Source organism: Mchenga conophoros, linkage group LG3 (genome assembly GCF_057382185.1).
Source record: "Mchenga conophoros isolate Kocher_MC1m ecotype Shallow Benthic linkage group LG3, M_conophoros_male_GT1.1, whole genome shotgun sequence".
NCBI lineage: Eukaryota > Metazoa > Chordata > Actinopteri > Cichliformes > Cichlidae > Mchenga > Mchenga conophoros.
Window position 1 is genome coordinate 59,932,519 of NC_140528.1, and position 71,073 is coordinate 60,003,591.

The 71,073-nt window shown below is 41.8% G+C and overlaps 5 protein-coding genes and 1 pseudogene across 5 annotated transcripts in view; 4 read left to right on the plus strand and 2 right to left on the minus strand.

The window, feature by feature from the left end:
• Window positions 1-66, plus strand: part of LOC146579798 (sterile alpha motif domain-containing protein 9-like) — a 2,040-nt gene extending 1,974 nt beyond the window's left edge. The window contains exon 1 of the mRNA XM_085267998.1: window positions 1-66. This exon is cut by the window's left edge and continues 1,974 nt beyond it. Within this exon, the coding sequence (XP_085124124.1) occupies window positions 1-66 (66 nt within the window).
• Window positions 67-7,289: 7,223 nt separating this feature from the next.
• Window positions 7,290-14,294, plus strand: LOC146579799 (putative C-type lectin domain family 20 member A). The gene is made up of 7 exons (XM_085267999.1): window positions 7,290-7,317; window positions 8,837-8,905; window positions 12,219-12,557; window positions 12,942-13,268; window positions 13,488-13,579; window positions 14,058-14,151; window positions 14,287-14,294. The coding sequence occupies exons 1-7, from the start codon at window positions 7,290-7,292 to the stop codon at window positions 14,292-14,294; spliced, it is 957 nt and encodes a 318-aa protein (XP_085124125.1).
• A 2,033-nt stretch (window positions 14,295-16,327) lies between these two features.
• On the plus strand, window positions 16,328-20,572 carry LOC146579800 (Fc receptor-like protein 4). Its single transcript, XM_085265040.1, has 7 exons — window positions 16,328-16,364; window positions 16,620-16,655; window positions 16,865-17,131; window positions 17,666-17,932; window positions 18,044-18,322; window positions 19,547-19,837; window positions 20,365-20,572. Exons 1-7 carry the CDS (start codon window positions 16,328-16,330, stop codon window positions 20,490-20,492), a joined length of 1,305 nt encoding a protein of 434 aa, XP_085121166.1. The 3' UTR covers window positions 20,493-20,572.
• Window positions 20,573-24,297: 3,725 nt separating this feature from the next.
• LOC146579801 (Fc receptor-like protein 5) lies at window positions 24,298-30,166 on the minus strand. Its single transcript, XM_085268000.1, has 8 exons — window positions 30,130-30,166; window positions 29,839-29,874; window positions 29,362-29,628; window positions 28,966-28,968; window positions 28,624-28,887; window positions 28,234-28,512; window positions 25,211-25,501; window positions 24,298-24,305 (listed from the first exon to the last, which is right to left on the minus strand). The coding sequence occupies exons 1-8, from the start codon at window positions 30,164-30,166 to the stop codon at window positions 24,298-24,300; spliced, it is 1,185 nt and encodes a 394-aa protein (XP_085124126.1).
• Window positions 30,167-38,061: 7,895 nt separating this feature from the next.
• On the minus strand, window positions 38,062-40,364 carry LOC146579802 (secretory phospholipase A2 receptor-like). The gene is made up of 5 exons (XM_085268001.1): window positions 40,109-40,364; window positions 39,381-39,707; window positions 39,070-39,161; window positions 38,498-38,591; window positions 38,062-38,087 (listed from the first exon to the last, which is right to left on the minus strand). The coding sequence occupies exons 1-5, from the start codon at window positions 40,347-40,349 to the stop codon at window positions 38,062-38,064; spliced, it is 780 nt and encodes a 259-aa protein (XP_085124127.1). The 5' UTR covers window positions 40,350-40,364.
• Window positions 40,365-63,966: 23,602 nt separating this feature from the next.
• Window positions 63,967-71,073, plus strand: part of LOC146579803 (sterile alpha motif domain-containing protein 9-like) — an 8,456-nt pseudogene continuing 1,349 nt past the window's right edge.

Below are 71,073 nucleotides of genomic sequence, written 5' to 3' on the forward strand. Positions count from 1 at the left end.
TTCACCATTCAGGGTCCTGTTGTCTTTGAAGTTGGAGTCCTTAACTCTGAGAGTGACCGTCAGTGAACTCTATTATGGACAATTACTTTACTGAGTTTACTGTAAAAAACAGTAAAAGTAAAGCATGAGTCATACCTGAAAAATCTCAGATGATTGCATGTGTAGATAAAGAAGAAATATTAATATTAAAATAACAGTAATTTTTAAAAATTTATTTCTCAGTTAGCTGAAAAGCGTTTTGATACCTAATTTAAGTTTTTGTTTCGCCAGTTATAATGTTGTTTGAATCTGTATTTTCCTACATTTGATGAATTTCAGGTTTCATTAATGCAACATATTTGTGACTGTAATCACTGCATTAAAAATGTTTTTGTAAATGTAATAAAAATATGTACACTTGAACATGAACAGGGATTATCTCCATGTCGTTTTTCAGATTTCAGCTACAGATGTGCACGAAGTGATTTTAACCAAGTTCACCATCATAATAAATGAATAAAAAAAACTTTTATTGTCATAGGTCGTTGACCCAGCATTTTGTGTTTCCTTTTGGTTTCATCTCGTGTTTTGTGTTAATTCTTATTTTGTATTAGTTCTTAGGGTTTGGTTCTTGTGTTTATTGCTTCAGTGTTTTATCAGCCCTACCTGTGTCTGTCCTCTGTGCTCTGTTTGTGCTCCCGAATTTGTGTTGTAAAACAGTGTGTGTTTCCTATTTTACTTTGTAGGTCTGTGTCTCTTCTTGTGAATTAGGTTGAGTTGTGCTCCCCTTCTGTGTGTCATTCCCTCATTACCTTGTGTGTATTTATAGTATGTGTCTGCCTGTGCTCCTGGTCGCGTCGTCTGTCAGTGTCAATCAGTGTTTCTCTTCATCTGTCATCTCTGTGTATCTCCTGCTGTCCTTATGTTTTCAGGTCTGTTTGTTAGTTTTCCCAGTTTAGGTTTATGTTCAGTTCTGCCCTCACCTTGGTTATGGTTCACTGTAAATAAAACTCACTTGCACCTCCGCCGCTTTCTGCTATTTGGATCCTCCTTCTCACCTCCAGACGACTGCTGCCCCAGCCGTGACATTTATATGCTGTTATATTTTATTTATATGTCAGAAGTTTCAAGTCATTGGCAGCTGGTAAAAAGACTCTAAGTCTAATCTGACTGTCATCCATGATGACTGCAGTTTAGTCACCACACCAACAACTTTAAAATGAAACATTTAAAATCTTGCAGTCAAATTAGGTGGAGAGGGGCACATTCTCAAATGCTTCTTTATTCTCAGGCCACAAAAGGAGTCCACAAAATTCCATCATTAAATGGTTTACTGTTTTTTGGGATTTTGTGGGAAATCACAAACGTCACTGTTCCTTTCCCCGGATGTGTGAAGCTTTGTAGTCCGTCAAGTTCTCATGTTTCGCTGCGTTTTTACTCTTGTACATGTGATTCAAACTGTAATCCTTAAACACAGCAATCTGCTCTCTATAAAATAAACACATGGCTATGTCAGTTAAATTTGTAAAAAAAAACAATGCTGTCAAGATAGCGCCTATTTGCAAAAGTGCTTCATTGTTTCTGGAAATGCCGCTGCCAGCTCACCTTGCAAGTTGGAATGGAATGCACAGCTCTCAGTATAAACCCAGCTGGCTGTCGCCTCTCTGAGGCTGAACGCCAGACTTAATATACTTTCATATCAGGTCTTTGTTTCCTTTATAAAGGCAGTTGAATATGCTGCTGGCTATCGGCCCTATCCAGGGTATGTTTCTGTTATCTGGGCTCACCCACCCTAACACCAGGACCTGGATAAATGCTTGCACAAAGTGGGTTTTCAACTCAAGTAAACCCAGGGTTTCCCAGCGAATTCACACGAAAAGGGTGTTGACAGCATCAAACTAATCTACGAATCTAATCCATGGGTCATATGCCAGATGAGAGTACAATAATAGATTCTCTGAATCTATTATTGTACGATCTACTGTATAATTTAAATCGCCTTGAGGTGACCATTGTTGTGATTTGGCTCTATGTAAATAAAATTGAATTTAATTGAAGCAGAACAGCATTTATACACAAAAATCAACAAATGAATACACACACATTCCTGTACCAATGATACCAATGATTAGTTATTAATTAACATTAACAGTAATTCAGTGGCCAACTTACCAACACTCAGGTCAGTGGCTCAGAGTTTAGTGACCCATATACATTGTTATTGGCTCGTGAAAAAGCTTTAATATTTTATATTTTTAAATATTCATGCAATTTAATTGATACAACTTTTAATATTTTTTCACTTTCAATCTTAAAAATGTGAAGAAAGTCTTGAAATTAATGTGGTGTGGTACAAACCATCTGCTCCTTTAGACCGCTGTTTGCTGCAGGTATCGATTTCATGGAAAATAGTACGTGCTTCCCTCTTGTGGCGATGCCACGCAATTACATCTACATATTCCCAAATAAAAAACTGTGAATTAGTGCAATAAAGCAAAGCCTTTTACACCAATAATTTCTTCAAACAAATTACTACGGTGACCATACATTTGCATGTTGTTCGTATTAGCAAAATCAAATGTCAGTTATGAGTCTGTGTTTAACACTTACAGCTATATACTTATTTTCTACGGCGTTATTTTTGTGCCACTATTCTAAGCACACAAAAAAAACTGAACGCACGTAAAAAGATTTTTGCAAGTGCAAGTCTTGCATTTTGACGAAAATGTTAGAGCACTTTTGCAAATATGCAATGTCTTCAGCACATACTTAAAGTTTACACAGCACCATTCTGGCTTGAAAATGTATCTTAAAAGTTTATTTTGGGGCGATCGTGGCTCAAGAGTTGGGTGTTCGCCCTGTAATCGGAAGGTTGCCGGTTCGAGCCCTGGCTTGGACAGTCTCGGTCGTTGTGCCTTGGGCAAGACACTTCACCCGTTGCCTACTGGTGATGGCCAGAAGGGCCAATGGCGCGATATGGCAGCCTCGCTTCTGCCAGTCTGCCCCAGGGCAGCTGTGGCTACAACTGTAGCTTGCCTCCACCAGTGTGTGAGTGGGTGGATGACTGGGTGTGTGAAGCGCTTTGGGGTCCCTAGGAGGGACTAGTAAAAGCGCTATACAAATACAGGCCATTGTTTTTGTGATCTAGAAAGAGTAATATTTCAAACGTCGCCACTCTGCGTTCCTCTGCAACTTCCCCGTTTGAGTTTTGGACGAAATGCATTCTGGGTTTGGGTACAGTAGCTAGCGAGCTGATTGGAGACCAAAACAGCCAATCAGAATTTTTTGCATCCAAGTCTGTGGTTTTGTGGCACAAATATAACAGTGTACAGAAATTTGAACGTAGGGGCAGAAATGTTGAGAGCGCAAGCAACACATTGTTATAAAATGTGCACAATGTGACTAATTTCACACAAAAATCAAATTTAAAAGTAAATTTAGGTTTTCCATAAATATTATATTTCAAATAGTTTAGTAAATACTCTTAAAATAATAGCAGCACGCTAACGCATTTTGTCCACTCTGTGTGCTTGTAAGGGTCTAACCCTTTCACTCCTTTGATTTTTTCCTCGTATCTTTTCTTTGACTTTTCATCAAGTCTGTCTTTGTACGGACCGGCATTGTTCTCCTTCATTTTGTACATACCTTTTTGGGGTATGTACAAAAAGCAAGAAGGTATTGGAACCGGAGAATGAACGTTTTGCGGTGCTACAAATGCTTGCATTTGATGCGGTACTTGGATTGTTTTGCCACGAGTTCCTGGCATGCAATGCGCGAAAGCCACGTGGTCTGTCAATCTCTATAGGGAAGGGGTGTTTTTTCTTTTTCTTTTTTCACTCGCAAAGGAAGAGTGTTTGCTAGCGATGTCTGTAGAAAACGCAGTTTTTACCGTTCTTCCCACTGTAAACAGCACTGTTTTGTTCAGAAAAAAACATCACGTGTAGTTTTTATCATAAATAACTCTGGTTTTACGTGGCCCATCGATACAATTCAAAAACTGGTATGTAGTTTGAAGTCCGCCCTTTCGACCCAAGTTGAAATGGAGACTCTGAATCGCTGCATCTTGTAGCTGTGTCATCTTAAATTGGTCATGTGATTTTGACGTGCCGGCGCTTCCGGCGACCACAGAGGGTTAACAGAAGGCTTTTCAGGGAGTTTTTAGGACTTCCTGATAACAACGAATTACAGTCGTCCAACCTACAGGGAGTGCAGAATTATTAGGCAAATGAGTATTTTGTCCACATCATCCTCTTCATGCATGTTGTCTTACTCCAAGCTGTATAGGCTCGAACGCCTACTACCAATTAAGCATATTAGGTGATGTGCATCTCTGTAATGGGAAGGGGTGTGGTCTAATGACATCAACACCCTATATCAGGTGTGCATAATTATTAGGCAACGTCCTTTCCTTTGGCAAAATGGGTCAAAAGAAGGACTTGACAGGCTCAGAAAAGTCAAAAATTGTCACGGTTCTGGGTTCGTTGGACCCAGTATTTTGAGTTTTTTGTGTTTTGATTTAAGTTTGCATCAGGGATTGTGTTCTTGTTCTCTTGTCGTGTTATGGTGATGATTATGATTTCTATTATTAGAGTTCCATGTTTCTGTTTATCTGGGTTTACGATGTGGGTTTAGTTTCATATGTCATTTCCTGTCTGTCTCTCAGTGTCAGGTCTGCGTCTTGGTGTGGTGTTCTCATTTCCTGTTTTATTGTGAAGGTCTGGGTCTCATGTGAGTGTGTTCAGTTTTACCTCTGTCTCGTCTTGTTGATCATTCCCAGCTGTGTCCACCACCTGTGTGTAATTCCCCTGTGTTTCTCTGGGTGTATTTAAGTCATGTCCTCCGTTATTGTAGTTGCTGGTCCGTCTGTGTTTCCACCCTGCTTCATCTGTGTGTTTCCCTGCAGTCAACCATCATCTGTTTCCGCCCGCTCTCATTCATGTCCAGGTTCGTGTTCTGTAGTTAGTTTGTTCCAGTTTAGTTTAGTCATTGCTCCGTTCGCCGTTTGTCCATTTCCTTTTTGTGTTTAATAAACCACCTTCACACCCTCACGACTGCCTGTGTTTGGATCCTCCTTTATTTTCCACACGGCTCATCTCACTCACCGTGACAAAAATAGTGAGATATCTTGCAGAGGGATGCAGCAGTCTCAAAATTGCAAAGCTTCTGAAGCGTGATCATCGAACAATCAAGCGTTTCATTCAAAATAGTCAACAGGGTCGCAAGAAGCGTGTGGAAAAACCAAGGCACAAAATAACTGCCCATGAACTGAGAAAAGTCAAGCGTGCAGCTGCCAAGATGCCACTTGCCACCAGTTTGGCCATATTTCAGAGCTGCAACATCACTGGAGTGCCCAAAAGCACAAGGTGTGCAATACTCAGAGACATGGCCAAGGTAAGAAAGGCTGAAAGACGACCACCACTGAACAAGACACACAAGCTGAAACGTCAAGACTGGGCCAAGAAATATCTCAAGACTGGTTTTTCTAAGGTTTTATGGACTGATGAAATGAGAGTGAGTCTTGATGGGCCAGATGGATGGGCCCGTGGCTGGATTGGTAAAGGGCAGAGAGCTCCAGTCCGACTCAGACGCCAGCAAGGTGGAGGTGGAGTACTGGTTTGGGCTGGTATCATCAAAGATGAGCTTGTGGGGCCTTTTCGGGTTGAGGATGGAGTCAAGCTCAACTCCCAGTCCTACTGCCAGTTTCTGGAAGACACCTTCTTCAAGCAGTGGTACAGGAAGAAGTCTGCATCCTTCAAGAAAAACATGATTTTCATGCAGGACAATGCTCCATCACAAGTACTCCACAGCGTGGCTGGCAAGAAAGGGTATAAAAGAAGAAAAACTAATGACATGGCCTCCTTGTTCACCTGATCTGAACCCCATTGAGAACCTGTGGTCCATCATCAAATGTGAGATTTACAAGGAGGGAAAACAGTACACCTCTCTGAACAGTGTCTGGGAGGCTGTGGTTGCTGCTGCACGCAATGTTGATGGTGAACAGATCAAAACACTGACAGAATCCATGGATGGCAGGCTTTTGAGTGTCCTTGCAAAGAAAGGTGGCTATATTGGTCGCTGATTTGTTTTTGTTTTCTTTTTGAATGTCAGAAATGTATATTTGTGAATGTGGAGATGTTATATTGGTTTCACTGGTAAAAATAAATAATTGAAATGGGTATATATTTGTTTTTTGTTAAGTTGCCTAATAATTATGCACAGCAATAGTCACCTGCACACACAGATATCCCCCTAAAATAGCTAAAACTAAAAACAAACTAAAAACTACTTCCAAAAACATTCAGCTTTGATATTAATGAGTTTTTTGGGTTCATTGAGAACATGGTTGTTGTTCAATAATAAAATTATTCCTCAAAAATTTAACTTGCCTAATAATTCTGCACTCCCTGTAGAAGTAAAAATGCATGAACTGGTTTTTCATCATCACTCTGAGACAGGATATTTCTAATTTTAGAGATATTGTGCAAATGGAAAGAAAGCATGTCTTACATATTTGTTTAATATGTGCATTGAAGGACATATCCTGGTCAAAAATAACTCCAAGGTTCCTCACAGTGTTACTGGAGGCCAAGGTAAAATCATCCAGAGTAAGAATCTGGTTAGATACCATATATCTAGATTCTCAGGGCTGAGTACAATAACCTCAGTTTTATCTGAATTTAGGAGCATAAAATTAGTGGCCATCCAGGTCTTTATATATTTCAGACATTCCTGCAGTTTAAATAATTGGTCTGTGTTATCTGACTCATCTAGACATGTATACATTGGATAAGCATGTAACACCAACGTGAAGGCTTTAATGCTATAATGTCATGTTAACTGTTTCTGAATCACTTAATGATTTTGCACGAGTGTAATGTTAATGTATAATTGCAGACAGCAAAATATTAAAATGTAATCTTACTTCATTTTCTTAATGTCAGATGCTCCGGTTAGACTAGCCTAATGACTGTCACTGGCTCTTTAAATCTCTTTTGGCACACCTATAACCAAATAAGTTTCTGTGTCTGCATAGTTTCTTTTCATAGTGTGTAAATCAAAAGACCTTCAGATTCACAGGAGGTTTCAGAAGCAAACTGAACCGCATCAGGTACTTGTATATCTATCTTGTATATCTCTGAGTATAAATTATTTATAGATCAACCGTTAACTTTATTTGCTTGTTGGTACTTGTTGCTGTACTGGTTGCAAAATATTTAAATGGTGTATGTGGTGTTGTATGCTGTACTTGAGAAAACTGAGTATTAAGTTGCTGTTTTGCCTTTTTTTTTCTAGACTACTTCTTCTGAACCATGGGTCATAAAACTCTCATTTGTGCAGGTAAATCCAAACAGTAAAAACATTTTTTGTGAAGTAATGATGAAAATAAAAAAGAGTTAACTATGAAATAAATCAAAGCAAACTTTTTAAAGATTTTGTTGAGAATTTAGTCTTATAAACTCACTAAAGAGGGAAAAAGACACAAGATTTCATGAATGAAATAATTTTTTTATTTATTTATTTTTTTAAACTGAGAATAAAAAAACGGTTTCGTGGTAAAGAAGCTGAAAAACTGCATCGAATATCACTAGTGAAAATATTATGAGTGAAAGCTTTTTGAAACTAACAATGATATGGGTCTATAAACATGTTGCAAAACCTAGAAACATCTTTTCAGGGTTGGAACAGGTCATTTCTTGCATGGGTGACATGGTTACAGAGATTTTTATATTCAGTGACTCATTTGTATTGCTTTACATGCAAGTCCACAGTGTCATAGAAACTCAATAACAATGGTAGAGTTTAGCTTGGTGATACAATACGCTACCAAACTTTTGAAACAAACAGTGAGCTTGGTCTATAAACACTGAAATTTTGCAAACTTCAACTTTTCAGAGTTTTAAGAAGCAATTTCTATCACAGTCAGAGAGATCTTTTCATCCAGTGACTCATTTGCATCATTTTACATACAATTCCCACAGTGTCATTGAAACTCCACAAGAATAATAGAGTTTAACTGTGTTATGACAGAGTACAGTGCAATCTAAGGAGTTTGGAAAGAGTCTGGACTTCTTTAAGTTTCTTGACGATGTTTCATCTATCATCTGAGAAGCTTCTTCCATTCTGAGAAGAATTGGTGGAGTGTCCCAGATTTTAAGCCCTATTGGAAGTGTCCCTGACAGGGTCGTGGACCAACTATTGATAAATGCCAAATCACACGAGCCAAGATTTGAAAACAGTATTTAGAGAACTCTAAACACCCCCCATTAAAAAGACATGTCAAGAGACCAAATGTGATATGATTCTCTGCATTTATAACAAATCTAACACCAAGGTTTTTGCAAGCCTAAATAAAAAAACAGTATAAAACAATTTATAGGAAATGTTAAGCTTGCTCAGTTAATTGGTGTCATCGACATCAAAGGAGAGTTATTGTGTGTAATCGTTATAGAAAGATTTAGCCATCCTGTACAAATGGGGAAGAAAGAAGAAGAAAAAAAATGGATGGTAAATTATTGTGTCAAAGTTAGGATTTTTGTAACTTTCCATTTCACAATACATTAGATATGAACAATTCTTTTTATTATTCATGTTTACTACCTCCTGCATCATTGAATAATGAATTACTTAGGAATTTAGTTAGGTGATTCAAAGCCTATATGTCAAGTTATGTGTTCAGTTTTAAATTAATTAATTATCATACATGTGTAAAACAATTGTTACTCTTTTTACTCTTTCTGTAACTTCATAGAAAATGACAAAAAAGATGATATATTTATACATTCAGTTTGGATATATCATCAACTGAATATGGCAGTATTCAGTAGATGAGTGCTAGTCATTCTTCTTTGGTTTGCAGGAATTTTCATAATGCATTTGATGACCACCACCAGAACTGCACTGCTTTTAGCAGGGTCCACTATAACAGGTAAACAAGCATGCACTGCAGTAGCTCAATCAGTGTTTTGTTTAGTTTTTTTCATCCATCCAGCCAGCCATCCATTTTCTTCTGCTTGTCCGGGGCCGGGTTGTGGGGGCAGCAGCCCAAGCAGAGAAGCCCAGATCTCCCTCTCCCCAGCCAACTCCTCCAGCTTGTCCGGGGGAACACCAAGGCGTTCCCAGGCAAGCCGAGAGATTAAATCTCTCCAGCGTGTCCTGGGTCTGCCCCGGGGCCTCCTCCCTGTGGGACATGCCCGGAACACCTCATCCAGGAGGCGCCTAGGAGGCATCCTTGTCAAGTGCCCGAACCACCTCAACTGGCTCCTTTCGATGTGAAGGAGCAGCGGCTCTACTCTGGGCCCCTCCTGAAAGGTCAAACTTCTTACCCTATCTCTAAGGAAGATGCAAGCCACCCTTTGGAGGAAACCCATTTCCACTGCTTGCATCCGCGATCTTGTTCTTTTGGTCACTACTCACAGCTTGTGACCATAGGTGAGGGCAGGGACGTAGATCAACTGGTAAATTGAGAGTTTCATCTTTACACTCAGCCCTGTCTTCACCACAACAGACTGGTATAGTGTCCGCATCACTGTCGATCTCCCACCCCCTTCTCCCGTCACTTGTGAACAAGACCCGGAGGTACTTAAACTCCTCCACTTGGGACAGGAACTCGTCCCTGACCCGGAGTGGGCACTGGCGGGGCACTGGCGGAGCACCCACCAGGAACGAGTCTGGTCTGTTCCACACTCGTGTGTGGGAGGAGTTTGGAGAGGCCGTGGAAAAAGACTTTCGTACTGCCTCAAAGAGATTCTGGCAAATAGTCAGGCAACTCAGGAGGGGAAAGCGGTGCTCTACCTGCACTGTGTATTTTGCAGGTGGAGCGCTGCTGACTTTGACTGAGAAAATTTTCGGGCGCTGGAAGGAATACTTCAAGGACCTCCTTAATCCCACTGACACATCTTCCGTGGAGGAAGCAGAGTCTGGGGATGAAGGGGATGACCCACCAATCTCTGGGGGCGAGGTCACTGAAGTAGTTAAGCAACTTCTTGGTTGCAGATCCCCTGGGGTGGATGAGTTCCACCCCAAGTTCCTTAATGCTCTGGATGTTGTGGGGCTGTCTTGGTTGACACTCCTCTACAGTGTTGCGTGGGAATCAGGGGCAGTACCCCTTGATTGGCAGACCGGGTTGGTGGTTCCCATCTTTAAAGGGAAGCCCAGCTATTAAGACATTCTTGCGCTAAAATATGTACTGTGCTTTCAATAACACATATGTGGTATTAAAATACACCAAATGTTTTCCTTTTAAGCACATTTGACATAAAACCGATTTACCAGTAGGCCGCCATTGTTATTTACTTCTCAATGCACTCTGGGTAACCTTTCCAGTTTGAACCAGAGCAACCCGAGAGAGAGAATGAAAATAGTCAACTGCACTTAGTTTAGATGAAGATGAAAACAATCCGTCACACGAGGACGAAAGAGTGAGGGAAAATTACTGGTGTCTATGCGGCTACTGCTTGCCAATGACAACGGCGACTGAGAAGGTTTGTTGTAAAGCACCAAAACTTTTTGAAGCCGTATGTCTTAATCCAGATGTTCTTTGGGCAGCCCTTGTTAGCCTCCATGACCAGTATCCAGTCTTTAAGTGATAACCTGATGAATCCTGTTTCTGGGCCCTAAGTATTCTCATTTAATAAGAGTGTTGTGTTTTCAACATATTTTAATGCTTTGTATCTTGTTCGATTTAATCTCAACAAGCCCCTAAAAACAGTCAGTGATCACTGTCGGCTTCTCACAGTTTTTATTACTTCTAATCATTTTAAAGCTCAGTTTTTAAACCCTTACGATGTAACTGCACAATAGCTTGTCGCGCTGGCGATCACGTAGCACATCATTATATACCAGCTTGCCCAACTTCAGTAACCCTACAAACGTCGCTGCTTTTTACTTTCCTGCCATCATTTATGTTGGAAGTGATAGCAGAGCTGTACATTTTAATTTGTTTAATAAATCTCTCAGTCAGAACATGGTATATTATATTTAGATAGAAGCTAGCGAGCCTGGATGTTACACTTAATTAACAATCAAACTTAATTGTTACACCTGGCAGAGCAGCCACACTGACCAGTTTATTACAAATTAACAATTTTAGACAGTTTTAGAACTGTCAGCAATGCTGCAGCGATCATTTGACTTTTGCAGCAGAGTTTGGGCACAGGCATGGCTAATAATGTCAGACTCAAATACCGGATAGTGCGGGTCTACCAAGTCGTCACCAGGTCACTAATAGGCAAGTTAATTAATACGGTTACTACACTATAAAAAACAAAACAGGGTAGCTGAATGAGAGCACCTATACAGCCGACAACCAATACACGTCATCGTCCCAGAATACGTTGTGTGCGAAAAAACATGGCCTCTCCCATGGCTCCAAAATAGTTTTAAACAACAAACATTTGATGAATAACAAAAAAATTGTAGTTATTCTTATGTTATCTCTTATGTATGTTTTTATGTAGGGGACATAATTTGTAACATATATAGAGTAACTTTTCATAATAGTCGTGGTTTGCTTTAAGAAAGGGGACCGGAGGGTGTGTTCCAACTACAGGGGAATCACACTCCTCAACCTCTCTGGGAAAGTCTATGCCAGGGTGCTGGAGAGGAGAGTCCGTCTGTTAGTTTTGTCAAATACATTTTTATATTTTTTTTGAGCAATGATAAACCCAGCTGGATTTTACTAAAACTGAGGAGATTTTTTGGTGATTGTAATGACAGTGCATTGTCATACTTAAAAGGAAAACTAAAAGTAGACAAAAGTAGTAAGATCAGCTTAATCTAATAATTTCCAGTTTTTTGTTTTGTTTTTGTTTTTCAAGCCAAGAGGACACGGTTGGGTTTCGAGCCATATCTGAACTGAATTCTTGGCCAGCATTTATTGCAGATCTGTTTCTGACTGAATATTCCTGAGACCTTGACGTGTTTATCAGATTTGCCAACCAATTAATATTTTAAAGTTGCAGACGTTTTTCATCTCTTAAAACCAGCTTGTTTCTTAAATTCCTTATTTCATGTTTCTTGATTTCACGAGACAGATTATTCATTGGAACAAACTCACTGAAAAAAATGTATTTTAGAATAAAACAGTTATGAGATGGGAAACAAAATATATTTTTGGTTGGTAGGTTTAACTTGAGTAATCAGATGTGTATTTATGCATGAGAAAGTTGATGCTCTTTGGTGATGCAGTTTGTCTGTTTTTAATTGAAGAAAGAAAGGCTAATCTGCTGTTTTTTTTTAAGTGCTTCAGCAGTATCACTTCATCAATAAATCCCTGACCTGGTATGAGGCTCAGAGCTTCTGCAGATTAAAGTACACCGACTTAGCAACCATAAATAACATGGATGATGAAAACCAGCTGATCAACACACTGGACGTGACATCATCATGGATTGGACTTTACAATGGACAGACCAACAGGTGGCTTTGGTCTGATGGCAGCGGTGTAACGAGCTTCACCCAGTGGAGCCCTGGTGAACCAAGCAACTCTGGAGGAGTTGAGGCATGTGGAGAGATGTATGATAACGGCCTCTGGAATGATGCGCCATGTGACGTAACCAAAGCTTATGTGTGTTATGAAAGTGAGTAAATGACACAATGATCTTTAAAGCAAATGTAAACTGATGCAATTACATACAGTGATTAAGTTGAAATAAAACCTTCAGGATTTTGATATGAATTATTTAATGGTGAAGATAAATATAAATTTATATTTCTTATATCTAAAACAAAGAAAGAAAAATCATTAGCTGGGTAGCACACAAAATGATAGCCCAGGTGTGATTCTTTTAAATGTGTGCACATATATGAATCAATACACAATTACAATGGTTTAAGGCATTTAGCCACACTTTGGCCCTCCTAAATGTTAATCTGGCTCTAAAAATCTTACCTGATTTCTACTTTTCTTGGAAGAAAAAAGATGTCTAACTTCCTTTTATTCCTCTCTCCTTGTATGTTTTTAGTTCAGCAGGATGGCAGCAAGAAGTATGTGGTTTACACACAGGGACAAACCTGGCCAAACAGTCAAGATCTGTGCAGGCAGAAGCACACTGATCTGGCATGTGTGCATACAGCACAGGAAAATTTAGCGATTGCTTCAGTTACAAACGCAGTGTGGTTCGGTCTGTTTAAAGATTCCTGGTACTGGTCAGATGGAACAAAGACCTCCTTCAGGTACTGGAAAAGAGGCGGAAGTTATAGTGGAAAATGCGTTTCTGTGGAAGGATCACAGCAGGGACGCTGGATACCAGCTGACTGTAACCAGAAAGCAACATTCATGTGTCAAGGAGGTAAGTTCCTGAAATACAAAAGCAATAAGTCATTTCTTGGAAAAAGTGTGATGTCAAAACTCGGATAGAAAAATAATAATATTCATAATAAGGATCGCAATCAACACAACGCTCAGATGAACCAAAACAACTTTCTTCTTCCTTTCCTAGATGTAAGAGCATTCATCAAGACAGTCTTAATAATGGCTGAGATTATATTTCTGTGTTTGTATTCTGCAGGTCTCAAGCTAAAGAAGATGGTCATAAAGATGAAGGTGCAGTCTGATGTGGATCTCACTGACTCTACTACTTCCAGCCTATTCCTACAGAAGGTACAAACATAGCTTCAAGGGTCCACCAGGGGAAACTGGTTATACTGCAAGAGTTCATAAAATTACAGTAAACAGAACATCAACCAAAAACTACCTACAGAAAAAAATAATACCAGTATGCAAAAAGTCTTGAGTAGAGTCAAAAATATAAAAAGAGTAATATTTTCAGTGAAGCACATCTGAAGCACTTTGTTATTTATGACATCATGAACTCATCCCTGAAGTCTAGCAAGACTGTCAATTCTATTTTTATACATAATACATTATGGTCTGTGTGCATTTGTTTTTGAAAGTAATAGAAACTAAATAAAAATATTTAAATTCAACACTTAAGTATCTCCTCAAAGTCCAACTGATGATTTAAAAATGGTTTAATTATTATAGTTATCTTAATGTTACACAGAGAGGTATGAAGCTGTGTGCTAAATCTGGAGAGTATGTCAAACAATTCTTTTCTTTGATTGTATTTTTCTTTTAGTTGGAAACAATCCTGAGAGATCAAGGGGTGACTGATGTCCAGCTTAAATATAAACGTGTATTTCAACCTCAGTTGAAGACCACTGAGAACGCAGGTACGAGAGGCCTCCGTACAGGGAGCATCTATCATGCTAACCTTAATTCGAAACATACCAATCATTTTGTAAAAAGTAATTTAGTAAAAGAACAAACAAACAATCAGTGAAAAGTTTTTTTTCCTCTCTTTACAGGATGCTGAGTGCAGAAGTGCCAATGTCGTTTTACTGCAACATTAGTGATTATAGTGGTTTGTAGAGCTGATGGATGGAAACAGATTATTTAAAGATTGTTGCGTTCCCCAGCAAATTTATTTACCCTATACTTGTGTAGTTCATAACAGCTGATGTATATTCTAACCTAAGTTATTAAGTAAATTAAACTTTTACTTACTTTAAGAGTGTAATTAAAACAGTAGATCTTGTCCTCATTTTCCCCCTAAGGTTTTTGGTCATAATATTGTAACTATGGGTGGGAAGAAGAACCTATGCAATATAACATTAAATATTGTAATATTTGTAATAATAAAATCAAAGTGCTAATAATAGATGCAAATCACTTTCAAGCTTTGAAAACTTTGCATTACAGTGCTTTGGACATGGCATCTAAGTACTTTATTTTGAAAAGACTTTCAATTTTTAAAAAACAATTGTGTGAAGAAAAATTTTTTCTGCTTCTTTCAGTCAGTAGAAAAAAAAAACATATTTATAGCTGCAACCAGACTGCTCCATTACTTTGTAGTGACTCTGATGTTTTCATTTGGTCACCATATTGTTATACGATAGCCATCTCTCCTAATCTGTGTTTATGGAGGCATGTGTTCTGTCTACAATAAAATAACTCTCTGAATGTTGAACCTTCTTATCCAGTGTTTTTCTGTTGTATTTATCCCCCCTTGCCTCACAGCACAGGTCTGAGAGAGATCATTTTTAAAACTAACAGTCTGAGATCACCCGGACAGGTAGAATCTCAGCCATGATAAAACCTTTCCCATAACTCTGGTAAGATGTTTTAGTCTATCCCCCAAAAAATACAGTCATCCACAGTGGCTTCATGTGTCTGGCCCGTCGGTGTGTGGGAGCTGAGTCTTCAGTCCTGCAGAGAATACATGCAGGAAGAGATGGAACTTCATTTTTATGGGCACACAATCGGCCAATCACATGCAAAGACTGAGATCACACCATTATGTGAAAGAAGGGCAGACGTTCTGAAGACGGTGGTACAGGCCAGGTATGCAGAGAGACGGGGAGCCGCATTTAAATGCAAGCGTGTCAGAAAAAGTAACAAGTGAACACATAAAATGAGCAGCATCTGACTACATTTCACTGATGTTGGAGACTGCAAAGCTGAATGCAGGATTTATAAAATTAGGAGATGGATAATGTGATACGCATTTTTATTTTTTAGCCATTTTCCATTGTGGAGAATAAAAGGTTTCAAACTTTTCCAGGCTTTAAACCTCATACGTTCTCCCTATTAGCAGTGAATGCATAAAAACAAGGCTTTTATGAAAACACTGAATAAAAAATTTCTTCTTGAAAAAGACTAAATGTACAGTTCAGTATTGAATATTACATAAAATAAACTATGTACAAAGTGTCTTTGAATGGCAGAGATGCAGAAATGTGTGCATGTAACACAGAGGTATTGCTCGTGTCTGCGTGCATAAATGAGTCACTGGCCTGAATGTGGCATGAAGCCATTTATAATTCTTACTCAATTTGATCTGCTGCTCACCACAAATAAGCAAGTAGAAAAAAATTTTGGACTTTTATTTATATTTTCACAGGTTTTACACTTTTTCCTACTGATAAAAACTTCCCGTATGATCATTCATACTACACAAAGTAATTATGAAATAAACAATTAACTTGTAGAACCAAAATGTTCCCGGTATTTGAGGCAAGAGGGAGTATGTTATGTTATGTGAAGGTGCAGCCAGAGCTCTGTTCTTGTTGTGTTTCTGGGTGTAAAATAAAGGACTTCACATTTAACTTTAACTTGTGATCTACTCATAAAAAATCTGCCTAACATGTCTCTGCAGCAGCAGGAGACAATAAACATGTGACAGTATGTTGTGGTCAGATCTTCTTGCTTTGTCTGTGTAAAAGGAAGGAAGCAAAAACTTATAAAAAGTGTTTGTGGTCTTCACAGCTCTTTGGTATCTGCTGTGCTGCTGCTTCACTCTCTCTCTTTACAGAAAGTTGTAGAAGTTTTCAGACGTGTCACTGCTGGATGGGAGCCACTTTGCTCTGTGAGCTGGGCCTATTCTGTGAGTACATCACTGACTTCTATTGTTTGATTCATACTGATCCATAAACATGTTTTAGTAAGAAGAGCAGAGCATCAGTCGTTTGTACCATTTCAGGTCATGTGATCAGAGGACTCATGTTTGTTACCAACATGGTTGTTTGTAGACTGGATTAGATTTTAGTGCACTGACTCAGATCAGAGTGGAGCTGCTTTAGTTTATCTAACAAAGGTTTGTTTAGTTTGATAATGTCTGAAGTCTCTGTCTTTATTGTAGCGCTCTGTACACTCCTCTGCACTGGACACGCTCAAGGTGACTGAACAGTTTTCACTTTATTTTATTGACTTCTTTTTATTCATTTAGTAAAGATTCATCTTAGCCTACTGCATCAGTTTTAAGCACTTTCTGGTTTTGCTCATTTTTGCAACACATTTATAATTTTTATGAACATGTTGCTTCTTGACTAAAGAAAATGTTTCAATGTTTCAGATTGTTAACTGTGTGGTTGTGTTGGATTCTAGATGCTGTGCTAACGATTGAACCCAACTGGTCCAGTTTTTTCATTGGAGAGTTCATTGTCTTCAAATGTGACATGAATGAAGGAAGAGACACTGACTGGAAATATATAATCAAGAAGGATGGTCAAGAATTTATCAGCTACAGTGATTACAAAAACCACAGATTAAAATGTACAATTACAGGTCACAGTGTTGAATATCAGTGCTCTGGTCACAGGACGAGCAACAGTTATACAAAGAACAGTAATACTGTCTCTATAACTGTATTAGGTAAGTCCTCAGTGACCAACAGCATAAATTTATGATCCTGTACATTTAAATGTTGTCACATCAGAGGTAATGAGCAGACCCAAACTCTTCCAAATAAAGACAGTGAGTTTATTTACAGTGATAAATAGTGACAAAATAATATGCAAATCCCAGTGTTGTGCCAAAAAGTGGTTGTTTTTCAAGTATCTTTATAACTCTGTGTTATTGTGCTTACATTATAACCAATCCGGTCCTTTATGTCCACTTTGTCAGGCAGGACAATGGAAAAACAGTTATATTCTGTTTATTTAGAGATATACACCCTGCCTCTGTTACCATGTTGAGAAAGACAGCAAAAAATCAAAGAGCAGAAAATATGATGAAGAAGAATTTTGAAGATTTTCCTGCAAGTAGCAGGTTTTAGTCGAATTTCCCAGAGGAACCCACCCGAGGGATTAATAAAGTTCTATCTTATCTCTTATCTGTTTTATGACATTAACACATGCTTCTTTTTTTTTAATGTATGGATCTGTTTTTCTTTAATTTTTATAACAGCAGATAAACCCAGGGCCACACTGACAGCAGGAACAACAATCATATCAGTAGGGGGCAGTGTGACACTGACCTGCTCTGTGCAGAGCTCTGATGGATGGAAATATGAGTGGTTCAGACGAACCCAAAGAATCTCTGAACTTCAAATCAGAGATCAACAAAACAGAGATATCAGAGTATCTCAAGGAGGAATCTACAGCTGCAGAGGAACAAGAGGAAACCCAGCTTACTACACTGATAGAAGTGATGATGTCACCATTGAGAAAACCTGTGAGTTTAGTATGAAATATACATTCACTCATGATTATCAAATGATGCTAAGGTTCCTCTGTTGATTTCATGTTTCTATTTTTTATCTTAACTGTTAATATGTTTGAACAGTTTCCAATAAAGTTGTTGTAAAACAACAACCCAACTGGCCTCAGATATTCAGAGGTGAGACGATCACTCTGACATGTGAGGTGCAGGAAGGAGGTGAAACCACCGAGTGGGAATATAAATGGAGAGGACCCAGGACACTCAAAGTGTGGACACGCAATAATGATGTGACATTCAGAGTTTCTGAGTCCAGCAGTGGAGACTACATGTGTAAGAGTCGATGCAGAGATGACTCATATTCTTCAACAGAGTGGAGTGAAGCCTTCACATTGTCAGCATCAAGTAAGTCATGTTTGTTGTGTGAGCCCAGGATGAATTCAATGGTCTACAAAGGATGTTACATTGTTACATTGTTACAAAGAGCTACAGCTGATAGTAGCTCATTGTTGGCAGTTTGTCACCACTTTGTCTCCTGAACTTTCAGCTGGTATAGGGACAGCAATGCTGACCTGCTGCTCCATAACCTGAGTACAATAATGATATAAATAATGATTAAAAAAAAAGTTTTTTGTAAGTAGGGAGGCAGATTTGGTTTGTGTGTGTGCATGTGTGTGTATACATGTTTAGACATCTTTGTAAAGACAAAAAATTGGCATGCTACTATATTTGTGGGGACCAAGAGTCCATTGTGGGGACAAAATGCTCGTCCCTGCAAGTTTGAAGGTATTTCTAAGACTCAAAATGTGGTTTTAGTGTCAGGGTTACAATTAGGTTATGGTTAGGTTTAGGCTAAGGTTCAGGATTAGGCCTTCAATTTTTCAATTAGATGTCCTCACTAAGATATGACAATGAGTGTGTGTGTCTGTTCCTGTCTATCTATCATTGTGAGGACCGAAATCTGCATCCTACTATACATGTGAGGACCAACAGTCATTTGTGAGGACACACACCTGAAGGCTGAAAATGTGGTTTTAGTGTCAGGGTTACAATTAGGTTATGGTTAGGTTTAGGCTAAGGATCAAGGTTAGGGATTAATTTTTAATGGTTATGGTTAGGGTAAGGGGTTAGGGCAAACATTATGTCAATGAAGGTCCTCACTAAGACAGCTGAACGAGCGTGTGTTTGTGTGTCTTGTGTAAATGTTGATACTAAGGTAAAAAAAAAGTGTAATGTGAGCTGCAGGAAGTTACAGCGAGATGAGCAGGATTTTCTTTTCCTCTTACAGGAAGGCAAGTGTTGATTTCTTCTCATGATGCAGGACGAAGTTGTCTAGCCAAAGTAAACTGTTGCAGTCTGTAAATGAAAAAAGCATCAAAATGAAACTATGTAAAAGGCATTACAGCTATGTATTAGAGGAATGAGTGTGTGAGAGGCGATGACATCAGTGTTAACAGTTTGGGCCATTGCACTATGTTGCACATACTCACACTGTTACAATTTGGTAATTGGAGGAGGAAGACCAGAAGAAAAATGCAAAATGAAGGCACATAACATCAGGGTAGTGTAATCCTGGCCTGTGTGTGGTGTAATATCTATTTTATTTCTGTCTTTGTTTAAACTCAACAGCAGATCACCCAAAGGCCCAAATAACTATTGATGTGAGAGACATTCCAGTAGGGGGCAGTGTGACCCTTAGCTGCTCAGTGAACTCATCATCTGGATGGAAATTCTACTGGTACAGAGATGTAAACTCATCTGAACCTCTGACCACACAAGATGCTGTTCAGATGCAGATGCAGTTCCCTTCAGTAGGACAAATCAGTGTCTCACAGGAAGGACTCTACAGGTGCAGAGGAGGAAGAGGACACCCAGTCTACTACACAGAGTACAGTGATCCACTCATCATTGATGAAAATGGTGAGCTTTTCATCAGTGAGTGTCATAGAAAGACAAAATGTAGAAACGTTTTTTATTTTCAGTTTTATGCCTGGATCAGTAATTCACAGTTTTTAAGATATTGCAACACATTTGGCCTCAAATATGCAGACTAGTCAAGATAATAATCAGATGTGAGATCCTGGAGAAGACACTGAGTGGGAGTGTGAAGGGAGAAAGTTAGTGTCAGTTTTGCAAAGAACAAAAGGAAGCTGATATTTCACCCCTTTGTGCTTACACTGTGCTTATAAACACTAAACACTAAAATAGCAGCTTTAAAAATGCTTCTGTTCACAAGGACGATGGCATTTTACAGTAATATAATGCAGTGGATAAGGAGCGGGACTAGAACTAGATTCTGAATGTAACATAAAGATTGGCCTGAGTGATGTCAAACTGAAGTATTTCACTCAGGTGTGTTGAAGACTGTAGAGAACTTTTCATTCTGAGGAAAAGTTTCAAGATGGTAGCAGTTAATGTGCCTTTTTTTTTTTTTTTTTTAACAACAGATATGCTCGATCCTGAAAGCTCTTCATTTGTTGTTCTGATGATCTTTAGACTAATGTTCGTTTTCATGTTCCTCCTGTTCTTGTTGTATTGCTGCACAAAGTCAAATGGTGAGTTGTTTTTCTTCTGATATTAAATATTTTACTTTTTAAATACAGTACTGTGCACAGGTCATGAGCCATCCCTCATTTCTTAATATTTTGCTAAGAAAATGGGAAACAGTTGCAGTAATCTACTGAAACATGTAAACATAAATGGAAATCTAGCAAATAAAATAAAAACAATGTGGATAAATAACAACTAAGAAGTCAGATGTTTTCCAAATGTTATTTCATGGTGGATCAAACTCTGACGGTCCTTTTCTGTTCATAATTCATCATTTTTAACAAGATCTCCAACAATGTCAAATTTGTATTCATCGTGTCATCAGAGCCATTCCCACTGATTTTCAGCCCAGTTCTTTTGACATTTGGTGGACCTCAGCCTTTTCTTTGTTTTTCTTCCTTAATTCTTCGCAGCCACCCTTCCACTGAGACCATTTCTGATGAGGCTTCATTGAACAGTAAAAGATTCAGCTGAAGGTTCAGATGCATCATCAGGTGCTGTGTCAGGTCTTTGCTGCATATAAAGAGATGAAGGGTGGCTGAAGACTTTTGCACCACACAGATGCAGCATGTGGCCCTAAAGTGGAAACCGCTATGTATAATAGATGACCATGTAAAAGCAAATGCCTTTTTAAAAGTTTCTAATAAAGGTTTTGCGGATGAGGGTCAGCCTGGATGAAAACCAGGCTGAGTTATGTATTCCTCTTGTCTTCACAGTTAGTTTTTCCATCAAGTTTAAACTATTCTGATGCTTTTTGTAACACAACTGTACTGATTACATCTGCTGCAGCTCTGACACTGTTGAATTAAACAAAGCCAAGTTAATAATATTTAATTTAAATGTGTTTAAGTTAGTATCACAGACATCAGGTGACCTGCAGGTGATCATTGTGTCTATGAGTCAGAGTTCGTGATACACTTTTATTAATTTAAAGTAGTTGTAGAAGCTTTGTGGTTATCATTAAAATCAATGTTAACATTTTTTTTTTCAGGTTGACTGGAAGTTAATTATCCATCCTGGGATTCAGCTCAAAGTCATTAACAAAAAAACATGAGTACACAAAAAAAGTGATAATAAACATGAAAATAATAATTATGATCACTAATAATGACAGAGGCTGTTTATTAGGGACAAGAACCTTGAGAAGTCTTTGTTAATAGTCTTTCATTTATTGCCTTAATTTTCCTGTTTTTATTGTAAAGCACTTTGGTGTACCGCTGGTCTTTTAAACATGCTATACAAATAAAGTTTGTGACAAAGTGAGTGAGAAGACCATTTGTCTATATTCTTAGTTAACATTCTTGCTTTGATTTAACCATATTTCACATGTAATCTGCAAGAGGCAAACATCTACTATCCCAGGTTTGTTTATGTTCTGCACTTTTACAGATTATATAATATCTTGGTTTAAATCAATTCCTACAAGTTTAAGTTAACATGTTCTTTATTTCAACTGTTAATTTGTATTGTTTAGAACTTACCTTACCTACCTGTCTTCCAGAAACAAAAGGAGGAAATGTAGTTTTACTTCCTGCTTTATACCTTCTGGGTTCATCTGGGGTCACAGGAAGAGACCAAGTGCAGAAGGGGAAGAACTCTTATAATTTAATAAAGTTTATTTTACAGGGTTTATGAAGAAATAGATTTATTGTTGTAATATGTATTGATTACTCCACAGAGTTCATGTTGCCAGTAAAGAGGAGTAGTAGAGGTTTGAATATAATCATGTTCATCTTACCTACCTACTGAATGGAATAGTCCAGAGGAGAAATTGTTTGGTTAAGTGGACTATTTAAGCAGAAGAACTCTGGTGTTTTGAGAGAAAGGTTCAGGTCAGTGTAGCTGTGTGCAGGTTGACCTTAATTTCAGTTGATTTAAGTTCAGTTATGTTTATTTGAACTGAGTTAATTATAGAGTTGAGTTTCTTATTTGTTTCTTTGTAAATACTGTTTGGGTCACAAAATGGTGAATAAATCACTTGCTACACTGGACAGCATCAGTCTCCTGCACGTCTTTGATCGCTTAAGTCAACTTTTACCACAAAGTTGTATTGTATTGTAAGAATCACTCAGAAGTGTTTGTCTATGCTCCTGTGTCAGGCGCTTCAGTAGATTACTCGTGCTATTAACAGCAGCCGATAGTTTTTTTTCTCCCCAGGACACAGCTTACATATTACTTTAAATGTTCTTGCAGCAAACTGGTGCGAAATGACGTGCAGCTGCACTACAGCGATGTTAAAGCGGCAGAGTTTACTTCTACGTTTAGAAGACAAATTATTGAAATTAAATAATGATATTCAGCGAGTTTAATTATTTTACAATGTAACGCAAGTGCATTGTAAGTAACTGTAATTAAAATACCTAAAAATGAACAGTAATCAGTTACTCTACTTTTTCAGTCGAAAAGTAATTTAATTACAGTAATGCCTTACTTAGTAACATGTTACACCCAACACTGCTCGTTCACTAGTGACGGGAGAAGGAAGCCGGAGATCGACCGGTCTGTTGTGGTGAAGAGGGAGCTGAGTGTAAAAGCGAAGCTCTCAATTTACCGGTCGATCTACGTCCCTACCTTCTAACTATGGTCACGAGTTGTGGGTAGTGACCGAAAGAATGAGATTGCGGATACAATCAGCAGAAATTAGCTTCCTCCAAAGGGTGGCTGGCCTTCCTTAGAGATAGGGTGAGAGGTTCGGCCATCTGGGAGGGGCTCAGAGGAGGAGGTCCCGGGGCAGACCCAGGACACGCTGAAAAGATTTTATGTCTCAGCTGGCCTGGGAACACCTTGGTCAGCTGGAGGAGGTGGCTGGGGACAGGGAGGTCTGGGCTTCTCTGCCTGGCCGCTGCCAGATAAGTGGAAGAAGATGGATGGATGGTACATGGTCTGTGGACCACATTTGGAAATAAAAGGCACACACAGTGATTTTTGTTAACTTAACTTTTTGATAATTAAAAAAAATAGTAAATGTTGTCTTATTCTTCTATTCATTCATGCATATTACAGAGTACAGATGATGCCTCAATCATATATAGCCAAAATTTGAAGGCAAAATTTGAAATGTGAAGGCAAAATTTTCCCGAGTATTTTATTATCTATTGGAATCTGGAATTTCATTGGCACTCTTAATGACATTATTTGTTAAACTGTTTAAAACAGGATTTGAATTAATGTTCATACACTATCTAAATCTATATTTAATTAATAATTTATAAATATACTCTTAAAGCATGACTCAGGCTCTAGTTACCTGATATTGTTCATCATTTTTAACTGCGTTTAACATTACCACAGACAATTTCCTGTTTCTTCTTTCAAATCAGATATGATATATCCATAGCTCTTTCCAAGCCATACACCATAGCTGGTTTCATTACCATCTTGTGTTCTAAAATGCACTCATGAAACTTGGGTTTTAAAATACTGAAAGATTTTAAAAGTGGTTGAAAGTAAAGCAAAAGGTTTACCTAAACAGGTGACAGTTTTATAATCCATGCATGAAAACCTCAAACAAAGAGTCAGTAAATAGCATCAGTTTCTCTATACAAAAACTGAGCAACATGTTGGACATAATTATGAAACTGAAAGTAGGCTTTATGCAATTAAAAACAATGAAAAATGGAAACATTTTAATTATGTGTAAATATTTTTTAATCAAGTAACTTATTTTAAGTGCGTTACATTTGGCATGTGGAAGTCTTTTCTTGGCTCTTGACGGAGGCGGCTGCACTTTCTCCTTCTCCCTCTCCCTTATCTTTCCTGCTTGGCTTCTCATGTCTTTTGCATAGTCTCGCTTATTCTCTATCCCTAAGAGAGTCTTCCAGACTTGTTCTCTAAAAACCTAAAGAAGAATTATGGATTTGATCAACAGGTCCCTTAACGAAACTGAAAAACTGATTGTCCTGCGGAGACATTTGCTGCCAGATACTCGATGGTTGCTTACGTCATGTGTCTGACAACACTCTCGATGGAGGACATTGAAAGACATCTACCAATTCAGAACCATGATAACAGAGTTCTGGCTGATTGGAGCTGGCTTATCGAAGTACAAGAATCGGCTAGAGCTGGCCGACATGATAGATGATGGGCAGGGCTGTGAGTACTCAGACTGTGTTTATTGAAAGCAATATGGACAAGATCTTGGAGAAGAAGAACAGAAATTGAGAGACCTGGTGACCAGTGACGGACATTAGACCAACTGGAAAACTGGAAGCAGTTTGTTCACGCTAACCAAAACAACTACCATCTTCATCTAATGCGACCCCCCTGGCACCAGCTGGATGCTCAAGGCAAAACTCTCCTTTAGATAACAAGACTGTTGATGTATACTTCAGTTTGACATCACTCAGGCCAATCTTTGTTACATTCAGAATCTAGTTCTAGTCCCGCTCCTTATCCACTGCATTATATTACTGTAAAATGCCATCGTCCTTGTGAACAGAAGCATTTTTAAAGCTGCTATTTTAGTGTTTAGTGTTTATAAGCACAGTGTAAGCACAAAGGGGTGAAATATCAGCTTCCTTTTGTTCTTTGCAAAACTGACACTAACTTTCTCCCTTCACACTCCCACTCAGTGTCTTCTCCAGGATCTCACATCTGATTATTATCTTGACTAGTCTGCATATTTGAGGCCAAATGTGTTGCAATATCTCAAAAACTGTGAATCACTGATCCAGGCATAAAACTGAAAATAAAAAACGTTTCTACATTTTGTCTTTCTATGACACTCACTGATGAAAAGCTCACCATTTTCATCAATGATGAGTGGATCACTGTACTCTGTGTAGTAGACTGGGTGTCCTCTTCCTCCTCTGCACCTGTAGAGTCCTTCCTGTGAGACAGTGATTTGTCCTTCTGAAGGGAACTGCATCTGCATCTGAACAGCATCTTGTGTGGTCAGAGGTTCAGATGAGTTCACATCTCTGTACCAGTAGTATTTCCATCCAGATGATGAGTTCACTGAGCAGCTAAGGGTCACACTGCCCCCTACTGGAATGTCTCTCACATCAATAGTTATTTGGGCCTTTGGGTGATCTGCTGTTGAGTTTAAACAAAGACAGAAAGAAAATAGATATTACACCACACACAGGCCAGGATTACACTACCCTGATGTTATGTGCCTTCATTTTGCATTTTTCCTCTGGTCTTCCTCCTCCAATTACCAAATTGTAACAGTGTGAGTATATGCAACATAGTGCAATGGCCCAAACTGTGTTAACACTGATGTCATCCCCTCTCACACACTCATTCCTCTAATACATAGCTGTAATGCCTTTTACATAGTTTAATTTTATGCTTTTTTCATTTACAGACTGCAACAGTTTACTTTGGCTAGACAACTTCGTCCTGCATCATGAGAAGAAATCAACACTTGCCTCCTTTCCTGTAAGAGGAAAGAAAATCCTACTCATCTCGCTGTAACTTCCTGCAGATCACATTACACTTTTTATTTACCTTAGTATCAACATTTACACAAGACACACAAGACACACAAACACACACGCTCGTTCAGCTGTCTTAGTGAGGACCTTCATTGACATAATGTTTGCCCTAACCCCTTACCCTAACCATAACCATTAAAAATGAATGCCTAACCTTGATCCTTAGCCTAAACCTAACCATAACCTAATTGTAACCCTGACACTAAAACCACATTTTCAGCCTTCAGGTGTGTGTCCTCACAAATGACTGTTGGTCCTCACATGTATAGTAGAATGCAGATTTCGGTCCTCACAATGATAGATAGACAGGAACAGACACACACACTCATTGTCATATCTTAGGGAGGACATCTAATTGAAAAATTGAAGGCCTAATCCTGAACTTTAGCCTAAACCTAACCATAACCTAATTGTAACCCTGACACTAAAACCACATTTTGAGTCTTAGAAATACCTTCAAACTTGCAGGGACGAGCATTTTGTCCCCACAATGGACTCTTGGTCCCCACAAATATAGTAGCATGCCAATTTTTTGTCCTTACAAAGATGTCTAAACATGTACACAGCAAATTCAAAAGTGTTAAATGTTTTGGTGTTAATAGTCTTCTTGGAAAAGTAGAGTTAATTTTACTCTAAGCAGAATCACATTCTTTTAATGTAACTCTGAGGTGTAAAATGATAGTAGTTAAAATCGAGTGTTAAAAATGAGTGTTTCTATGTCAAATCTGGAGGTGTTACAATGGAAACATTAACTCTTGACCTCTTAACTCTGAACTCCTAGAGGGGCTATGACACCAACAGAGTAAATTCACAGACTCCCCCCCCCAGCACCAATCGAAGCTGAAGTGAAGCCGTTTCAGAACATTTTGCTCTACATATTTGAGTTGATTGCCATGCTTGGTAAGTCATTTTTTCAAATATTGTTTCAATTATTATTATGAGCTTTTACTTCTGTGGCTCTTTGGAGTTGAGACAAAGCTGTGTGGAAGGCAGTAGCCATGTTGCTCGGTGATAGTATAATATTCTGTTTTAGCTAGCTGAAAGGTATTGTTTGCGGGCAAATACCACAGCCTTGAAAAAAAGCTTGCATGTGAATTTTCAGTCAAACTTTTGGTCAAATACACCTAAAACAATGTCTAGAATGTGAAATGTTGGTATAATGGTGCTACTTGAAGCCTGAAAACGATCGCCCATAAAAAAAAAACGAGCAAACAGCAGTAGCAGACGTCCTGACTGGGTTCTACGTTAGCATAGATCCCTCCAGAGTTTTGTGCACACGGTTTAGGTAAAAATGAAAAAGGTTGAGGTTTTACATTTAGTTCAGTATTACCTGTTGCCTGTGTCTTTGTCTTTTGGGAAAATACTTTACACAAGTAATGGCTCAAAGAGGATTCCTTTTTTTTTTTTTTTTACTGTGCTGCAATTGTTTACTGGATTATTTGTGCCGTTAATTAGTGTCAACTAATTTTTATTCAATCTCCGCACAGGATATGCTTGTGAAGATGGAATATGGGGGAGAGCAGAAGTGCGTTGAAGTTCCACAAAGGGATGAATGAAGGACATGCATATTGTATTGAAGAAATAAGTGATGAGAACGCTGTTATTTGCATTTACCATGTCAGACCTTTTGATAAACAAAATTCTAATGAAAGTGAGAACATGTACACTGTTACATCTTTCAGAAAATGTTTTGAAATTGTGGTGCACAGTTCAGAATAAATGTTTTTCAAAAACCATTGCATCTTTTTAGTAAATGTTTATTTCCAAAAGAAATTTCTAGAAGTTCAGAACAGTAAAATTCCCGCTTTTTAGAATGAATTAGAAGATAACTCTTACGTAGTTAAACTAAAATACTCTTTGAGAGTTAATATATAAACTCTTAACACCCAGTGTTAAATTATCAACTCCAGACAGATTTGGTGTTTAACACTAAATCAGAGTTAACGTACCAACTCTCCAAAAAGAGTTAAATTAACACTCTCTGGTGTGGACCCATATAGACACTTTAATAGTGTTGAAATCAAATCCGACAGTGTTAATTTGGACATGCTGGATTTGCTGTGTATACACACACATGCACACACACAAACCAAATCTGCCTCCCTGCTTACAAAAAACATTATTTATCATTATTTATATCATTATGGTCCTCAGGTTATGGAGCAGCAGGTCAGCATTGCTGTCCCTATACCAGCTGAAAGTTCAGGAGACAAAGTGGTGACAAACTGCCAACAATGAGCTACTATCAGCTGTAGCTCTTTGTAACAATGTAACATCCTTTGTAGACCATTGAATTCATCCTGGGCTCACACAACAAACATAACTTACTTGATACTGACAATGTGAAGGCTTCACTCCACTCTGTTGAAGAATATGAGTCATCTCTGCGTCGACTCTTACACATGTAGTCTCCACTGCTGGACTGAGAAACTCTGAATGTCCAATCATTATTGTGTGTCCACACTTTGAGTGTCCTGGGTCCTCTCCATTTATACTCCCACTCAGTGGTTTCACCTCCTTCCTGCACCTCACATGTCAGAGTGATCGTCTCACCTCTGAATATCTGAGGCCAGTTGGGTTGTTGTTTTACAACAACTTTATTGGAAACTGTTTACACATATTAACAGTTAAGATAAAAAATAGAAACGTGAAATCAACAGAGGAACCTTAACATCATTTGATAATCATGAGTGAATGTATATTTCATACTAAACTCACAGGTTTTCTCAATGGTGACATCATCACTTCTATCAGTGTAGTAAACTGGGTTTCCTCTTGTTCCTCTGCAGCTGTAGATTCCTCCTTGAGATACTCTGATATCTCTGTTTTGTTGATCTCTGATTTGAAGTTCAGAGATTCTTTGGGTTCGTCTGAACCACTCATATTTCCATCCATGAGAGCTCTGCACAGAGCAGGTCAGTGTCACACTGCCCCCTACTGGTATGATTGTTGTTCCTGCTGTCAGTGTGGCCCTGGGTTTATCTGCAGTTATGAAAATTAAAGAAAAACAGATCCATACGTTAAAAAAAGAAGAAGAAGCATGTGTTAATGTCATAAAACCTGCTACTTGCAGGAAAATCTTCAAAATTCTTCTTCATCATATTTTCTGCTCTTTGATTTTTTGCTGTCTTTCTCAACATGGTAACAGAGGCAGGGTGTATATCTCTAAATAAACAGAATATAACTGTTTTTCCATTGTCCTGCCTGACGAAGTGGACATAAAGGACCGGATTGGTTATAATGTAAGCACAATAACACAGAGTTATAAAGATACTTGAAAAACAACCACTTTTTGGCACAACACTGGGATTTGCACATTATTTTGTCACTATTTATCACTGTAAATAAACTCACTGTCTTTATTTGGAAGAGTTTGGGTCTGCTCATTACCTCTGATGTGACAACATTTAAATGTACAGGATCATAAATTTATGCTGTTGGTCACTGAGGACTTACCTAATACAGTTATAGAGACAGTATTACTGTTCTTTGTATAACTGTTGCTCGTCCTGTGACCAGAGCACTGATATTCACCACTGTGACCTGTAATTGTACATTTTAATCTGTGGTTTTTGTAATCACTGTAGCGGATAAATTCTTGACCATCCTTCTTGATTATATATTTCCAGTCAGTGTCTTTTCCTTCATTCATGTCACATTTGAAGACAATGAACTCTCCAATGAAAAAACTGGACCAGTTGGGTTCAATCGTTAGCACAGCATCTAGAATCCAACACAACCACATCGTTAACAATCTGAAACATTGAAACATTTTATTTAGTCAAGAAGCAACAACATGTTCATAAAAAATATAAATGTGTTGCAAAAATGAGCAAAACCAGAAAGTGCTTAAAACTGATGCAGTAGGCTAAGATGAATCTTTACTAAATGAATAAAAAGAAGTAAAAAAAAAAGTGAAAACTGTTCAGTCACCTTGAGTGTGTCCAGTGCAGAGGAGCGTACAGAGCACTACAATAAAGACAGAGACTTCAGACATTATCAAACTAAACAAACCTTTCTTAGATAAACTAAATCAGCTCCACTCTGATCTAAGTCAGTCCACTAAAATCTAATCCAGTCTACAAACAAACATGTTGGTAACAAACATGAGTCCTCTGATCACATGACCTGAAATGGTACAAACGACTGATGCTCTGTTCTTCTTACTAAAACATGTTTATGGATCAGTATGAATCAAGCAATAGGAGTCAGTGATGTACTCACAGAATAGGCCCAGCTCACAGAGCAAAGTGGCTCCCATCCTCACATCCAGCAGTGACACGTCTGAAAACTTCTACAACTTTCTGTAAAGAGAGAGAGTGAAGCAGCAGCACAGCAGATACCAAAGAGCTGTGAAGACCACAAACACTTTTTATAAGTTTTTGCTTCCTTCCTTTTACACAGACAAAGCAAGAAGATCTGACCACAACATACTGTCACATGTTTATTGTCTCCTGCTGCTGCAGAGACATGTTAGGCAGATTTTTTATGAGGAGATCACAAGCTAGCCTGCATTGGCTGCCCATAAAGTACCGTATTCAATTTAAAATATTACTCCTTACTTTCAAAACTATTAATAAATTAGCGCCAAGTTATCTTAGTGAACTTCTCAAACCACATACTCCTGCTAGAACACTCAGATCTGCCACTCAACTACTTCTGACCCAACCCAGATCTCGACTGAAGTCCCGGGGTGACCGTGCGTTTGCTCTGGCTGCCCCGGTACTGTGGAATACCCTTCCTCTCGACCTCCGCGCATCTGACTCCATTGCACTGTTCAAATCACGATTAAAAACCCACTTATTCAATCTTGCCTTTCCCTCTAGTTAATATTTCTTTTATGATTTTATATCATGCACTTCTATGCTCATTTAAATTCTTGTTTGCTCTGTACCTGTTGCTTTCCTATGTATTAGTGACAGTTATCTGTTTGCATATTTAGTACTTGCTTTGGTCCTATTTCTATTATCCTCCTCCTATACTCTATTTTACTTGTTAAGCACCTTGGCATACCCTTGGTTTTTAAGTGTGCTTTATAAATAAAGTTTATTATTATTATTATTATAAGTTAAAGTTAAATGTGAAGTCCTTTATTTTACACCCAGAAACACAACAAGAACAGAGCTCTGGCTGCACCTTCACATAACATAACATACTCCCTCTTGCCTCAAATACCGGGAACATTTTGGTTCTACAAGTTAATTGTTTATTTCATAATTACTTTGTGTAGTATGAATGATCATACGGGAGGTTTTTATCAGTAGGAAAAAGTGTAAAACCTGTGAAAATATAAATAAAAGTCCAAAAATTTTTTCTACTTGCTTGTTTGTGGTGAGCAGCAGATCAAATTGAGTAAGAATTATAAATGGCTTCATGCCACATTCAGGCCAGTGACTCATTTATGCGCTCAGACACGAGCAATACCTCTGTGCTACATGCACACATTTCTGCATCTCTGCCATTCAAAGACACTTTGTACATAGTTTATTTTATGTAATATTCAATACTGAACTGTACATTTAGTCTTTTTCAAGAAGAAATTTTTTATTCAGTGTTTTCATAAAAGCCTTGTTTTTATGCATTCACTGCTAATAGGGAGGACGTATGAGGTTTAAAGCCTGGAAAAGTTTGAAACCTTTTATCCTCCACAATGGAAAATGGCTAAAAAATAAAAATGCGTATCACATTATCCATCTCCTAATTTTATAAATCCTGCATTCAGCTTTGCAGTCTCCAACATCAGTGAAATGTAGTCAGATGCTGCTCATTTTATGTGTTCACTTGTTACTTTTTCTGACACGCTTGCATTTAAATGCGGCTCACCGTCTCTGCATACCTGGCCTGTACCACCGTCTTCAGAACGTCTGCCCTTCTTTCACATAATGGTGTGATCTCAGTCTTTGCATGTGATTGGCCGATTGTGTGCCCATAAAAATGAAGTTCCACCTCTTCCTGCATGTATTCTCTGCAGGACTGAAGACTCAGCTCCCACACACCGATGGGCCAGACACATGAAGCCATTGTGGATGACTGTATTTTTTTTGGGATAGACTAGAACATCTTACCAGAGTTATTGGAAAGGTTTTATCGTGGCTGAGATTCTACCTGTCCGGGTGATCTCAGACTGTTAGTTTTAAAAATGATCTCTCTAAGACCTGTGCTGTGAGGCATGGGGGGATAAATAAAACAGAAAAACACTGGATAAGAAGGTTCAACATTCAGAGAGTTATTTTATTGTAGACAGAACACATGCCTCCATAAACACAGATTAGGAGAGATGGCTATCGTATAACAATATGGTGACCAAATGAAAACATGAGAGTAACTACCAAAGTAATGGAGCAGTCTGGTTGCACTTTGATTTTATTATTACAAATATTACAATATTTAATGTTATGTTGCATAGGTTCTTCTTCCCACCCATAGTTACAATATTATGACCAAAGACCTTAGGGGCAAAATGAGGACAAGATCTACTGTTTTAATTACACTCTTAAAGTAAGCAAAAGTTTAATTTACTTAATAACTTAGGTTAGAATATACATCAGCTGTTATGAACTACACAAGTATAGGGTAAATAAATTTGCTGGGGAACGCTGTTAGGTTTGTATTGTTGATTGTCATTTATGCTTAGAAATATTTACTTATATATGCTTAGAGTTTTGTAATTAGTTGTAGATTGGTAGAGGTTTTGATCCTTGATAGTCTGCAAACTTTGTGTGTATTAGACAGCACTTTGGGAGCATGAGAGGTCATACCGTGTCTTATTGTTTTATGGTAGGATTAACGTAGTTGCGTCTGTTCTAGTCTAAGTGCTCTTTGTTTAGATGAACTGCAGGACTTCCTCACCATGTTATCTAGGATGAACCATCTAGGGTGAGGGGGAGGCTACCCTCTTCCTGACCAAGGATGTTTGACCCTTTGATCAGCAGTCCACACACACACACACACACACACACACACACACACACACACACACACACACACACACACAGGCAAGGTACTCTTTGTGTGTATGTAGACGTCATATGTTAATGAACTTATGCATATTCATGTAACCTCAATAAAAGAACAGTGGTACGGGAGAACTGTTAGGATGGGTCGTTGACCCAGGGGTTTTGAGTTTATTATATTATTTATACTTTCTAGTCTTTGGTTTCTTTGAGTTCTGTTTTATAGTTTATGTCTCTGTCTTCTCTAGCTGCTCTGTCTCCCCTGTCAGCTGTATCCCCTTGTCTAGTTCGCGTCTCTGTGTGTCCTTAGTGGCTATATCCCCGTGTCCAGTCAGTGTTTGTGTCTGCCCTGGTCCCACGTCTCTGTTCCCTCTGTTGCAGTGCGTGCGAGTCTGTGTCTTTGTTCAGTCTGTGTATGTGTTTCCTGTTTTACTTTGAAAGTCCATGTCTGATGTTAATGTGTCTGGTTTTGCTTCCCCTTGTCTCGTTAGGCCTGATTTGCCCCAGCTGTGTTTCCCTCCTGTTACCCATTCCCTGATTGCTCCCTCTGTGTACTTAAGCCCTGTGTTTCTCTGTGTCCATGTCGCGATCTACCGTTTACTTTGCTGTGTGTTTTGCGCATCCACCGGTGTCAGTTTATTTTGAGTTTTTTCTAGTTATATGATGTTTGCGTTCAGCATTAAAGCTGTTTTGGTTTAAGTTAGTGATGGCCAAATGAAGCTTTCCGAAGCACTGAAGCTTGTATTGAAAAACGGTTCATTACTCGAAGCTTTTCAACACAGTCCTCTCCGGTGACATCTGGTGGTGAAAATTTTGAAGAGCAGCTTGAATCTGCAAAATAAAACGGACTGCTCAATCATCGCTGCTCACTCAAGAGTGGAGTTCTCTCTGATATTGGGCCACCGTTCCGTTGCTTTGAACATGCAATTGGTTTTGTTTTCTCGATTGGGGGGCTGAAAAAAATGTAATGCGTATTTGCGTAATACATTTTGATCAATAAACTTTCCCTATTTAAACATGCACTATGGTGGCCTTTCTTTGCTCATAACTCCTTGATGTTGGTAAATACAATAAGTGAGCAATATATATAATATACATATGATAATGCACAGCACATTATGGAGTATGCCCCTGCTGTGAAGTCCTGCCTCCATCTACTTGTCGTTTAATCACTGGACAGCTGGACAGGTTCATACAAAATATTAGATGAGGCCAATTGTCCTATACATATTTTTGACCTAGGGGTGGGATTGATTGTGAACTGGAAAGGGAAAATGCTTAGGGAGCTGAGTACGGCTGCATCGTCACTGATTTGTAGAATCATTTTTGATTCGATACAGGATCCGATTCAATTTGATTGGAATCTGGAAAGTTTTGCCTCAGTCAGAAATATTACAATTCTGATCATTTAACAGTATATATCCATAATTTCGTATCTATTAAAAGAAAGCTGACACATGTGAGACTTAATTAGAGATGTAAACAGAGAGTTATGAAACCTGCAGCTGCAGAAGCCAGCGGAAAAAAAAAGAGGCGCAAACAGCGCGGACCCGACGACGCACCAAAATCTGACTCTGACGCGTCGGGTCCGCGCTCTGTGTTCACGTTTGTATGCAGAATCCGTAAACCTGCTCCCAGTTACTGTTTTAGCTGCATGGTGTTTGACGACATGTTGTGAGGTTTAACCTGAGATGCTGGCGTTTCAGGCATAATAACGTTAATTTACAAATCGACACGGGATTTTAATGAATCAATACCACTTTATTCAATTTAGCATGGATTGTAATCAGAAAGGCGATAATCAAAACCCACCCCTAATCAAGAACTTGCAAAGTAAAAACATGCTCTATGTCAGGTAGCCCTTTTGTTATTTACATTTAAAAAGAGGATTAGTGTTACTGTGCGCTGGCTGAGTCTGTTTCTTTTCTTAGAAATAGTTTCTCCTGCCCTGGAGAAAATCCACTTGCATGGAACAGAAGAGGCTGTGGAGTGCAGGAACTACACTGCAAGCTGGTAGATATGCAGGTATTCCTGGGTCCTGCAGACTATCACCTAAAAACAATAAACAAAATGATTTTCTAAACTGTGTAGCAATGTAATGTACGTATAGTGTCAAATACATTTTTGTAGTCTTCATCAGCTTTAATTCACATGGAAGTGTTCCTAAAGTCATATGCTGTAATGATATTTACATTATGAAAACATGATTTTGGACATTTCAAGTTTTTCACTTCGGCAGATAAAATGAATTGAGCAAAATCAACTCAAAATATTCCCACACGCCAGAACGTCCTCTCTTCCTCGCTGGCTCCATATCTGTCAGTGGAATGATCACCTCTTCGCTCTCTGTCACCATCAACACACTCCACGAATCCCGTGAATGATTCACTTCCTTATATCCGTTTGAATCAGGTACCGAAGCAGTTACGTGCGTAATGAAGCTTCGGACGTCACTGGTCACGTGACTTTTGCCAAACGAAGCAAGCCTCGACACAGTGCTTCTGAACCAGTGTGTTGTTTTTTTCGACACACGCTCCGGAGCGTCAGCTTCAAGCGGGCCATCACTAGTTTAAGTTCTGTGTCCGGAGTCTGCACCTTGGGTCCTATTCCTGCCTGCACACAGCCACACCTAACAGAAGATCGCGACCAGAACATGGACCCTGCAGACTCCTTTTTCTCAGAGTTCAACGGCGAGATGGAGCGGCTGGTGAGCCTGCTCGACCGCATCGCCCAGTCCCCGGATTTAAGGACCATGGCAGTGGGGCTGAGCGCGGTGGAGGCCATCATTCGGCATAATCCCCGGCTTAACCAGTTTGCTAAGGACACTGAGTTGGGGAACACCATAACTGCCTGGAGAGAGCAAGTCAGGGCTAGTGAGCTTGCTCTCTCCCTCACTACATTTTCCCCACCGCTGCCGCAGGGCAACGCACACTCTGCCTCATCGCCACTGCAGGCTTCCTCCCCTTCCTCACGCCAGCCGGGACCTTGTTCGCCTGTCCGTTCGCCTGCCTTTTTTCTGGCGGCTGTGTGGTCGGAGGATGAGGAGGAGGTCTCCGTTTCTCCACCGGTTCCTGTTCCCTCGTCTAAAAGGAAGCGACGCCACCGTCGCTCCTCTCTTCGGTCATCCGTTCAGCCTCACGCCTCGTCAGCTGGAGGGCCCGAGGAGCCCGTTCAGCCTCACGCCTCGTCAGCTGGAGGGCCCGAGGAGCCCGTTCAGCCTCACGCCACGTCAGCTGGAGGGCCCGGGGAGCCCGTTCAGCTTCCTGTCTCCGCTGGAGGGTCCGAGGGGCCCGTTCTGCTTCCTGTCTCCGCTGGAGGGTCCGAGGGGCCCGTTCAGCCACCTGTCTCCGCTGGAGGGTCCGAGGGGCCCGTTCAGCCACCTGTCTCCGCTGGAGGGTCCGAGGAACCGCTTCAGCCACCTGTCTCCGCTGGAGGGTCCGAGGAATCGCTTCAGCCGTCTCTTCCTGCTGGAGTATCCGAGGGGCCAGTTCAGCCTCCTGTCTCTGCTGGAGGGTCCGAGGGGCCCGTTCAGCCACCTGTCTCCGCTGGAGGGTCCGAGGAATCGCTTCAGCCGTCTCTTCCTGCTGGAGGATCCGAGGGGCCCGTTCAGCCTCTTGCCTCGTCAGCTGGGGGTCCGGGAGGACCCAGCCAGCACGTCCCAGTGTCTGCTGATGGTTCTGGCGAGGCCGTTCAGCCACCACCGGCTCCACCGCCTGGTCCGGCCTCCGAGTCTGCAGTTCCGTCTGGTCCGGCCTCCGAGTCTGCAGCTCCGCCTGGTCCTGCATCTGCAGCTCCGCCTGGTCCGGCCCCCGAGTCTGCAGCTCCGCCTGGTCCGGCCTCAGCCTCTGCAGCTCTGCCTGGTCCAGTCTCCGAGTGTTCAGCTTCGTCTGCTCCTGAGGTCTCCATGCTGTCTGGTCCTGCACATCCTGCCCGGCCTGCCCGGCCTGCACGTCCTGTCCGGCCTGCACGTCCTGTCCGGCCTGCACATCCTGTCCGTCCTGTCCGGCCTGCACATCCTGTCCGGCCTGCTCGTCCTGCACGTTCTGTCCGGACGATGACTGGATGTCGTTGCCGTCATGGACAGCCCTCTGAACTACGCCGCTGTCATGGACGGCCCCCTGAACTACGCTGCTGCCTCTTGCCCGGCCGGCCTCCTGATCTGCTGCGTCGCCGTCGGTGCCTCCCGCCCGGCCGGCCTCCTGATCTGCTCCGTCGCCGTCGGTGCCTCCCGCCCGGCCGGCCTCCTGAACTGTTTTCTGGGCTCTTGGACTGTCAGCCTCCGGGCCGGCCCCCCTGAACTTTTTTGAGACTATTGCATGGGCCTCTGCGCCTTTCGTGAGCTTTTTTGTTTGTTTGCTTTTGGACTTTGCCTGGGCCTTGGTGCTGTTGTTTTGGACTTTGTTTCTGTATTTTGTTCTGTTGCTTTCCGGGCTCCAGTGTTTGCATTTTTTTTGTTTTGTTGTTTCTGGCTCCTTGTTTGGTTTGTTTCGAGCCCTCCATCCTGTTTCCCCCGCCGCCCACCCTGGTTGGGTTGTTTTTGTTTTTTTTGATTTTGGTGTTTTGGTTTGGGCTGTCTGGAAGCCAGCCCTTAAGGGGGGGGTACTGTTAGGATGCCTGGGTCGTTGACCCAGGGGTTTTGAGTTTATTATATTATTTATACTTTCTAGTCTTTGGTTTCTTTGAGTTCTGTTTTATAGTTTATGTCTCTGTCTTCTCTAGCTGCTCTGTCTCCCCTGTCAGCTGTATCCCCTTGTCTAGTTCACGTCTCTGTGTGTCCTTAGTGGCTATATCCCCGTGTCCAGTCAGTGTTTGTGTCTGCCCTGGTCCCACGTCTCTGTTCCCTCTGTTGCAGTGCGTGCGAGTCTGTGTCTTTGTTCAGTCTGTGTATGTGTTTCCTGTTTTACTTTGAAAGTCCATGTCTGATGTTAATGTGTCTGGTTTTGCTTCCCCTTGTCTCGTTAGGCCTGATTTGCCCCAGCTGTGTTTCCCTCCTGTTACCCATTCCCTGATTGCTCCCTCTGTGTACTTAAGCCCTGTGTTTCTCTGTGTCCATGTCGTGATCTACCGTTTACCAAGCTGTGTGTTTTGCGCATCCACCGGTATTAGTTTATTTTTTTGATCGTTTCCAGTTATGTTATATTTGAGTTTAACATTAAAACGGTTTTTGAGTTTACATCTGTCTCTGGAGTCTGCACCTTGGGTCCTATTCCTGCCTGCACACAGCCACGCCTAACAAGAACGGACGAGAGCAACTGGGGTCAAGCGAAGGAACGGTGCCTGTCCGGTTCTCTCCCGTGCACGAGAAACATGAAGAAGCTTGCCTACTTGTGTCTTGCTTTGCAGTGTAATTATATTGTCTTCAACGTTCCAGCGGATAGATTCAAGCTACAAACCTATCAAACGCAACAATCTTTAAATAATCTGTTTCCATCCATCAGCTCTACAAACCACTATAACCACTAATGTTGCAGTAAAACGACATTGGCACTTCTGCACTCAGCATCCTGTAAAGAGAGGAAAAAAACCTTTTCACTGATTGTTTGTTTGTTCTTTTACTAAATTACTTTGCACAAAATGATTGGTATGTTTCAAATTAAGGTTAGCATGATATATGCTCCCTGTACGGAGGCCTCTTGTACCCGCGTTCTCAGTGGTCTTCAACTGACGTTGAAATACACGTTCATATTTAAGTTTGACATCAGTCACCCCTTGATCTCTCAGGATTGTTTCCAACTAAAAGAAAAATACCATCAAAGAAAAGAATTGTTTGACATACTCTCCAGATTTAGCACACAGCTTCATACCTCTCTGTGTAACATTAAGATAACTATAATAATTAAACCATTTTTAAATCATCAGTTGGACTTTGAGGAGATACTTAAGTGTTGAATTTAAATATTTTTATTTAGTCTCTATTACTTTCAAAAACAAATGCACACAGACCATAATGTATTATGTATAAAAATAGAATTGACAGTCTTGCTAGACCTCAGGGATGAGTTCATGATGTCATAAATAACAAAGTGCTTCAGATGTGCTTCACTGAAAATATTACTCTTTTTATATTTTTGACTCTACTCAAGACTTTTTGCATACTGGTATTATTTTTTTCTGTAGGTAGTTTTTGGTTGATGTTCTGTTTACTGTAATTTTATGAACTCTTGCAGTATAACCAGTTTCCCCTGGTGGACCCTTGAAGCTATGTTTGTACCTTCTGTAGGAATAGGCTGGAAGTAGTAGAGTCAGTGAGATCCACATCAGACTGCACCTTCATCTTTATGACCATCTTCTTTAGCTTGAGACCTGCAGAATACAAACACAGAAATATAATCTCAGCCATTATTTAGACTGTCTTGATGAATGCTCTTACATCCAGGAAAGGAAGAAGAAAGTTGTTTTGGTTCATCTGAGCGTTGTGTTGATTGCGATCCTTATTATGAATATTATTATTTTTCTATCTGAGTTTTGAAATCACACTTTTTCCAAGAAATGACTTATTGCTTTTGTATTTCAGAAACTTACCTCCTTGACACATGAATGTTGCTTTCTGGTTACAGTCAGCTGGTATCCAGCGTCCCTGCTGTGATCCTTCCACAGAAACACAGTTTCCACTATAACTTCCGCCTCTTTTCCAGTACTTGAAGGAGGTCTTTGTTCCATCTGACCAGTACCAGGAATCTTTAAACAGACCGAACCACACTGCGTTTGTAACTGAAGCAATCGCTAAATTTTCCTGTGCTGTATGCACACATGCCAGATCAGTGTGCTTCTGTCTGCACAGATCTTGACTGTTTGGCCAGGTTTGTCCCTGTGTGTAAACCACATACTTCTTGCTGCCATCCTGCTGAACTAAAAACATACAAGGAGAGAGGAATAAAAGGAAGTTAGACATCTTTTTTCTTCCAAGAAAAGTAGAAATCAGGTAAGATTTTTAGAGCCAGATTTACATTTAGGAGGGCCATGGTGTGGCTAGTGACAAAAAACTAATATAAAAAAATGCCTTAAACCATTGTTATTGTGTATTGATTCATATATGTGCACACATTTAAAAGAATCACACCTGGGCTGTCATTTTGTGTGCTACCCAGCTAATGATTTTTCTTTCTTTGTTTTAGATATAAGAAATATAAATTCATATTTATCTTCACCATTAAATAATTCATATCCTGAAGGTTTTATTTCAACTTAATCACTGTATGTAATTGCATCAGTTTACATTTGCTTTAAAGATCACTGTGTCATTTACTCACTTTCATAACACACATAAGCCATGGCAAATCCACATGGCGCATCATTCCAGAGGCCGTTATCATTCATCTGTCCACATGCCTCAACCCCTCCAGAGTTGTTTGGTTCACCAGGGCTCCATTGGGTGAAGCTCGTTACACCGCTGCCATCAGACAAAAGCCACCTGTTGGTCTGTCCATTGTAAAGTCCAATCCATGATGATGTCACGTCCAGTGTGTTGATCAGCTGGTTTTCATCATCCATGTTATTTATGGTTGCTAAGTCGGTGTACTTTAATCTGCAGAAGCTCTGAGCCTCATACCAGGTCAGGGATTTATTGATGAAGTGATACTGCTGAAGCACTTAAAAAAAACCCAGCAGATTAGCCTTTCTTTCTTCAATTAAAAACAGACAAACTGCATCAACAACGAGCATCAACTTTCTCATGCATAAATACACATCTGATTACTCAAGTTAAACCTACCAACCAAAAATATATTTTGTTTCCCATCTCATAACTGTTTTATTCTAAAATACATTTTTTTCAGTGAGTTTGTTCCAATGAATTATCTGTCTCGTGAAATCAAGAAACATGAAATAAGGAATTTAAGAAACAAGCTGGTTTTAAGAGATGAAAAAAGTCTGCAACTTTAAAATATTAATTGGTTGGCAAATCTGATAAACACGTCAAGGTCTCAGGAATATTCAGTCAGAAACAGATCTGCAATAAATGCTGGCCAAGAATTCAGTTCAGATGTGGCTCGAAACCCAACCGTGTCCTCTTGGCTTGAAAAACAAAAACAAAACAAAAAACTGGAAATTATTAGATTAAGCTGATCTTACTACTTTTGTCTACTTTTAGTTTTCCCTTTAAGTATGACAATGTATTAATGCACTGTCATTACAATCACCAAAAAATCTCCTCAATTTTAGTAAAATCCAGCTGGGTTTATCATTGCTCAAAAAAAAGTCTAAAAATGTATTTGAAAAAACTAACAGACGAACTCTCCTCTCCAGCACCCTGGCATAGACTTTCCCAGAGAGGCTGAGGAGTGTGATTCCCCTGTAGTTGGAACACACCCTCCGGTCCCCTTCCTTAAAGCAAACCACGACTATTATGACAAGTTACTCTATATATGTTACAAATTATGTCCCCTACATAAAAACATACTTGAGAATAACTAAAAAATTTTTGTTATTCATTAAATGTTTGTTGTTTAAAACTATTTTGGAGCCATGGGAGAGGCCATGTTTTTTCGCACACAACGTATTCTGGGACGATGACGTGTATTGGTTGTCGGCTGTATAGGTGCTCTCATTCAGCTAACCTGTTTTGTTTTTTATAGTGTAGCAACCGTATTAATTAACTTGCCTATTACGGTGTGTTCACACCGAACGCGATGGATAGAGCGTCAGGTTTACATGTAAAGTCAATGGAAAGGCGCGATGACACGCGATTGCGGGTCCCGCGAAAATTCGGAAGCAGATTTGCGTCGTGAAAACGCCAAAACGCCAAAACGCGTGAAACGCGCGTCAGTGTAGCGCGTCTGGTGCGTTTGACGCGCGAATAAAACCACGCGCGTCAGTTTTTGTGTTGCATTTTGTGCATACGCGCGTTTCGCGTCTACCGCTCGAGTTGGAAAAATCTGAACTCCAGCGTCAAATCTCGCCGCGACAACCAATCAGGAGTCTGGTGACGTGGCTGTTACCTAGGTCAAAGGGGCAGGTCCAGCCAAAGCCTTTCATACTTCAATGGAGGGGAAGGCTAATCAATGCGGTAGCAAACAACTCGGAACTGTACAACACCAGCTGCTTTCAGTACCGAGACAGAAATAAAAACGACCGAGCTTGGAGGAAGATATGTGAAGAGATCGGGCAACCTGGTAAGTTCATTCATTTCTCTTTTGAAAGTTTTTACTGACCCGGGGAAGCCGCACAAAAGCTAGCAAGCCACCGCTATTTTCCCACTGACGTACAAATACCGTTCTGCTTTTATGCATGTTGTCATTTAGGAATATATTTTATTGTTTATTAATAAACAGTGTATAAAGTGCGTGACCAGGGGCTAGTTATTCTGAGAACCCCTGCTGCAATAAATGAGGGACCACTGTCTACTCTATGATTATTATATTCAACCTGTTAACATTTAATACTGTATTGATAGAGCCAACTGATTCTGCAGCAGAGCATTCCCAGTCCCTGAGCTCCTGCTGCTGCACCCACAGGTATGTACATCAAGCACTGATACCTTTTTACTCGGTGGGATTGCCTGTGATCACCTTTACTAAATATCTACAACCAATCTGATTATATCCTGTTTTTGGTTGTTTTTTTTTTTCAATGTTGAAATTAAAATCTAGTCGCAGTCTTCTCATTTCTTTGTGTTTTGTGCTGTTTTACAGGCCCACAGGGGAGGATGGCTCCGAGGCAGATGAGGGACGGGTCCCAGGATGGTCCATCGGCGGTGGAGCTGGAGCCACACCAGTCTCCAATGGAGCATTTCCTCCTCAGCCATGTTCCTGCTCTGGAGAGCAGCTGGTCCTTTTTATTCCTGTCTCTCTGTAAATTCTTATATTTTATATGTCTCAGTTCTACTACACAGCAAATGTTGGCACACGACTTGACACATGTAGAATTTTTTTCATATTATACTAATGACAAAATATACTGATACAGTGGGATGCAAAAGTTTGGGCAACCTTGTTAATAGACATCATTTTCCTGTATAAGATAAGATAGGGTCAAACACAGTGATATTTAAAGAAGTCTTCACAGTGTGAAGACAGTTTAACTAATTTACTTTGTTAATATTATAATATTAGATATTTAAGATAATAATGTAGCATTGGAAAAAATATAGTTTACATTTGTACCTATAATAATTCTTGTACCTGTGCTCCACAAACAAACTTTTAAATTAGAAATAAAATATTTGAAGAAAAATCAGTATTAATTTCTCTCCTTTGCAAAAGAGTATGATCATCACATTGAACCAGCATAAAAGCTGTGGAGAGCCATTGATAATTACAACTCTGTCTCATTGTCTTAGACTTTAAATACAAAAAGACTATGCTCAGTGTCTATGGTCACATGTTTTACTGTAACCAACTGTCATCAGTGCCTTAGGCCCTTTATGTAGTCAATGACAGGTACAAAACAAAAAGGGACCAAGAAAACCAGAAGAACCAGACTTCATACTTTTGGTTGAATGCAGTGAAGGAATGCATTTACCTGTGTAAGCAGTTGAACCACAGTTGGAAGGTTATATGTAAGCTGTGACTGAGATTAAGAAGTCTTAAGAATAAGATTTAAGATTTGTATTACTATTGTTGTTGTTGGTGCTGTTGGTTATGGTAGTAGGTTTTGTTGTTATTATTCAGGTCTGCTTCTGTTTAATTGGGAACTTTAAAGTCAAAATCATCATATTTCCAGGACTTCCAGGGTTTTCCCCCTCATCAAAATTTTGCGTCTTGCTTCCTCTCTACCAGTGTAGTTGTGGGCTGACTGTTCTCGCTGCATGGACCCGCCTCGAGCTTCAGTTTTCTCCAGACTTCAGCTGTCACACCCGTCTCTTGAGCCACAAACAACTTTCCTGTCCCAAGGTTGAAGCTTCAATCAGTTTTCCCCAGCACCACATCAAAGAAAGGTAAGCCAACACTTCTGTCTCCTATTCTATTGCTCTACATATTCGTGCCACCTCGTGTATTTAATGTTATTTTTGATTTGTGTGTGTGTGTGTGTGTGTGTGTGTGTGTGTGTGTGTGTGAAATTAAATCCAGGTTCTACTCCTTTTTAAAATTTTGTAAATGTGCCTCTTCATTAGGAACAATGTAAAGTGCTGTCCTACTTTACAGGAAGAATAAAGCGAAGATGTAAGAGGAAAAATTATTCAGTTATTACAAAAACGTTCAGTTTTCATCAGCACCCTTGCTTGTCTCACTATACAAATTATACTAATAATATCAGATGTCTATGGTAAAAGAATAACACAGACTGGTAGTGCTACTGTTCATCACCCCAGCTGCATTGATTTTAAACACATTACTCAGTCAATGTTGTTTTCTTTCTTTCACTGTAGACAAAATGAGTGTTGCTGTCTTGACTGCCATAATGGTCACTGTAGCCATGACTGCGAACTCTTTACCTTGTGAAGACACAAGCCCCCCAAGTCAATATAAAGAATTTATCAAAAGACACATCCTTCAAGATATATTTGACCGAAGTCTTCCAATTGAGTGGGAGAGGTGAGTTAAAAAATGAATAGTTCCCTCCTTGATATTATATGATTATGTGAATATAATATACAGACAACAACAAAATAATAATATTATTATCATTATTATTAGATTTTTGAAAAGGAAAGGCCTCTGGTGCAGAACTTCATTGCAGTCCTTCATTGAGAGCAGTGATCAGGTGAATATCGAAGGGATTTGCAGCCAAAATGGTCGACGCCTAATCAATACACAAGATAACTTGTGTATCAGCAGTTCAGTCATACTGGTATATGACATCCAGTTTCTATATGGTTGTAATCTTAATGTGATACAAAAGCATAAGCCTGTGATTGTGGCATGTAATAATGTTAAAAATCGATGCCGCCCTGTGCATTTTGAGAAATACAAAAAGCAAACACCAAGCACTACGCCCTGCAGTAACTAAATTTTTAAATAGTTAATGTGCTAATTAGTGACTCAGGCTTTCAAATAAAATGTCAAGCTCAAAAGTCAAATAAATAAGTGAATAAATCTATCCTACAGAGCTTGCTGAATGGTGCAACTCTGTCTTCCTGTTTATTAAAGTTAACAGGGAACCGTCTAGTTACTGTTCAGTTAATCAGAGTAAATGTTCAAAGTCATCCAATTTGCTTTCATTTTACAATGCTGGCTTTAGCAATTTGATTAAATATGTCAACACAATGAACATAAAGAGGTAATCGTACGCATGTTTTACTGTAACTGAGAAGTCTTCATTACTGTTCAGTTTTGTTCTCTGAGTGTTGTGCTAAAGCTAGTCTGGCCTTTATCTGAAATAATTCTTTTAAGCACATGTAAAACAATAATAAAACATTCGTCAGCTTCTCTGGCCTTTCAGCTTTTGATGCCATTAAATATAAAACTATCAGCTGACTGAAGGTGTAATGAACGTCCATACTTATCTGTAATTGCATTATTTGGTGGTTATGTCATTTTCTTGTTCTTCTGTTAGTATGTGATTGTACAGGGTGTTTACATATCCTGAAATAAATATGTGACAAAATTATATTTAAATTTGTTCTAGTGCAATACTGTGTTAATGTCAGCTCTGTTTGTGCCATTACTACACTTATCTTCCAATGTAAGAAGAAAAATTTAAACAAAAATCTTATAGCATTTTCTGAATGAGGCATAAACTCAGCAAACAGTGGTGAGTATTTGAAGAAAATCAACAATATATTTATCATAGAGGTGATTAGTTGTGCAAATCAACATCAAAATACAACTATTTCATCTATCTATCTGTCTCTCTGAGTGAATGGCAGAGTGAATCAAGCTGCGGATGGGAGTGTCGGAGTGAGTGGTTTGCTTTGAGTGATTTTTCTCTCTTTGCTATCTAGCATAGTTTTTTTCAACAAACGAATATTGTTTTGTTTGTTTGCTACCGGCTTGATTTGGCACTATGCCCGCTGTTGATGGTGACGCAGAGTTTGAGAAGCTGACACGCCGTCATGCTGTCAAACTCACACCAACTGTGAACTGTTCAGTGGAGGAGGCTGGTAGGAGATGTGGTGGGTTATGACAGCATTAAAATCTGCATCCCATATGAATGGTGTGATCGTTATCTTTCTTGTTAACATATCTAAAGTTAATGACTTGGTGGAAAGAGTTGTCATTATTCATGACACTTTCACACCTGTTCTCTCCTTGGTTAGCCCTGCTAAAAAGGCCATCTATAATCCAATTTTGAGATCCCTTCCCAGACGCCTTAACGCCCACTCACATCCTGGGCCATCTGATCTCAGGAATTCGCATGATAAGGTGGGGCCAGGTTTCACAATGAACTCACCCAAAACTCTGGCTGATTGGGACCCACACCCAGTTTCACACCTTGGCTCAGGCGATTAGAGGATCATCAGGGGGTCCTTTTGTCCCTCTGTGGGGGGTTACTCCCACTAGGTTTATATCTGGGACTCTCCACCATTTGACCTTAGAACTGAAGAAGCTTCTGGGATGAGAGGTGAAATGTCTTCAAGTAACTTAAAGAAGTCCAGACGCTTTTCTTTGCAAGCTCCTTTGACTACGATGACCTGGATGACTGAGAACCTTCACAGACACCCTGCTAAAAAGATTACCATCTCAAATGCACCTCCATTTATAAAAAAAATGAAACTTCAGCCAACAAGCTGTCACAGTATGGCCAAGTAGTTTCACCCATAAAGATGGTTTCTTTGTTGTGCCAATCTGTGCTCCTTAAACATGTTGTGTGTCACAGAAGGCAGTCAGTGAGCTAAACCTGTCTTTCAGTTTCAAAAAAGATGGTTTCAATGACATGGTTTTGCTTTGTCAGAGAACGTGAAATGTTTTGGTTGGCTGTAGCTCAGGTGGTAGAGCAGGTCATCTACTGATCGGAAGGTTGGTGGTTTGATTCCTGGCTTCCCCTAGTCTGCATGCCAAATATCCTTGGGCAAGATACTAACCCCAAATTGCTCTCCGATGCATCCATCGGAGTATGAATGTGTGTGAATGTTAGCTATAAAGCACAAATGTGCTTGTGCGAATGGGTGTGAATGGGTGAATGCACAAGTTGTGTAAAGCGCTTTGAGTGCTCAGATGAGTAGAAAAGCGCTATATAACAACCAGTCCATTTACCATTTTGGTTGTGGTGGAGAAGAGCATTTAATTCGATCCTGTCCAGAAAGGCTAAGAAACACACAGCCAGTGGATGATGCAGTTGGAGAGCAGGTGCTGGCCAGGGCTCCTGGTGGGGAAACGTCAATTGCCCCCTGCTGAGACCGCGGGCAGATCCACTGTTGCTAGGGTGGACGTCGCTGCTAAGGCTCTAGTAGAAAAACATTCCTTTACGAACAGTGATAGTTCTAGGGAAAATTACAATGTGAGGAGCACTGACAGTTAGGCACGACGACCAAAGGGGCTTTGGTCAGGCCACGTTTCCTCAGTGTCACAGAGATGGATGCCCCATCTCACTTCTTCTTGGGACTGTAAAAGAAGATTGAGCAAAGAAATATTGTTCACTCTCTAATGTCTGATAATGGCTCCACAATCTCAGAACCCCCTGAGATCAGGAAGTTTGCTGTCAGCTATTATAACAACCTTTTTAGGAGTGATCTTTCAGAAAATCCCAGTTTGTGCCACGGTTTCTTCAAGAGACTCACTCATGTGGTGGCTGAAGCCAATCGAAAACTGTCTCTGCTCTGATCAGTTTTCAGAGTGGTAGAACTCCTGGCATAGATGGTCTTGCTGTTGAATTTTATAAATCCTTTTGGTCTGTGATGGGTGAGGATTTTCTAGAGACTGCCATGGATAGTTTGGAAGAGAGCAGGAATGATCATCACATTGAATCAGCATACAAGCTGTTGGAGAGCCATAACTACAACACTGTCTTATTGCCTTAGACTTTAAATTCCAAAAGACTATGCTCAGCGTCTATGGCAGCGGTCAGCAACCTTTAACACCATTTGGACCCACTTTCCACGGAAAAGAAAACATTGGGAGCCGCAAATACTTTTTGACATCTAAAATAAAGACAACACTATTATTGTTTTTTACCTTGATGCTTTGTATAAACAACTAAAGTGTGTTGTTTATGAAATCCATGAAGTGCTACAGAGAAATTAAATTAAATTAATGTACTGAACACATTTTGAACTCTTAAAAAATATTTTAAAAAAAAGAAAGACATCCAGTTGAAGGTCTCTTTTAACTGAACTTAAATTATTCATATAGCAAACAAAAACTGTAGTGAACCGTCATCCTTATATCACCGTTGGGATTTCGCAGCCTGTAGTGGAGTCTTGACCTAAATTTTAAAAATAATTTGAAAAAGGGACTATGCTGCTAAAAAATGAAAAGTAATATTTTGTAAAATATATGCATAAATATGTATTTTACCTGGTTAATGTGTGTGGCAAGGCATGGTCCGCAGTGCTGCTGCAGGGAGGTGGACGCACCTGAGTGGCATCCGCAATCAAGCCTTGCCGGCTTAAAGTCTGTGCTCTCTCTGCTGTTGTGTTGGTGTGTTTTGGGCCGTGAGCTGGAAAGCTACAGCTGGCTGTGTGGCTACAGCAACCATGTGTGAAAAGTGGTCAATAAAGAAAAAAGCATGTTTATGCAAACATTGTCGGGTCTGCCGTGGTATGTTTACATTGGGACATCTGCTCCTGAACCTCAGCTCACAGCGTCTGCAAATCGGGGCTGTACGAAGTCACTTCATCTTTACGCAGGACTGTAGCTGTCATCTGTGAGGCATGAGCGGTGTTTGTTGTTACTATAGTTCATGGTGGAGAATAGCTGCTCAAATACGTATGTGGATCCGAAGATCCATACTTGGCCTGCCTGGGGTTGAAAGTCTCGATAAATACATGGCATTTTGGCGGGTATGGTTTATGCAAGTGTGATGCTTATTTTGAGCGATTAAAAATATTAACATAATTTTATTTTTACCTTTCAAGATCACAATAATCTTCCAATTTAGAACTACAAGTTAAAAAGAACTAACACAAATAAAATACACTTCAGTTAAATACTCATTTTTTTCTAAACCACGTAGAGCCGCAATATAAAGACTAAAGAGCCGCATGCAGCTCCGGAGCCGCAGGTTGCCGACCCCTGGTCTATGGTTACATGTTTTACTCTAACCAACTTTCATCAGTGCCTTAGACACTTTCTGTAGTTGATGAGAGATAAATAAGAAAAAATAGGACCAAGAAAAGCAGAAGAACCAGACTTCATACTTGGGCTGAATGCAGTGAAGGAATGTATTTACTTGTGTAAGCAGTTGGATCACAGTTGGAAAGTTATCTGAAAGCTGTGACTGAGATTAAGAAGTCTTAAGAATAAGATTTAAGATTTGTATTACTATTGTTGTTGTTGGTGCTGTTGGTTATGGTAGTAGGTTTTGTTGTTACTATTATTCAGGTCTGCTTCTGTTTAATTGGGAACTTTAAAGTCAATGAGTAGTCATATTTCCAGGACTTCCGGGGTTTTCCCCCACATCTAAATTTTGCGTCTTGCTTCCTCTCTACCGGTGTAGTTGTGGGCTGACTATTCTCGCCGCTCGTGGCAGAGCTTCCGTTTTCTCCAGGTTTGAGCTGTCACACCCATTTCCTGAGCCACAAACAACATTCCTGTCCCAAGGTTGAAGCTTCAATTAGTTTTTTGGCAAAGATTAGTTATAGATCATTTATTTATCTATTTAAAAAGTCTTGTTGACATTAAAAGGTTTTTTTTAAGAGGGGAGCAGAAATCGCAACAAATGTTACAATTTAAAAAAGATATTTTAAGTGGCCAAAAAATTATAACAAACTGAGTCATAAAGATACTTGAAAAACACGTCATTTCTGTATTTTATATTCTACAGCCGCAACTGTGATGTTAACTCTTTGAAAAGTATAAAATTAAAAATACACCAGAAAATAAGTGAGGGACGCAGGGACACTGTAAACAAGAATTCCGCCACGGGTCCGGTGGCGGCGTCGCAGCTCCGGCGGACGGCCACGGGTCCGGTGGCGGCGGCGTCGCAGCTCCGGCGGACGGCCACGGGTCCGGTGGCGGCGGCGTCGCAGCTCCCGCCTCAGCACAACCCACGATTCCCGATGTGGCGGCCGGGCTGCTGGACGTGGCGGCCGGGCTGCTGGACGTGGCGGCCCCTCCGGTACGCCGACCTCCAGCTCTGGCTCCGCGGATCCTCCGGACCTCCGAGCTCCTCCGGTGGCAGCGCGGGCTCACCAGGCTCGCTGAGCTCCTCTGCCGGCAACGCCGGTCCCTCCAGCTCATTGAGGTACCGGAGGCACCGGTCCTCAGTGGGTGGCTCGCTGAGCTGCTCCGGCTTGCTGTGCTCCTCCAGCATTAGCTCGCTGGGCTCCTCCGGCTCGCTGGGCTCCTCCGGCTCGCTGGGCTCCACAGCTGGCGACGCGGGCTCCTCCGGCTCGCTGGGCTCCTCCGGCTCGCTGGGCTCCACAGCTGGCGACGCGGGCTCCTCCCGCTCGCTGAGCTCCTGCTTGGGCTTGCTGAGCTCCTCCGGCTCGCTGAGCTCCACAGCTGGCGACGCGGGCTCCACCCGCTCGCTGAGCTCCTCCGGCTTGCTGAGCTCCACAGCTGGCGACGCGGGCTCCACCCGCTCGCTGAGCTCCTCCTACTGTAGGCCGGCTTGCAGCAGCGTCAGCGGTGTCACCATCCACTGAAAACAAAAAAGCAGATGGGGTGAGAAATGAAAAAGTGTCCTTATTACTCACCACAGCCGGTTCTTGAGATGTCCGGGAGGGCGGCTGCGGTGAGGAACGCCGGCGGCGCGAACGTCGTTTCCGGGTAGACGTCAGGGCCGGCGTATCAGGCTGAAGAACCTCAGGCTGGCCGAGTAGGGGGGCAGCCTGGATCGGAGAGTGGAGGTGAAGGGTGTTGAGCAGGAAATCCGCCACAATCGGAAAAAGATTGTCCAAAACCCAGGGAAAACAAGTCAGTGTTTCCTGCAACCGCTTCTCCACAGCACAACGTAAACTCTCCGCGTGCGCTTCCAGCCACAGTTCACATAGACGATTTACTTTGTCTGTCACCTCCCTCCTGAACCTCTCCGAAAAGTCCGCTGGGTCCGGCTGGATCGTTCTGTCACGGTCTGGCTGGCAGACCGTGGGGATGTGAGAAATGAGGACCCAAAATGCAGGACTTGACGCTGAAGGCAGTGCGTTTATTTACAGGGGTGAAAATCCAAACAACAATAAATTCCCCGTGCGATCCCAACTCCCGTTCCGTGTCTTCTCCTTTATCCCGTGCTCCGTGCTCTGTCTCTGTTCCCTGTGTACTGTCCTTGTGCTGCCTCCTGGATGCCGCAATGCCTCCTGGGGAAACATGCATACAAAAGGTAGCCGTTAGTACCAAGACCTAATGGCAGACCTGCACTAACCTTGCACATAGACTTAAGACTGACGGGAAGTCACTCAACGATCCAGCGTCGAGGGGCTCTCAGCCACACTGTTTTGAAGCTCCTCTGACGAGGCTTGATCGGCGCCAGGTGTGTGTGGATTCCTAGGTGGGACCGGTCAGCTGGCAGGGCCACACCCACCAGGCCTAAAAGTGCCTGCCACGACCGCACCCTCACACACATGCACACACCCATAACACCTGACCGTACACCAACACGGAAAAACAGGACAGCAGACACAACCATAATAACAACAACCACAATAACGATAATAATAATAATAATAATAATAATAATAATAATAACTACAATAGTAGTCCACACTGCTCACGGACCCCGAATCCCTGGAACTGGGTCCGTGACATCAACTATAAAACGGAAGATTTTGTTTATTCACAGTATCTTTTCTGTACCATTAACAAATATTTTACATTAATAGAAAAATGTAATAAACTGTTTGTATTACTAATTACAGGCACTTCTTTTCACTGCACCTCATTAAATGTACTTCTTTACATTTTTAACCATATATTTCTTACAATTACAAACTAATACAGCATTGGCTCAAAAATGCATAAATTAAAACTTCTTAAATTAATCTCTTCTTAGTACACAACAACATGTTAAATATTGTTTTATTCTCCTAAACTCAAAAACTGTAATAAAATATAATGACAACATCCTTTGGGCAGAACTTTGTGTCATCAGAAATTGAATTTGAAAAAGTTAAATTCAAATTTGAATTGCTCAGATTGAATCTGAATTGTAACTTGAATAAATGCTTTTTAAAAGTGAATTTGAATTAGCCTAATTTGCAATTCAATATATTGGTTTGAAAATGATCGTCACTAAACTGAAATTGAATTTTATATTTTAAAAATTAATTCATTTGCTTTGAAACTGTGTTTTATCTTTTAAAAATGTAGCTTTTGAATAATTTCAGTATCACTTCTCACCATTCAATTTCAGTTCTACAATTCAATTTCAGTTCAGACTTACATCCGGTTCCAGTTCCAGAGTAATTGAGTCCAGATTAATAGAACTCCGTTTTACCAGTGGACCGAAAGTGTTACTGATGGGAATCTACAGCATCTTGAGCTGGAGCTTTATTAAGACCTCAGAAGTCATTCGTCATGACCAGTGGATAAACTCTCAGGTTGGTAGTAAATGTATTACATGTATAAGAACCAGTGTTGGGCAAGTTACTTTAAAAAAAAAAGTTATTAATTATAGTTACTAGTTACCTCTTCAAAAAAGTAACTGAGTTACAAGATTCTAAAAGTAATTAATTACTAGGAAAAGTAACTATTGTGTTACTTTAAAGCAGGGGTAGGCAACCTTTCTGATGATGATCTAAAATTTCCTCAGAAGCCAGTTAATGTTAATGTGATCTCTGGTCTCCCACTCAGAGACACTGTTATCCGAGTGTCCAGCATTCAGACAGCTACCTGTGGACACTCTGCGTGTGAGATAAAATCTGCTCACACACATATGTAGAGCCAAATACTGTCAATAAGGCCTCTGCAATGTTCTGAAGACAGTTAAACTTGTCAGGTAGTGATGTCCAGCAGGTGAAAATGCAAGCTCCATGAACAAGCACCGCTGTGGATTCCAGCTGTGTTTGTAGTTCTGCAAACCTTGACCCCCACAGAGTCGAGCGTTTCAGTTCAATCGACTGCATTTCGATGTCCTCTGTGTCCAAGCGGTTAATGTGAGGCAAATCACCGGTAGGCTAAGTTATTTTTAGCCAATTACAAGTTGAATCTGGTAGTTGGGGTTGTTAGCTAAGATACCGTCATTAAGGCGCGGCACAACTAATGTGTCTATGTGAGCTAATTTGCGATGTGCACCGCTGGCGTGGCCATTTATTTTTTAATGCATCTTCTCAGATTAATTCACTGTGTGTCGTGCCCAGGGCTGGACTGGGACAAAAAATCGGCCCGCGCATTTTGACTAGAGACCAGCCCACCAGGTATTAAAGCCATAAAGCCTTTGAATGAAAACAAACACTGTTGTGACAGTGATGTACAGTCTTGTTGGTTTATTAATGATTTCTATACATTTTACATCAGATAAAAACTTTGATTGTAAGATTCAGATAATTATTTAATTAAAGCCAGACATTTTAAATGAGAATATAAAAGAAAAGTATTTCTTTGTGCCCCCCTTTCCCTGTTAATGCCCTACCTGGCCCCCTGGGGAAACTTTGCTAGACCCGCCCCTGCACAGTTACCAACTGTCAGCAACGTAGAAAAGGATCCTGGTGTTATTTGTCTCTCAGAAACAGTTCATGACTTCCCTTCAACTCATCCATGTAACCTAAAAGGTAAACCTGTTTCTCCATCACCTGTTCAGCTCTGATGATTCAGTAAGGACATCTCCTGGTTTCATCTTCATGTTTCCCTCTCACCAGATATACAAACCGACATCATGACCAGCAGCTTTTACGGCTGTGGCTCCAGCAAACATCAGCTGATACTAACGGTGAGTTCACACTGAACGCAATAGACGCGATCAGAGCGTCAGGTTCACATGTAAAGTCAATGGAGAAGTGCGACGACGCGCGATTGCAGGTCCCGCGAAAATTCAGAAGCAGATGTGCGTCGTGAAAACGCATCAAACGCGTGTCAAAGTAGCGCGTCTGACTCGCGAATAAAACCACGTGCGTCAGTTTTTGTGTTGCATTTTGTGCATACGTGCGTATTGCGTCTGCTGCTCGAGTTGGAAAAATCTGAACTCCAGCGTCAATTCGTGCTGCGACAACCAATCAGGAGCCTGGTGACGTGAGTCTGACCTAGGTCAAAGGGGCAGGTCCAGTCATCCATCCATTCGCTTCCGCTTATCCTTTTCATGGTCGCGGGGTGTGCTGGAGCCTATCCCAGGTCGCCAGTCTGTCACGGGGCTAACAGACAGGGACAGACAACCATTCTCGCTCACATTCACACCTATGGGCAATTTTGGATTAACCAATTAACCTATCTCCACAAATGGAGGGAAGGCTAATCAACGCCGTAGCAAACCATCCGCAGCTATACGACACCAGCTGCTTTCTGTACCGAGACAGGAATATAAAGGACCGAGCTTGGAGGAACATATGTGAAGCTGGCAACCTGGTAAGTTCATTCATTTCTCTTTTGAAATTTTTGACTGACCCGGGGAAGCCTCACAAAAGCTAGCAAGCCACTGCTATTTTCCCACTGACGTACAAATACCTTTCTGCTCTTATGCACGTTGTCATATAGGAATGAATATATTTTATTGTTTATTAATAAACAGCACACAGTGGTCCCGCTGTTCATCCATCACTGCCTCACTTTTTATATTGCACTGTACAGCATTGCATTCTGCAGCCTGATTGACAAATTTCCTCTGTGTCGTGTTTCCTGCGCTTGCCAAATTTATCATGTTTGGTTTTGATAACCATCACGTCCAACAGAAAAAACAGCAAAAAACACACCCATAACTATGACCCTCATTCAGAAATAGACACCTGCCAACTGATTCTGCAGCAGAGCCATCACCTGTTCCTTCTCCTGCTGCTGCCCCCACAGGTATGTACAGCAAGCACTGATAGCTTTTTACTCGGTTGGATTCCCTTGTGATTACCTTTGCTAAATATCTACAACCAATCTGATTACATCCTGTTTTTTTTTTCAATTTTGAAAATGAAAATCTAGTAGCAGCCTTCTCATTACTTTGTGTTGTTTTGTGCTGTGTTTTACAGGCCCACAGAGGAGGACGGGTCCCAGGACGGGTGCCAGGACGGTCCATCGGCGGTGGAGCTGGCCATCCTGGAGTCTCTGAAGAGGCCACGTCAGTCTTCAACGGAGCATTTCCTCCTCAGCCTTGTTCCTGCTCTGGAGAGCATGCCGCCTCAGACAAGAGTATTAGTGAAATTTCACATTTATAAATTCGTTTTTGAAAACAGCAAATCTGTGTTAAATTTGGAAACATTGGACCCTAGCGATTAGTAGTTTTCTGATGAGGCAGCAGGCTCTCCAGGGCAGAAACAATGTTCTTATTTTTCTCCTCCTTCTCCCTGAGGCTCTTCCACTTTAAGCTGGGTCCTTTTTATTCCTGTCTCTCTGTAAATATGTATATTTTATATATTTATGTTTAATATTTAATGTTTGTAAATTTTAATATTATTTGAAATAAATTTTTATAAAGACTAATGTCTCAGTTCTACTACACCGCATATATTGGCACACAGCTTGACACATGTAGAATTTATTTCATATTATACTAATGACAAAATATACTAATACAGTGGGATGCAAAAGTTTGGGCAACCTTGCTAATAGACATTATTTTCCTGTATTTCCTTGGTTGTTACAATAACAAATGTCAGTTAAATATCATACAGGGGAGACACACAGTGATATTTGAGAAGTGAAAAGAAGTTTACTGGATTTACAGAAAGTGTGCAATAATTGTTTAAACAAAATCAAGCAGGTGCATCAATTTGGGCACCACAAAAAAGAAATGAAATAAATATTTAGTGTATATCAATGTGTGTGTCTCCTATATGATATATGGGGTGCCTTTGTCTGGACGTGCTTCCCATCCAGAGCTGCACAGCACAGAGGAAAGTTCCAGCGCTCCTGGAATCCCTCTGTGATGGACCGCCAGTCTCCAGGTGAAGGTACAGCCATGAAGTCGTCCACTAGACAGTCCCAGATGGCCGTCGCTGCCTGGGGGATGATCTGGCTCACCGTGGACACACCGACTCTGAAACTGAATGCTTGGTCGTGAAGGAGTCCCCAGTGACAAGGAACCTGGACAAAATTGTTCAAAATCAGTATTATGTGTACTGCAGTTACAAAATACATTAGTCAAATTCCAAAATACTTTTGTGATGTCAGATTTAAATCACAAAACTTGAATCTTACATAAAACATTTTGTAATTATAAGGACAATTACAAAATGTATATTAGATCATATCTAAAACAATCTGTTGTGTTTTGTTTTAACTTTAACATATCATAATTTGATTGGTAGCAACTTTCACAACTACAGTGTGCCAGTCACTCATAATTCCTAAACATGTCAATCAGGTAGGAATGAAGTAAGACATTAATAGAAATAAAGAGTTGTATGTTGACATGTAGCCCTTTCCTTGCTTAAATCATTAATATTTTTGAAAAATTAATCTGTGATAAGACAGCTTATCAAGATAGAACCATGTAACTAAAGATGAACCAAACTGTTCACAGTTTTATCTAACTCTGTTTTAATAAAGGCTGTGACCCCTGTATAGAGTCTGACAGCTGCAGGGATTATATACAAATATTCAACTATCCCAGAATTAAACCAGGTCTAAATAAAAAGGAGTGAGTATCACTACAAAGGTTAACTCAGTGGTCCTAATGCTACAGTTTGATATCAGCAAACACCGAGCGCATACATTGATGTGACACCACAGCCATGCTATCATGCAAACACTGATAACAGCATAAATCGAATTAAATCGGGACTTGATGAGAGCTTCTGAGTATCACTAGAAATATTATAAAGGGTCGTCTCTGTACAACAGTTTGCTATCAGTAAACACCGACGGCATTCACTGTTAGCATAGCACATCCATGTTAGCAGTGTATAAATGGATGGTTTAGCATATTAGCACAGGTATCAATAAAGGACTACCGTATTAAATACTTTTACTAACCTCAGGCAGACGGACAGGCGCTCTGCAGGTGGGATTGAGCGTCTGTAGTTGGTGTCTAGGCGGGCGATGCTGGGACCGACGAGGGGAAGCAGGTCCTCAAACTGGCCGACGGTGATAGCGCTGGAATTGGCCGTCATCCAGGCGCAGCTCCTGGAGCAAATGGTGAAACTCACCAAACTGCTCACGCCTCTGGAGGACCTGATGGACCCAGGTACGGCGAGGACGTCTTTTACGCCGCTGCTCTGCTCTCCACAGTACATAGAGAAGGGAGACTCTCTCTTCAAGTGCTAGCTCGACAGCTGCCATCTTGCAAAGATACCAGTCTGGCACAACTCCCTCCCACATTCCTCCCACATTTCCGGTTCACGCGCGTCAAAATGATATTTTGACGCGCGATGGATTTTTAGAATAGAATAGAATAGAATTCAACTTTATTGTCATTGCACATGCACAGGTACAGGGCAACGAAATGCAGTTTGCATCCATCCAGAAGTGCTTAGTGATATAGATATATTACAATATATATTAGCAATAATATAGATATGTAAGTATATTACAGAAATGGGTCTATTATGGTATGTTATAATGTACACGGTATGAAGTATGTTGTGAATATTCTATAACTATAAGTATGTACAGGCTGTAGTGAGTACAAGCTATGTACAGGATATGGACAGGATATAAATATGAAAAACTATACAGAATATGAAATAAATAACTTTACAGGAATCTGAGATATACAGCTATACAGAAATGGGAACTATGCAAGTTGTAAACAGTTGTAGGGTTAAAAATTATCGTATGTACAGAATGATTATTACAGAGCTATACAGTAGTGCAGTTAAGATAAGTGAGGGTGTGGATAATTTCTACAGAGGCTATATAAAGTGCTAGTGGTTGTGAGTGGTGGTTCACTCCATGTTATTATTGTGTGTTTGAGGGTACAGTTGTCCATTGTGTGTGTGTGTGTGTGTGTGTATGTTCAGTCCATGAGTTAACGTGGGTCAGATGTCAGGAGGCAGAGTTCAGGAGTCTGACAGCTGTGGGGAAGAAGCTGTTCCGGTACCTGGTGGTCTTAGTCCGGAGGCTCCTGTAGCGCCTCCCAGAGGGCAGGAGGGTGAAGAGTCCATGTGATGGGTGACTGGGGTCTCTGATGATTTTCCCAGCCCTTTTCAGACACCGCTTCCTGTAGATGTCTTTTATGGCAGGAAGTGGTGCTCCGGCGATGCGCTGGGCAGTTTTCACGACCCTCTGCAACGCCTTCCGGTCCGAGGCAGAGCAGTTCCCGTACCAGACTGTTATACAGTTGGTCAGGATGCTCTCGATGGTACAGCGATAGAAGTTCACCAGGATGTCTGAGGACAGGTGGTTCTTCCTCAGAGTCCTCAAGAAGAAGAGGCGCTGGTGAGCCTTCTTGACCAGCTTGGAGCAGTTGGTCGTCCAGGTGAGATCCTCGGAGATGTGGACTCCCAGGAACTTGAAGCTGCTCACACGCTCCACAGCCGTCCCCTTAATGTGGATGGGTGGATGTGGGTCAGCATTCCTCCTGTAGTCCACGATGAGCTCCTTGGTCTTCTCGGTGTTAAGCAGCAGGTTGTTTGTGTCGCACCACTCAGCCAGACGATCCACCTCCTCCCTGTAGGCGGCCTCATCGTTGTCACTGATGAGGCCAATCACCGTGGTGTCATCTGCAAACTTAATGATGGTGTTGGAACCATCAGCAGGTCTGCAGTCTTGGACACGCGTTGAGACGCGAATGTGCACGCGTCAAATTAGGGGCGTTTTGTTCGCGTCCATCGCGTTCGGTGTGAACACACTGTTAGTGACCTGGTTACGACTTGGTAGACCCGCACTATCCGGTATTTGAGTCTGACGTTATTAGCCATGCCTGGGCCCAAACTCCGCTGCAAAAGTCAAATGATCGCTGCAGCATTGCTGACAGTTCTAAAACTGTCTCAAATTGTTAATTTGTAATAAACTGGTCAGTGTGGCTGCTCTGCCAGGTGTAACAATTAAGTTTGATTGTTAATTAAGTGTAACATCCAGGCATCCATGAAAACGGAATTTATGACATTTAACGGAGTTAGAAGTTAGCAGGGAGTTAGCTCGCTAGCTTCCATCTAAATATAATATACCATGTTCTGACTGAGAGATTTATTAAACAAATTAAAATGTACAGCTCTGCTATCACTTCCAACATAAATGAGGCAGGAAAGTAAAAAGAAGCGACGTTTGTTGGGTTACTGAAGTTGGGCAAGCTGGTATATAATGATGTGCTATGTGATCGCTAGCGCGACAAGCTATTGTGGCGAGCTCAGACAAGCAGGAGACGGAGGTATCGTTTGGTCTTGCTTCCCGTGAGCTAGCCAGGGAGCACAGCCGTTTATTAACATTTGCAGAAGAACACACTGCCGCTAGCTAACTGCTCAGCGTGACAAAAACAACAACAACACACAGGGCGCCCTCTGACCCCGGAAGGACACACCGTCGCAGCGAGAGGGCGTCACCCGTCACTATGGCAACATAAACAAACAGAACTGTACAAACAGAACCCCGAAAAGCCCTGACCCGCTACATAGCCCCCACCTAAGGGGTCAGTCGTCCCCGACGACCCCATTACCCCACACAAAGTCCTGCAAATGTCCAGGTGCCTTCTTTTGGCGCACCAAGTCACTCGGGTCAGAACATGGGGTGCCACCATCATCCCCTGCCCCGGCGTCTGCCGGAGCGGGCGGTCGGTACGGTGAGAGCCTGTCCTGGTGCAACACCACCATGCGCCCCGGGCCCGGCATGCGGATACGGTACACCACATCTGTTAGCCGCTCCACGAACTCCGCCAGCCCTTGCCAGTGACTGCAGAGTTTGGGGGACACTCCTCTCTTGCGAACCGGGCAGTACACCCAAACCTTGTTGCCAGGCATGAAAACTCCCCCTCGGCACTTTCTGTCGTACTCCGGCGCTGGCCTGGGCCTGGCGGGTGTAGTCATGAACCACCTGCAGCCGCTCCCTCAGCCTCCTGTCGTAGTCCATCTCTGGCCCACCATCAATCTCCGGCTCGGGGGGGGACCCGAACACCAGATCCACAGGCGTCCGGAGCTCCCGTCCAAACATCAGAGCGGCAGGTGTGCACTGGCTGGACTCCTGCACCGCAGTCCGATACGACCAAAGGACCAGGGGCAGATGTCGGTCCCAATCCCGCTGGTGGCGGCTGGTGAGAATGGCGAGCTGGGTGGCCAGCGTGCGGTTGAAGCGCTCAACCAAGCCATTGCTTTGTGGGTGGAGCGGTGTGGTTCTCGTCTTCTCCACCCCCAGTCGCCGGCAGATCTCCCCGAAGACCTTTGATTCGAAGTTACGCCCCTGGTCACTGTGGAGCTCAGCCGGGACCCCAAAACGGGTGAACATCTCCTCCACCAGCTTCTCAGCCGTCGTCGTTGCGCTCTGGTCCGGCACCGCGTAGGCCTCTGGCCACTTCGTGAAATAGTCCATAGCCACCTGACTCTGTGACGGGGAAAGGCCCTAGGACGTCCACTCCCACTCTTTCCATTGGGGCCCCGACCAGGTACTGCTGAAAGGGGGCAGTGGAGCGTTGAGTTGGGCCCTTCTGTGCTGTGCAGGTGTCACAGCAGTGCACATGAACTTCCACATCCCATCGACAGCCAGGCCAGTAGAACCGTCCCCTGAGGCGGCGGAGAGTTTTGGCGTTCCCATAGTGTCCTGCCCCCACCGAGCCGTGGACCAGCTCAAGCACCTGCGACCGCAGCGACCGAGGCACCAACAGCTGCAGGAGATCTCTGCCCTGACCGGGGGCCTGCCATCTCCGGTACAGGAGGCCGTCGTGGATCTCCAGATTGTTGTGCTGGGAGTAGTAGGCCATCACCTCGGGCTCCTGTCCCAACACCCCCGTCCAGGCGGGGCGTTGCGCCGCCTCCAGCCAGGGCCGCCCCTGAACCAACGTCGCATCGGCCTCCTGCTCCCGCTTCAGCTGCTGCGTTATCAATGGGAGCCACCCCCCTCCGCCGGCTGTGGCCTGAGCAGTAGCCACACCCAGCACCTCCTGGGCCCGCTCCTCCTGTCGCGGGCAGTAGCGGCACTCGACGGCTACGCAGAGCTGTCCGGAGAGGGCATCAGCGTTGCCATGCTGTCGACCTGCCCGATGCTGGATCTCGGTCGAAGGAGGTTTGTCAGGCTGAGAGGCTGAGGCGAGTGGAGATGACCCGGAGTCCCCGGCATCCGAAATCTGCTTAGCGGTAGCTGCCCGACGCCTGTCTCGTCTGGTCCCGGTGGTCCCCTCGCTACACCGCTTCCTCCTCGTTTCCCTTAGCCTGCGTAGTTCTGGTCTTCGGGGCTGGTGCTGGGCAGTCACGCGCCACGTGGACAGGCTCATCGCACCGGTAGCAGCGGTCGGTCGGTCGACGAGGACGGCCCCGGGGCACCAAGGGTTGCAGCTGGGACATCTCGGCGACCTCCCCCTCCCCGTCGCAGTCTGCGGCTCTGATTTGGGGGTAGTTTGGCGGGGGCACCTGCTGGTTAGGTCGCGAGGTGAGCACCGGCTCGGCTCTTTCAGCCTCAAGGAGCGCCTCACGGAGGGTCTGAGGCATGGCCAGGCGGACGTGTTGGCGTAGTCGCTCTGGGAAAAGTCCTCGCAGAAAAGCATGCAGGCTAAGCTCCTCACGGGCTGCTGCTGGAAACTCCGGGTAGCCACGACGAGCATACAGCAACACATCTGCTGCAAAGGTGCCCAGGCTCTCCCCCGGTCGACGGCTCCAGTTGGTTAGCTGCTCTCTGCTCTGATCAGTGGAGTGCCGCTGCCCGAATCGCCTCTCGAGTGCCACGGTGAGGGCCTGGAGCTCATGCTGCTCTGCCGGGGCTAGGTCAAGGAGTATCTGCAGTGCATCTCCCTCTAATGCTAGCGCTAGGTGTGTAGCAGTCTCCTCTTCGCTCCAGCCACTATGTCTGGCGGCCAGCCGCACTTGTGAGAGGTAGGGCTCTGGCGGGGTTAGCCCGTTGTATTTCGGTACCTTAACTGGCGTGGTAGGCATAACTGCTCGCGGTTGGGGGCTCGGCGCGTGGGTCGACAGAGGTAGCCCATGAAGCATTGCCCTAGCATCTGTCGTGACGGGCCGCCACCGCGGTGCGCTCGCGCCATCGGGACCCGTCGTGGGACTTACATGGCCGCTCACATCCTCTCTCTTCAATCGCCAGTTCCCCAAGCGGGGAATGTTCTCCTCGACAGCTTGCTCCAGCCTCTGAATGTCTCTCTCCATTACGGCGAGGGTGAGCTATCCCACTTCTGACACCAATGTGGCGAGCTCAGACAAGGAGGAGACGGAGGTATCGTTTGGTCTTGCTTCCCGTGAGCTAGCCAGGGAGCACAGCCATTTATTAACATTTGCAGAAGAACACACTGCCGCTAGCTAACTGCTCAGCGCGGCAACAACAACAACAACAACACACAGGGCGCCCTCTGACCCCGGAAGGACACACCATCGCAGCGAGAGGGCGTCACCCGTCACTATGGCAACATAAACAAACATGACTGTACAAACAGAACCCCGAACAGCCCTGACCCGCTACCCTATGTTAGCATAACATAAACAGCAAAGCTTGAGGATGAACACTAACGAACGGAGGAATTTTTCCACTCGATAAAAGTTAATGTGAGGGTCCCCACGTTATGGGCAAATGCAATCGCATGGCAGGATGCTGTAAACGGACGAAACGTCAGTCAGGAGAACCACCGAGATAATCCATCCACAATACAAGGTTAGTCATTAACATACTGCTGCATGGGCTGGGCTGTAGTTACATCGTAAGGGTTTAAAAACTGAGCTTTAAAATGATTAGCAGTAATAAAAACTGTGAGAAGCCGACAGTGATCACTGACTGTTTTTAGGGGCTTGTTGAGATTAAATCGAACAAGATACAAAGCATTAAAATATGTTGAAAACACAACACTCTTATTAAATGAGAATACTTAGGGCCCAGAAACAGGATTCATCACGTTATCACTTAAAGACTGGATACTGGTCATGGAGGCTAACAAGGGCTGCCCAAAGAACATCTGGATTAAGACATACGGCTTCAAAAAGTTTTGGTGCTTTACAGCAAACCTTCTCAGTCGCCATTGCCATTGGCAAGCAGTAGCCGCATAGACACCAGTAATTTTCCTTCACTCTCTCGTCCTCGTGTGACGGATTGTTTTCATCTTCATCTAAACTAAGTGCAGTTGACTATTTTCATTCTCTCTCTCGGGTTGCTCTGGTTCAAACTGGAAAGGTTACCCAGAGTGCATTGAGAAGTAAATAACAATCGTGGCCTACTGGTAAATCGGTTTTATGTCAAATGTGCTTAAAAGGAAAACATTTCGAGTATTTTAATACCACATATGTGTTATTGAAAGCACAGTACATATTTTAGCGCAAGAATGTCTTAATAGCTGGGCTTCCCTTTAAAGATGGGAACCACCAACCCGGTCTGCCAATCAAGGGGTACTGCCCCTGATTTCCACGCAACACTGTAGAGGAGTGTCAACCAAGACAGCCCTACAACATCCAGAGCATTAAGGAACTTGGGGCGGAACTCATCCACCCCAGGGGCTCTGCAACCAAGAAGTTGCTTAACTACTTCAGTGACCTCGCCCCCAAAGATTGGTGGGTCATCCCCTTCATCCCCAGACTCTGCTTCCTCCACGGAAGATGTGTCAGTGGGATTAAGGAGGTCCTTGAAGTATTCCTTCCAGCGCCCGAAAATTTTCTCAGTCAAAGTAAGCAGCACTCCACCTGCAAAATACACAGTGCAGGTAGAGCACCACTTTCCCCTCCTGAGTTGCCTGACTATTTGCCAGAATCTCTTTGAGGCAGTATGAAAGTCTTTTTCCATGGCCTCTCCAAACTCCTCCCACACATGAGTGTGGAACAGGCCAGACTCGTTCCTGGTGGGTGCTCCGCCAGTGCCCCGCCAGTGCCCACTCCGGGTCAGGGACGAGTTCCTGTCCCAAGTGGAGGAGTCTCTGGGTCTTGTTCACAAGTGACAGGAGAAGGGGGTGGGAGATCGACAGACAGATTGGTGCTATGGCCGCCGTAATGCGGACACTGTACCAGTCTGTTGTGGTGAAGACAGGGCTGAGTGTAAAGATGAAACTCTCAATTTACCAGTCGATCTACATCCCTACCCTCACCTATGGTCACAAGCTGTGAGTAGTGACCAAAAGAACAAGATCGCGGATGCAAGCAGTGGAAATGGGTTTCCTCCAAAGGGTGGCTTGCATCTCCCTTAGAGATAGGGTAAGAAGTTTGACCTTTCAGGAGGGGCCCAGAGTAGAGCTGCTGCTCCTTCACATTGAAAGGAGCCAGTTGAGGTGGTTCGGGCACTTGACAAGGATGCCTCCTAGGCGCCTCCTGGATGAGGTGTTCCGGGCATGTCCCACAGGGAGGAGGCCCCGGGGCAGACCCAGGACACGCTGGAGAGATTTAATCTCTCGGCTTGCCTGGGAACGCCTGGGTGTTCCCCCGGACAAGCTGGAGGAGGTGGTTGGGGAGAGGGAGATCTGGGCTTCTCTGCTTGGGCTGCTGTCCCCACAACCCGGCCCCCGGACAAGCAGAAGAAAATGGATGGCTGGCTGGCTGGCTGGCTGGCTGGCTGGATGGATGAAAAAAACTAAACAAAACACTGACTAAGCTACTGCAGTGCATGCTTGTTTACCTGTTATATTGGACCCTGCTGAAAGCAGTGCAGTTCTGGTGGTGGTCATCAAATGCATTGTGAAAATTCCTGCAAACCAAAGAAGAATGACTAGCACTCATCTACTGAATATTGCCATATTCAGTTGATGATATATCCAAACTGAATGTATAAATATTAGAGATGGCACGATACCACTTTTTTATGTCCGATACCGATACCGATATCATAAATTTGGATATCTGCCGATACCGATATGAATCCGATATAGTGTTTTTTAATCAACAAAACTGTTTTTTAAATATCTTGCTGCATTTTGTATAAGTTCATACTCAAGTTTAAAACAACAACTACACTAAAGCTATTCTGTTATACCTGTATGCAAAAAAAAAATTTCATAGTTCAGCAATACTGATCAATCTTATAAACTTAAACCTACACCATCCTCCCTATTCTGGTATTTTAAAGAGTACTTAGCATAAATATTAAGCAAACTAACTAATAGGGTTCCAACTCCCAGCAACAACAAAAATAAATAAATAAAAAATAGGGAACCACCCCTCACGCTCCACCTCATGATGCTTAATCGACGTAATCAACCTTAATTTGATGCAGTGTGAAAAAAAATGCACAGAAATAAATTATTTTTCAAGAAATATTAAATAGATTCAACATCTTTCTTCAACAAAATTGCAGACTGCACAGATGGTACCTTCCCAAAGGAAAAAGTACTATAGCTTACTAGGGTATATATATATATATATATATTAGACTTAATAGTTACTATATACAGTAATGGACTTCTATTCATTTTGCATCAAATTAAAACTTTGGGTGTCAGATAATTATTTATTAAAAGCTCGACATTTTAAATGAGAATAAGAAAGAAAAGTATGTCTTTGTGCCCCCTTTTCCCTGTTAATGCCCTATTGGCCCCCCTGGCTAAACTTTGCCAGATCCGCCCCTGCTCAGTTACCAGCGTCAGCTACGTAGAAAAAGATCCTGGTGTAGAAAGTAATATTAAATAAATTCTAACAACAGATTATCAAGCTTAAACGTGCTGCTGTTGTTCAGCCGCTGGTTTCCTCTTTCTGGTGCAAAGTGGACCAAAAGCAAACTAGAGACACGGACTCGCGACAGAAAAGCCGATCAGCTGATCATTAAGCAGTTTCATGATTGAAGTAGCAGCAAGAAGAGGCAGTCGCTCCATATATCGCTTGTTAAGCTTAACGCAGGAATGCTTTACAAACATTCAGAGATGGACTTACACACTTGCTTTACTTCTCTCGGGATAACTTTGTCGGAGATGAAATGCCGGGTTGCTAGCGAAGCTCCACATGCTATCCAGACCACCGACAGGTCCCGCATGCCACAGCCGCTCTATCACGTGATGCATACTGCTCCGACGTGCTAACGTTCTGAGGTGAGTTACGGCGTGTTGCAAGTTTTGTGAGGTGCTTTCGTGATATTTAATGGATCGGATTACATTTTTTAATTTTCTCCGATATCCGATCCAGTAATTTAGGTCAGTATCGGACCGATACCGATACGTAATATCGGATCGTCCATCTCTAATAAATATATAATCTTTTTTGTTATTTTCTATGAAGTTACAGAAAGAGTAAAAAGAGTAACAATTGTTTTACACATGTATGATAATTAATTAATTTAAAACTGAACACATATCTTGACATATAGTCTTTGAATCACCTAACTAAATTCCTAAGTAATTCATTATTCAATGATGCAGTAGGTAGTAAACATGAATAATAAAAAGAATTGTTCATATCTAATGTATTGTAAAATGGAAAGTTACAAAAATCCTAACTTTGACATAATAATTTACCATCCATTTTTTTTCTTCTTCTTTCTTCCCCATTTGTACAGGATGGCTAAATCTTTCTATAACGATTACACACAATAACTCTCCTTTGATGTCGATGACACCAATTAACTGAGCAAGCTTAACATTTCCTATAAATTGTTTTATACTGTTTTTTTATTTAGGCTTGCAAAAACCTTTGTGTTAGATTTGCTATAAATGCAGAGAATCATATCACATTTGGTCTCTTGACATGTCTTTTGAATGGGGGGTGTTTAGAGTTCTCTAAATACCGTTTTCAAATCTTGGCTCGTGTGATTTGGCATTTATCAATAGTTGGTCCACGACCCTGTCAGGGACACTTCCAATAGGGCTTAAAATCTGAGACACTCCACCAATTCTTCTCAGAATGGAAGAAGCTTCTCAGATGATAGATGAAACATCGTCAAGAAACTTAACCCTCCTGCCATCCTTTAAAAAACTCACACCCATCACCCTAGGGACCATTCTCAGCCACGCCATAAAAAGACCATATATCCATATTTTATTCCACTTTAAATTAGCCAACCTTGTAAAACTACTTCTCCCTGAAATATTCATGTAAAGTTTTAATTATATTTTCGTTGTTTTAACCCTTCAAATCCCAGTGTTATTACATGAGCGCCCTGTGTTATAAGCCCCAAAAACCAAAAAACGAAACTAAATATTTCCACAAAAAACCAGTTGAAGTAATATGTGATTGTCATTATAAGTAGGCCTTTAGATGGACCAAAGATTGGCACCAACATACATTTTGACCTGCCATTATTTTTTTTGCATTTTTTTGCAATTTAAAAATTAAAACTTCAAGGCCCTGAGTCTTCATTGACATCCAAGAAAAGAAGAAAAAATAAAATCATATGATGATAATTTGGGGTTGAAAAATAGCGTTTATAATGGAAGTCAATGGGCAGAAAATGGTCCCCAGGGTGATGGGTGTGGGGATTTCTGCTGCTCAGCCATTTTAGGCTGATTTAAGGAATTCACACTGGAATATTAACATTGACAGGTAAAAACTATCCTGTGGCAAGTTTGGTTATATTCCACTGAACACAGTGGAAATGGCAGCCATTTAACACATAGCAGTGGCACAAGAAGGTCCCAAGAAGGCAGGAGGGTTAAAGAAGTCCAGACGCTTTCCAAACTCCTTAGATTGCACTGTACTCTGTCATAACACAGTTAAACTCTATTATTCTTGTGGAGTTTCAATGACACTTTGGGAATTGTATGTAAAATGCTGCAAATGAGTCACTGGATGAAAAATCTAGAAATATGGTATCTAACCAGATTCTTACTCTGGATGGCATTACCTTACTCCAGTAACACTGTGAGGAACCATGGAGTCATTTTTGACCAGAATATGTCCTTCAATGCACATATTAAACAAATATGTAAGACTGCTTTCTGGGGTCGCCGGACGCGCTGGCACGTCAAAATCACATGACCAATTTAAGACGACACAGCTACAAGATGCAGCGATTCAGAGTATCCATTTCAACTTGGGTCGAAAGTGCGGACTTCAAACTACATACCAGTTTTTGAATTGTGTCGATGGGCCATGTACAGTGGGGCAAAAAAGTATTTAGTCAGCCACCGATTGTGCAAGTTCCCCCACCTAAAATGATGACAGAGGTCAGTAATTTGCACCAGAGGTACACTTCAACTGTGAGAGACAGAATGTGAAAAAAAAATCCATGAATCCACATGGTAGGATTTATAAAGAATTTATTCGTAAATCAGGGTGGAAAATAAGTATTTGGTCAATAACAAAAATACAACTCAATACTTTGTAACATAACCTTTGTTGGCAATAACAGAGGTCAAACGTTTACTATAGGTCTTTACCAGGTTTGCACACACAGTAGCTGGTATTTTGGCCCATTCCTCCATGCAGATCTTCTCGAGAGCAGTGATGTTTTGGGGCTGTCGCCGAGCAACACGGACTTTCAACTCCCGCCACAGATTTTCTATGGGGTTGAGGTCTGGAGACTGGCTAGGCCACTCCAGGACTTTCAAATGCTTCTTACGGAGCCACTCCTTTGTTGCCCGGGCGGTGTGTTTTGGATCATTGTCATGTTGGAAGACCCAGCCTCGTTTCATCTTCAAAGTTCTCACTGATGGAAGGAGGTTTTGGCTCAAAATCTCACGATACATGGCCCCATTCATTCTGTCCTTAACACGGATCAGTCGTCCTGTCCCCTTGGCAGAAAAACAGCCCCATAGCATGATGTTTCCACCCCCATGCTTCACAGTAGGTATGGTGTTCTTGGGATGCAACTCAGTATTCTTCTTCCTCCAAACACGACGAGTTGAGTTTATACCAAAAAGTTCTACTTTGGTTTCATCTGACCACATGACATTCTCCCAGTCCTCTGCTGTATCATCCGTGTGCTCTCTGGCAAACTTCAGACGGGCCTGGACATGCACTGGCTTCAGCAGCGGAACACGTCTGGCACTGCGGGATTTGATTCCCTGCCGTTGTAGTGTGTTACTGATGGTGACCTTTGTTACTTTGGTCCCAGCTCTCTGCAGGTCATTCACCAGGTCCCCCCGTGTGGTTCTGGGATCTTTGCTCACCGTTCTCATGATCATTTTGACCCCACGGGATGAGATCTTGCGTGGAGCCCCAGATCGAGGGAGATTATCAGTGGTCTTGTATGTCTTCCATTTTCTGATGATTGCTCCCACAGTTGATTTTTTCACACCAAGCTGCTTGCCTATTGTAGATTCACTCTTCCCAGTCTGGTGCAGGTCTACAATACTTTTCCTGGTGTCCTTCGAAAGCTCTTTGGTCTTGGCCATGGCGGAGTTTGGAGTCTGACTGTTTGAGGCTGTGGACAGGTGTCTTTTATACAGATGATGAGTTCAAACAGGTGCCATTCATACAGGTAACGAGTGGGGGACAGAAAAGCTTCTTACAGAAGACGTTACAGGTCTGTGAGAGCCAGAGATTTTCCCGGTTTGAGGTGACCAAATACTTATTTTCCACCCTAATTTACGAATAAACTCTTTACAAATCCTACCATGTGGATTCATGGATTTTTTTTTCACATTCTGTCTCTCACAGTTGAAGTGTACCTCTGGTGCAAATTACTGACCTCTGTCATCATTTTAGGTGGGGGAACTTGCACAATCGGTGGCTGACTAAATACTTTTTTGCCCCACTATAAAACCAGAGTTATGATAAAAACTACACGTGATGTTTTTTTCTGAACAAAACAGTGGTGTTTACAGCGGGAAGAATGGTAAAAACGGTGTTTTCTACAGACAGCACTAGCAAACACTCTTCCTTTGCGAGTGAAAAAAGAAAAAGAAAAAGCACCCCTTCCCTATAGAGATTGACAGACCACATGACTTTCGCGCGTTGCATGCCAGGAACTCGTGGCAAAAGAATCCAAGTACCTGCATCAAATGCAAGCATTTGCAGCACCTCAAAACGTTCATTCTCCGGTTCCAATACCTTCTTGCTTTTTCTTTGCCCCCAAAAAGGTATGTACAAAACGAAGGAGAACAATGCCGGTCCGTACAAAGACAGACTTGATGAAGAGTCAAAGAAAAGATACGAGTAAAAAAATCAAAGGAGTGAAAGGGTTAGACCCTTACAACAGCCCGTTCTCACTCCCGAGGCGTAACATGTCGACGTTTTGTCACGTCCCGCGGCGTTCCTGAGGAACGCGAAAGGAGACCTTCGGCGTTCTTATGGTACGCGGCGGGTTATGGCTGGAATCCAGTGCAATGACGCTCCCGCGGTAATAGACGTTCCAGCCCTGTATTCCAGCCCTAAACCTAACCTTATCCCTAGCCCTAACCATAACCTTATTCCTGATCGTAACCAGGACTATAATGATGTTAAATAGCGTGTTTCTAAGCAATTTGAAGAAAAGGAGCGAACATGTGTAGATGGAGTCCAGACGGTTCTCATATTTCCTCTTTTTTCCGAGGTCGTCATTTAGGAACGTGCTGGGTAGCCGAAAACGTAATATGTTGACGATTTGTCACCTAGCGTAAAATGTTATGCTTTGGGAGTGAGAACGTGTTGCTTACAAGCACACAGAGTGGACAAAAGACGTTAGCGTGCTGCCCAACTTTCACCATGCTCATATTTATAATTATACGGTTCTTGGAATGAGTACATACACTCATGAAGTTTAGTAACTTCAGGTCACTGCAACAAGCCCAGGTACAGTTTACCGACGGATGGGTACAGGACCTTGAAATGCACCGTGTAGAACGAAAGACCATCGTACGTATCATAAGTTTACCAGTCTCACAAATCGTCTTCATAAATACACATTTGTTAACCGTTTATTAATAGGACCTTTGAGCTCAACAGTAATTAATTAGTAGTGGAAATAATTTCTGGTTCGCATTACAGAAATGTAGCAGTGAAAATAATATTGTATGTTGTAATCGCACTGGGCAATTAGTGATACAAAAAACCTGTTTTATCCTGTGAATGAACGTATATGTTTTTGTCAATGTACCATGGTAATAACAGAAGCGAAACGCAATATTGTGTCAGGACAATTCACTATTTATGCACAATAAATAAAGGAGCATAGCGCGACAATTTCTGTTCAGCGCCAGACTTGCTTGTAACCTATATCACCAATTATGTTAAGAAAAATGACGTATTAACTACTAAAAA

Excerpts from the sequence above, each read along its gene's own strand:
- LOC146579799 (XM_085267999.1), top strand. The coding sequence starts at position 7,290 with ATGGGTCATAAAACTCTCATTTGTGCAG. Across the intron at positions 8,906-12,218 it reads AGCAGGGTCCACTATAACAG|TGCTTCAGCAGTATCACTTC; the intron begins GTAAACAAGCAT and ends TTTTTTTTTAAG. Across the intron at positions 13,580-14,057 it reads CCAGCCTATTCCTACAGAAG|TTGGAAACAATCCTGAGAGA; the intron begins GTACAAACATAG and ends TTTTTCTTTTAG.
- LOC146579800 (XM_085265040.1), top strand. The coding sequence starts at position 16,328 with ATGGGAGCCACTTTGCTCTGTGAGCTGGGCCTATTCT. Across the intron at positions 16,365-16,619 it reads CTGTGAGCTGGGCCTATTCT|CGCTCTGTACACTCCTCTGC; the intron begins GTGAGTACATCA and ends TCTTTATTGTAG. Across the intron at positions 17,132-17,665 it reads TGTCTCTATAACTGTATTAG|CAGATAAACCCAGGGCCACA; the intron begins GTAAGTCCTCAG and ends TTTTTATAACAG.
- LOC146579801 (XM_085268000.1), bottom strand. The coding sequence starts at position 30,166 with ATGGGAGCCACTTTGCTCTGTGAGCTGGGCCTATTCT. Across the intron at positions 29,875-30,129 it reads CTGTGAGCTGGGCCTATTCT|TGCTCTGTACGCTCCTCTGC; the intron begins GTGAGTACATCA and ends TCTTTATTGTAG. Across the intron at positions 28,513-28,623 it reads TGTCACCATTGAGAAAACCT|TTTCCAATAAAGTTGTTGTA; the intron begins GTGAGTTTAGTA and ends ATGTGTAAACAG.
- LOC146579802 (XM_085268001.1), bottom strand. The coding sequence starts at position 40,349 with ATGGATGATGAAAACCAGCTGATCAACACACTGGACGTGACATCATCA. Across the intron at positions 39,162-39,380 it reads AACATTCATGTGTCAAGGAG|GTCTCAAGCTAAAGAAGATG; the intron begins GTAAGTTTCTGA and ends TGTATTCTGCAG. Across the intron at positions 38,088-38,497 it reads GAAGACCACTGAGAACGCGG|GCGTGGCTGTGTGCAGGCAG; the intron begins GTACAAGAGGCC and ends CGTTCTTGTTAG.